The 72,089-nt window shown below is 36.8% G+C and overlaps 2 protein-coding genes and 1 pseudogene across 2 annotated transcripts; all 3 read left to right on the top strand.

Annotated features, from left to right (window-relative positions):
- Nucleotides 1–15,736: 15,736 nt before the first annotated feature.
- Nucleotides 15,737–17,301, top strand: LOC148124207 (olfactory receptor 6M1-like; annotated as a pseudogene).
- An 11,074-nt stretch (nucleotides 17,302–28,375) lies between these two features.
- LOC113448513 (olfactory receptor 6M1-like) lies at nucleotides 28,376–29,335 on the top strand. The gene has a single exon (XM_026719232.1). The coding sequence runs from the start codon at nucleotides 28,376–28,378 to the stop codon at nucleotides 29,333–29,335; it is 960 nt and encodes a 319-aa protein (XP_026575017.1).
- Nucleotides 29,336–51,602: 22,267 nt separating this feature from the next.
- LOC113448514 (olfactory receptor 14A16-like) lies at nucleotides 51,603–52,559 on the top strand. The gene has a single exon (XM_026719233.2). It carries the CDS (start codon nucleotides 51,615–51,617, stop codon nucleotides 52,557–52,559), a length of 945 nt encoding a protein of 314 aa, XP_026575018.2. The 5' UTR covers nucleotides 51,603–51,614.
- The last annotated feature ends 19,530 nt before the right edge of the window (nucleotides 52,560–72,089 follow it).

Below are 72,089 nucleotides of genomic sequence, written 5' to 3' on the forward strand. Positions count from 1 at the left end.
GTAAAAAAAGTGGGCTTATATATTCAAACAAACAGACAAAGATCAATCCTCAGAGGCCATGGAAGAGCCATGTTTTTCACCAGCTTCCAGAAGGCCATGTAACTAAGCCTATATGTGCTTCAGGCAAGCTGTTCTAGAGAAGGGGCCTGATACAGGGAATGTTCAGCATTATGCTAGACAAGGAAACTATTGGGGAAAAGTAATCTCTTAATAAATCCAAGTCCTGATCCACTTTGGGTTTTTACATTAGGCAGCCATCAGCACCTTGAAGTGTGCTCAGGAATGTAATGATAGTTAGTGTATCTTATGCAGCATAGGTGTAACATAACAATACCAAATATAACCACTAAACATGTACACCATTGTCTTCATGACTGTCTAATTTGAGTAAATTATAGTAATTTAATAAAGAAATGATAAGAGTATGAACATTTTTAATAAATTATGTTCCAAATACAGTTGAATCTGGCACATTAGCTGAGAAAAAAAATCTCCTGATCATAGTTTCTGCTTTTCTTTCAGTGGATAAATAAGAAGCACAATCATATCAAGAATCAAAGATGGCATAATTCAGGAACCAGTTAATCTCTGAAATAACACCCAGTCAGTCTTGTTTGGATTGAGTTATGATTAGTTCAGACACAGAAAAGTCTGAAACAAGAACCTGCTTCAGGAGATCCAGTTCAATCTTAATTTGAGGAAAATCTCAACACTCAATTAACTGAGGTTAATCCACCTGGCAATCACCAGGACCAATTGCCTCAATTTTCAGAGCATGTGGAATTGGAATTGGAAAGACCACCCAGACCCAAAGTGTATCATGTGCACTGGAGAACAGAGGAATAGGCTCAGCACATGTTGTACTTCAGCAGCATTCCCAACTTTGATTATCTTCACCAGCCTGAGTTCTATTCAGGAACAATTGCTAATCTGGCTTTCTTCGTTGGGAACAACCACTTTATTTGCCAAATCTCTGTCTATTACACTTTGAACTTGTGCCAGTGGAAACTCTGTGTTTTTCATCCTGGACTGGCTGATTGACTCTCTTGCTCATGCAGGCAGTTGGACTAGATGACTTCCAAGATCCCTTCCAACTCTGTTATTCTATGACTTATCAACAACACTATGAACACTGGACTATGTCCTGACAATGTTTCTGCCTGCTGCTAGGAGTGTGTTTATTAAGACTTTGCCTAAAGGTATTCTAAGGGTTTGGGGACTGCTAAAGACTGCATGTTCATCTGCATATATATCCTTCCAGTCACTGAAATGACTATTCAACTGCAGCCTTCATACACATGTCTTCCATTACATCCCCAATGGGCCAAGGGTAGAAATGAACAACTTGGTATATCATAACCATATTGATTATATTTTATTCTGAACTGATAGTCTCTCCCGGCAGTTTCATATAAATGTTGAGCAATTTAGAGGAAAGATTAGAGGGAAGAACTGAAGTCTAAGACACTCCATAATGAAGCCCCAGAGGACTGACTTCTCTCCTACCACAGTCATTCTCTAGAGTCACTTTTCAAAGAAGTAGAACTACCCCCATTGTTTATTAAGCTGAGCACTGTATTCTTTTATTGTGAACAAGATTAATGAAAACATTGTCTTAATGACCTTTTATTTCTATTTACTCTAGAGTTGAAATTCTTTGGAAACCAAAGCTTTCTATGGAAGGCTGAACATGTATAATTTATGAAGAAAATAATTTGTCATACAATATTGTATCCAGCTTTGTGAACGGTGTTGTTGGTTGTATATTACATAATACTAAGTGTGCATTAATTTTAGAGGTTTGCTATTCTCTTCATTCCTAAATTATACAGCTAAAATATCAATTATTAAACTTCTGTTGCTTAGTTCTCTTTAGGCATGGAAGGCAATTAAATATTTGGAAACAAAATTGGTTCTTCAGGAATTGTTATCCTCTTGGCAACAGTAAAACTCCACGTGTTTTTCTCAGGTGTTTTGTCCAGGAAGTTAAAGCATATTGTTTTAATATAGTTTTATAATGTTGGAATCATTTGTGATCTCAGAAATTTAACTTAGTTATTAAAATTGATAGTCATAGACAATGACTATAAATTTTGCATAAGCTAAAATGTACACAGCATCCAATAAAAACTTATTCTTTGCTGTGCTAGATATACAAAGTAAAGCAATGACATCAAAAACTCCTGATTTCTTAACAAAAAGTAAATAACTGCTGACTGAGAATCTCTGAATAGCCTGTAGTTACAGAGCAGATTTGCTGTGCTAATTGAAAGTGGTAAATAGGACATTTCAGAAACACATCTACTGCTGTCTTACTTTCAAGGTCTGAATCGATACAGGAATGTTACTATGACAGCTTGGTAGCACCAAGATTTTGTAGAGTTGTTTGCAAAAATGAGTCCAGCAAACGTGTATTCATTCATACAATAAATGCCATTGCTAAAATCAATCGCAACCATAACAAACTTTGCTCAAGACCAGACATATCCTGGTACATATACTTCCCTGGACAATCATCACTTTGAAGAAATAATTGAATAATGAAGCAAAGCTTTTAATGACAGGAAACCAAGATGAATGACATTCAGCAAGGCTTCTTGGCTAGCTAGAAAGATTAATATTTAAACATGAGTTTACATACTCTTTCTGAGTTTTGTTCTAAAACTAGTTTTTGGTGAAGTTTAATCCTGTGTTTATTAATGGGATAATTTTCCTATTCAGCTTCAAAAAGCAACAGTTACTGTTGTGATTTAATTATTTGAATTGTGATTATCCCCACATGGTTTCTTTTTCTATTTAGGGAGGGGGTCTTCCTTCACTGCTTTAATACTATCTGGTACTGTCCTTTTGGGGTATACTTCTAAGAGGCAGGATGCAAGCTTGGCACTGATTTTTGTACTGCCTTTCTGGGGGGGCATGTGACCTTTCCTTAAATCTTGGTGATTTCCTTAAGATATCTTGTGAAGTGAGTGAGACCAGCTAGTATTTTTAAGTGTTCAAATGGATCTAAGGATTGCTTCTCCTGGGTGTGCTCTTTCTGGAGAGCTTAAATGACGTCTCCCTAAAGGGTTTCACTTTATGAGCAAGAGTTGGTTATTTGATAGTTATCACTTCATTTTAAATATTTTCATTCCACAAGGTGCCCTGGCACCCTGCCTAATTGCAGGTATTTTTAATTTAATGATTGGAATTTAGGGCAGCTTTTTGCAAGCAAAGAAGCTTTTTGTATTTTTGTATAGGTAATCCTTGACTTATAACAGTTCATTTAGTGACCATTCAAAGTTACAATGGCACTGAAAAAGTGACTTATGATCATTTTTCACACTTATGACCATTGCAGCATCCCTACTGTCATGAGAGGTCAGGCTAGGAGAAGCATCCCTTGACATGAGTGATGTTGAGTTGGCCATGCCCAGCCCTCTGCAGCCCTCCCCGTAGCTTGTTGTAGCTGCCTGGACCTTGCCCTGCCCTCTCCAGTGCTCCCCAGGCCTTGGAAACCGGCAAAAAACACTTGCTAAGCAACTGGCCATTAATAAAGGACCTGGTCATTAAGCAAGGACCACTTGCATTTGGTTTGCCAGACACATGGCCACCTGCCAATGCCCACCCCAATCACATGACCACTTAGCCACTCCCAGTCAGCAAGCCACTCCCACCCAAGTCACATGACCACCAAGCCACACCCACAAATTAGGCCATGCCCACAGAACCAGTTGTTAAGAAATTTGAATCCTACCCCTGCCTTAAAAAAGACCTCGGCTATGTATCAGAATGATCAAACAAATGGCAACTTCAAATCTCAACAAATAAATGCTCTATCTTACATATTGGCAAAAAAAATATCAGAAAATAAAATACAAGCTGAATAGTCAAGACCTTGTTGATGATCCAAACTCTGTCAAGGAGCTTGCAGTCCGCATGTCTAATAACCTAAGTGCTAGAGCCCACTGTAACTACATAGCCAAAAAGGAATTAAGAGTTGTCAACCTAATCCTACATAGCTATTTCTCTGGTAATATCATACTACTAACTAGAGCATACAAAACATTTGCTAGACCAATACTTGAATACAGCTCATTATGTATTTGATATCAATACAGTGGAGAAAGTCCAGAAATATTTCACAAGAAGAGTTCTTCACTCCTCTACTCATTGCAAAATACCTTATGCCAACAGACTTGAAATTCTAGACCTAGAAAACCAAGAACTATGCCACCTTCAGTCCGATCTTAGTACATAAAATTATATATTGCAATGTCCTATCTGTCAATGAATACTTCAGCTTCAGCCATAACAACACAAGAGCACACAATAGATACAAACTCAAGGTAAACCACACCAAACTTGATTGCAGGAAATACAACTTCAGCAACAGAGTGGTCAATGTCTGGAATACTCTACCTGACTGTGGTTTCTTCCCCAAATCCCCAAAACTTTAACCTTAGACTGTCTACTATTGACTTCACCCCTTTCCTAAGGGGTCTGTAGGGGGCATGCATAAGCGCACCAACATGCCTACTGTCCCTGTCCTATTGGGGTTTTTTTATTTTTCTTATATGTATCCATTTCATGTATTCATAACTATGTTTATACTTATACCTGTTATCTTATAATCTCTTGACAAAACAAACAAACAAACAAATAAATTAATTAATTAAAATGAATAATATTGTATCTACCCAACAATACCATTCAGAGGAGATCATCCAGTGTTGTGAACTTCTCAGAGTCATGGACTTGAAATAGGGACAAAAAAATAATAAAAATCCAAGCATGTTCATGTTCATCCTATGTGATAGATCTGATAAATGGAATAAGTTTTGGGGAACTGCCAAATGGGAACGTTTGTAGTTATTGTAGCTGAGAGTTTTGAATTATTTCAATTATTTCTTTCATTTTATACATCACTAAAAATTGCCGTATGATGGCTGCCATATAAATAGAATATATACATCGATATATAAGCTCATACTGTGGAAATGTATTACTTCAGAATCCAATATTCATATTTAGAATTGCTAAATAAATTTATTTCCGAAAGACTTTTGTCATAAACAAATGAAATCTTTTTTTTTTTGTAGATAAGATTTAAAGTAAAACAACTAATTAGTGAATAGCATAATAATTGAACTGAACTTTGCAAAAGATCTCTGTATAGAATTATATCATTTGTAACTTAAAGTAAAAAAACTTAAGATAGCTATGTAAGGCCAAATATGTTATAATGAAATATAGCTTGGGGAATAGGTTCTTTTTAGAATTTTAGAGCCTGTGATTATCCATTTAAACCAGGGGTTGCCAACATTTTGGACCTCAGGGACCACCAAACTCATAATTTATAATCCCATGGAGCAGGGACCCTGGGAAAATTCCAGAAAAAAAGTCTGCAGGAAAATTCCCCACCCTGTTTTCCTACTGATTGATCATTCTTTATTTGAGATCTCAGGAGACCATCTCCAGCTCCATTCTCGGAAGAGAGGGAGAGGGAGAGGGAGAGGGAGGAGAGAGACTTTTGGCTTCATGCAAGGAAAGCAGCAGAAGCAGCAGAAGTCTTTCTTTCTCTCCCCCAAACTGAGAAATGAGTCTTTGCTGGTGAGCCTCTTGGAGCAGGGTGCCTTGCAGGGTCCCAAAGACTCATTTCTGGTGGAGTTTGGAGGAGAGAAAGACTTTTGCTGCTTTCCTTGTGTGCAGCCAAAAGCAGAAGAAGAAAGAAGTGGAAAGAAGCAGCGCGGTGGCCAGGTGTGGCGAGAAGAGTGAGTGGGGCAAGTTTCCCCCTCTGCCTCCCCACCTTCCCTCACTACCTCATGTTGTTTGCAATGCAAGTGATGCAGCCTTGCTTTCCCATGGGCCATGTGGATGGCGCAACCTTCTGTTCCCACACAGCCTGGATTAATTGCTTGGGTAGTGCTTTAGGGGTGGCAATTCTCTGTGGACCACTAAAATTTCCTCACGGATCAACAGTGGTCCAAGGCCACTGGTTGGATTCCACTGATTTAAACTAAATAGCAGGAGAATGGGAATCTCTTTATATAACAAATTCAGTTTGTCTGATCCATCACTTTGGATAATGGTCATGTATATTACCATAGGAGCAAAACACATTGGTGTAGGTAGTAAGCATTGTAATATCAAGTTCTGAGAGTAAGAATATAAACCTTATTTTCTTATAAAGGAAGCCCTTCTCTTCCTTTAAACAAACATGCACAAATACCTTCTTTTTTAAAAAAGTCTAGTCTAGTGAAAAAAAGGACTAAAACTTGATAGCAGTGTTCTAACATTTGAGGAGCTTCCCCAAAGAAGAAGAGGTCAACTTTTCTTCTAAAGCACTGAAAGGCAGGACAAGCAATGGATGGAAATTCATTAAGGAGAAAAGCAACCTAGAACCAAGAAGAAACTTCCTGACAATATATTAATCTGTTAATAAGCAGATTAATAATTTCAGGAAATGACTGAATGTGTTAACATATTATGGATCATTAAATTTGCTTTTCTGTAAATTTAAATTTGGTGGATTATTTAAGCTATAAAATACATAGAATATTTTAGGGTTCATATTTTCTACTGCAAAAGTGGTTGCACATTATTCTTCATGATTAGTATATACACCTCAATATTCAGAAAAACATCATGGGATTTCATGAGCAAAGTTGTTTTTGAAAAACTGCATAATCATAAAGTGTTTTACCAGAAAATGTACTATAAAGTTTAGATGTTTCCCATATGCTACATTTTCTCTATTTCCTGATCTATTCAAAGATATATTTGATGTATGTATGTAACAGAATATAATTCATTTTGAGTTTTGAAAAACTTGAAACTTTGAAAAAAAAGATAATAGATGGGAGAGGGGAGGAGCTGGCGTCGCGACGGTACAGTCTGCGATCGAGCTCTAAGATTGCAGCCAATATCTTTGCCCCTGGCCGGTCCAAACGGACCTAAACCATCCCGTAGGGATGGTCATCGTGAAGGGCATATCCTGTGGATCCCAGGGATGTCACAAAGTCCCTGGTTGATCCAGGAGAAGTCCTTTTTGCCGGCGGCAGAGAGGCAGCCCCAAAGCTGCTGAAGTCGGGACAGCTCCGGAAAGGAAGAGGCTAAAAGAGAAAGTGTGTCGGCTCGGTGAGAATCCTTTTTTTATTAACATTTTGAGGCTTGAAAGGACACTCTGAGTATAAGAAGAAACCTGTGAGATTTTTGACAAAACTGAATAAGTGGCAACTTTTAAAGGGAGACGTCAAAGTGAGGCTTGGCTGTTTTTTTCCTTACTTTTTTTTCTTTTTCTTTTTACTGGACTTTATTGTGACAGTAGATAACCAGACTGAATTTTCTTTTATATATATATTTACTTTTTTATTCTCCTTCTTGATTCCTTAATTTTTTTTTAGACTAGAGGCTCCCTTTGGTTCTTTTCCTTTTTATATATACATATATATATTTTCTTTTCTTTTTTAACCTCAATTACGTTTTCCTGGGAGGAGGGGGAAAGTGAGAATTAAGAAACTTTGTAACACTGATAACTAGAGGCTTGAAAATATTTTACTTGAAGTGGAGAGAACTGTGAAAGACTCCTTCTCAAGGACATTCCAACTTGATAAGAGGGAAGAGTGCATCAGAATATTATTACAGGTGTTCTTCTGGACTTCTGTCAACAATTTAACACTTGAGGTTTGGCTTTGAAGCTTGTGGAGAAGAGAGTCATAATAAGAGCCTTGGACAATTAAACAAAGTGCAATGTATTTTCTTATTTTCTTTTAGTTGTGCTACCCTTCCTTACCAGCTTTACTGTAAACTTTTATTTTAGCAATATTTTTATTTTTGCTTTTTATTTTAAAGGGAAAGCCTCAGAATTTTTTTTCCTTTTTTTTTTTTTCCTTTTTCCACTGGGATTTTTGCTTTTTCCATCTATGCTCTTGGATTATTTTGGGGTTTTTTTTATTATTGAGATTTTTTAATTGGATTAAGGTGTGAAGAACCTGAAGAAATTTTTCTTTTGTTTTGTTCTTCTTCTTATTATTATTATTATTGGGTTTTTTCCTTCTTTTTATTTTTATCCTTTATTGTGGATTATTTCATAATTGGATTAGGTTCCAGAAGAACCCGAAGAATCTTTTCCTTTCTTTTTCTTTTTTCCTTTTACCATTGGGCTTTTTACTATTGGGCATTTCCATTTTGGATTATAATTGGCTACCTTACCAATTGGATTAAAGTTTAAAAGAATTTGAAGGTCTTGAATCATTTAAAATGAGTAGGAAACTCATACCCTCTGGTGTCTCTACCTCTACTTCTGCCTCCCCACCATCTGGAGGACAACGTTTAATCCAGGCAATGTTAAAGCAAGACAAAGAACAAGAAAAGGTGACTTTACAGATGATTATGCAAGGAATCCAAGATCTTAAGATAAAATCAGATACTATTGAACAAAGAATAGTGAACATTGAACAAAGAACACAGAAGACCGATGAAAAAGTGGAAAATATTCAACAAATGATGGTGAAGTATGATGAGAGATTCCAAAAAATTGAAGAAGAAGGTAAACAAAGAGAGAAGAAGATTGGAAATATTGATAGCAGACTAACAGTGATTGAACAAGATAAAAGTGGGATGCTGAAGTGGGAGATGGAGAGGTCAGAATTCTATCTCAGATTTCAAAACATAGACGAAGAAAAAGGACAAAATTTGGCTGCAATAATGATAGAAATTCTGGCTGATGCTTTGGAAATAATAGAGGAAAAGATGATGGATGGAGTAGACGAGGTATACCAAGCTTTTACAAGATATGCGATGAGAAATAATTTACCAAGAGAAGTCCACATCAGATTTACCAAAAAATCCATCAAAACACAAATATTACAAGCGGTAAGAGAGAAGACATTGAAATATAAAGGCAAAGAAATCGTGGTTTTAAAACAAATACCCAGAAGAGTGAGAGAGATGAGAAGAGAATATCGATTCTTGACCAAAATGCTATTGAAAAAGGAGGTGAATTATAGATGGCTGATTCCAGAAGGACTAATGTTTACATGGCAAGAACAGAGACACAGAATTGATTCAATTGAGAAAGCAGAACTTTTCTACGCAGAATTTTTCAGAAGGAGAGAGGAAGAGGCAGAAAAAGAGGTCTCATTAATTGAATTCCAAGAGGAACAAATGGGAATTGAAAAAGAAGAAGGTGCAGTAGGTGGGCAGGTGGATATCAAAGAACAACATGAGCCAAGATCTACGAGAGCTGTCAAACCTAACTACAAAATCTAATTATGGGAGAGAAAAAACTGATTACAATGAATATAAATGGACTTAATTCAGCTGTTAAAAGAAGGAAAATTTTTCATAAATTAGGGAAATTAAAGTTTGACATAATTTGCTTACAAGAAGTACACATTAAAAAACAACATGAACAATTGTTAGTACAGCCAAAATTAGGGAAAATATTTACTTCTTTGACTCAATGTAAGAAAAGATGAGTGGTTTTATACATTAAAGAGGCTACCCCAGCAAAATTGATTTACACTGATGAAGATGGAAGAGTATTAATGGTGGAAATAATGGACAATAATATAAAAATACTCTTGATTGCAATTTATGCTCCGAATGATAGACAAGAAGAATTCTATAAAAAACTACACATGAAAATAACTGGACTGGACTATGCCAATATAATTATGATGGGAGACTTTAATGGAATTGTGGACAATAAACTGGACTATATAGCAACAACAACAAAGCAAAACAGAAAGATTCTCCCTAAATTCTTTTTTAAAATGACAGACGAATTAACCTTAAAAGATATATGGAAAGAAAGAAATGCTAAAACCAAACAATACACTTTCTATTCAAATAGACATTTATCATGGTCCAGATTAGATATGATTTGGATCTCAACAGAATTAATATCTAGTGTTCAAGAAACAAATATTGAAACAAGTACTTGAGCAGACCATAACCCAATGACAATTAAATGGAAGGGACAAAAAAAAAAAGATCGAGATGGACGTTAGATAATACTATCTTAAAGGAGAAAGATTTTATACAATGGATTGAGAAAGAACTGCCTTTTTTTTTAGAGAAAATAAAAAAGAAGATACTTCAATGCAGAATGTTTGGGATACAATGAAGGCATATGCCAGAGGCTTGATAATAGATTACATAAGAAAAAAGAATATCAGGAAAAGGCAAGCCACTAAAGCCTTGGAAGATGAGTATAAAAGACTTGAAAAAGAACTACAGAAAATGCCACAGAAAGAGATATTAAATTGAATTTGGACATAACTAAACATAAAATGGGTTTAATAGAGAAAGAAGAACTGGCACAGAAAATCAGAAATGCTAAACAGAATTACTTTGAAGATGCAAATAAACCAGGTAGATGGCTAGCATATAAATTGAGAAAGGAGAAAGAGTCAAGGAAAATATCGCAGTTAATAGATGACCAAGGCCAAGTTTGCCATGGTAATAAGGAGAAAAAGGAATTATTTGAGACTTCTATGGACAACTATATAAGCAAGAGAATATTGATGAGGAAAAAGTCAAACAGTATTTACAGAATGCTAACCTACCTAAGATATCTAAAGAGACTGAAGAAATGCTAGGAAGTAATATAACAATGATGGAATTAACTGAAGCACTTAAGAAACAAAATAATGGGAAAGCACCAGGTCCAGATGGGCTTTCGGCAGAATTCTATAAAACACTACAAGAATCATTGAGCATTCCATTGTTAGAAATCATGAATGAAGCTATGTCAAAGAGAATGGTACCTAAAACATGGTTAGAGGCTTATATTACACTTATTCCAAAAGAAGAGGCTGATCCACTGAAAATTAAGAACTATTCCTATTTCTTTACTAAATGCAGACTATAAAATCTTTGCTTCAATTTTGGCAGGAAGACTTAAAAAATACTTTAATAACTTTATTCATCCAGATCAAAATGGATTTCTGCCAAAGAGACAAATCAAAGACAATATGAGAGTAATCCTGGACACTTTTGAATATTATGAGGCACATCCCGAAAAGCAAATGGCTTTGATATTCCTAGATGCTCAAAAGGCATTTGATAATGTGAACTGGAGATTTATGCTAGTACTACTGGAACAGATGGGTTTTGCCAGAAAATTTATTCAAGCAATAGAAGCCATTTATCATAAGCAAACGGCAAAGGTAATGATGGAGGGAGAACTTACAGACTTTATTAGTATAAGAAAAGGCACAAGACAAGGATGTCCCCTATCTCCTTTGCTATTTGTATTGACCTTGGAAGTGTTGAATAGAAATATTAGAGAGGACAAAAGCATAAAAGGAATGAAAATTAAAAAGGAAGAATTCAAATTGCAAGCCTTTGCGGATGACCTAGCTTTTATTTTGGGAGATCCTTTAGAAACAGCTCCAAAGCTATTGGAAAAGATAGAGACATATGGCGAGGTGGCTGGTCTGAAAATAAATAAAGATAAAACAAAGATCCTGACAAAGAACATGCTACTAAGACAAAGAAATGAACTGGCAGACCTGTTGAAAATCCAAGTCACGAACAAGGTCAAGTATTTGGGGATATACTTGACATCAAGATGTAGTACATTAAAAGAGAATAATTATATTAAACTTAAACAACAGATAGCCTTAGACCTGAAGAAATGGGAAAACTTACAATTGTCATTAATAGGGAGAATTTCAACAATCAAGATGAATATTTTACCCAGAATCTTATTTTTGTTTCAAACAATAGCAATTAGGCTTGGAAAAGACTATTTTGACGACTTAAATAAAATTGTGCTGAAGTATATATGGCAAGGTAAGAAAGCGAGGATAAAGCTAAAGCTCTTGCAAGATGCTAGAATTCGAGGAGGTTTTGGCCTGCCTAATTGGGAGTTGTACTACCAAGCTGCAAATTTGATGTGGGTCAAGGAATGGATAACACTAAGAAAGACTAGATTGTTGACACTAGAAGGTCATGATTTTCTGTTGGGTTGGCATGCTTTTTTATGGTATAAGGGAACTAAAACACAGGGTTACTTTAGAAGACATTACATATGGGAGTCTTTGTGGTTAAACTGGGAGAAGATAAAAAGACAATGTTATTTGAAAATTCCAGTTTGGTTATCGACTATTGAAGCATTTTCCTATCTTATAATCTATAAGAAGGAACAAACAGTTAGATATGGGGAATTATTGGATGAAAAGGGTGAACTTAAATCGATGCAAAATCTAGAGGAACAAGGTATAAAGATGAATTGGTTTTCATATGTGCAAATACACTCAAGGTATGATGAAGATTCTAAAACTGAGGGATTTTATGATAAACAGACTGATCTAGATAAGATTTTTACAGGTACTGATGAAAAGGTGATTAAAAAATTATATGGTTATTTACTGGGAATTAAGCTAGAGGAAGAAATTATTAAGAAAATATTGGAATGTGCTGAGATGAGTAGATTGACATTTGAAATTAGAGAGCAAGAGGATAAACAATTCTATAAAATTTGGGACCTTTTTCTATCAATGGTGGGATGATAAAATACAATAATAGAATATTTAGAATGTTAGATAACAAGGAATATCTTTGTTTTTTCTTTTTCTTTTGTTATTTGACATCATATCTATAAAGTGTTTTTAGGATAGATTTGGTATGATTATATGATTTGTTATAGAAAAAACTACCTAAATTATAGTTATCTCATAAAGTATGAATGAATAAAATCATAGTCAAATGAATAAAATCATAGTCAAATGATTTTCTAATAGTGATACTAGGATATATAAGTTTGGATTGATAATATGAGTTATTATGTAATGTAACTGTAATTGAGACTACGAAATGAATGCACAAAACTGAGTGACACACTACTTGTATATATGTATGGAAGAGAGCTGATGTTTTTATGTTTTGTTTGCTTTATTTGTTTTTAAAAAACTAATAAAATTGTTTTCAAAAAAAGAAAAAAGATAATAGATACAGAAATAATTAGGACATTTTTTTAAAAAAATGCATGCATCCGACAAATTTGGAGGGTTTAGAAAGATGAGCCAATGCTTTGTCAAAGAAAATGAATAGGGATAATCTAGTCTCAGGTGAATGATGTTCCAGAGGACAGGTGCTCTGGTATAAAAGCCTTTCCTTTTGGGCCCTGACAGACAATGGTACCCTGGCATGCTTTCTGTCAGATCAGATATATGGGTAGAAACAACTTGGAATAGTTGGTCCAATCACCAATGCACATGTAGTACAAGTATATAAGGTCTCCCAATATGTTAAGAGAGACCTTCCATGATTATTTTAACTGCAGAGAAATAAATATTATAAAAGACAACTAAAGAAGATTCTAGTTTAGTTTAATTTAGATTTTTAGTAGAATCCTGCTTAAGGCTCTAAAATATTGTGACAAAGAAAAACATTTAGTTGGAGTTGTGGTGGCACAATGGTTAGAGTGCAATATTGCAAGCAAACTCTGCCCCCAGATCAGGAGTTTGATCCTGACTGGCTGAAGGTTAATTCAGCCTTCCATCCTTCCAACATTGGTAAAAGGAGGACCCAGGTTGTTGGGGAAAATATGCTGACATTTGTAGACTGCTCAGGGAGTGTTATAAAGCAGGGGTCCCTCACCTATTGGGAACCGGGCCATGGAAGTGAAGGGTAACTGCTTATGAAAAACTGAATTTGTGAAAGCAGCACATGCACCAAACTTCCCCCTGCTGCTACCCCACTGCTACCTCCACCAGTCTACTGAGCCAAAAAGGTTGGGGACTGCTGCTATAAAGTACAATAATAAACAAATAAACAAACAAACAAACACATCTAGAGTAATACCCTATAATAAGATGCGTGGCAAATAAATAAATAATTAAATCAATCAATGTAGAGTAAAATCCAATAAAAATACTAAGCTAATTCTTCTTGTTACTTGGAACAGATATTTTTGACATCTGTTTACAGACTAGTTTTAAGCCCGGACATTCTACTGCATAATGAACCATTGTAGCCCTTAGGGGCTACATAATGAACCATTGTAGCCCTTAGGAATATAGTATTCCAAAAGGAGCCTTTTATGTTGCCTTCATAGATCTAAAGGCAACCTTTGATTCCACACTCTACTCTCCAAGATCAGTTTTGGAGTAAATTAGCAGTATAATGGATCACTGTCTGTACCCAAAAGTTGACAATTATGTATGTGATTGCTGCATTTATTTTCTTATTTCCATCTCTTGGTTATTCACTAACCTTAAAGAAATACAATTCAATACAAACACATTATTTGTGGTGCATATTGTAATTAAGATATGTTGTTTACTTTTCATTAGTTGATTTACTCCAGAGTTAAAATTCTTGAGAAAAGAAACATCCCCAGGGAAAAATGACAGCATAAAGTTTATGAACAAAAGAATTTGCCATGCTATACACTGTTCCAACTCTACAAGACAATTTGTTTTCTGTATTTCAAGTAAGCCTAAATATATATTGTTCTTAGCAGTCTGATATTCTTAACTTTTAAAAAAATCAAATTTCTATAGTTGTAAATGTTATCAATTTCTGTTAGCCTGACTTTGCTAAATATGGAATGAGGTTAAATAATTAGGGACAGGAATGAAAACAAAGCAGAGGGTCAAGTAAAAAGTAAATGAATGCATTACTCAAAAATCCAACATATATAGTGTCAGTCTCAAGATTTTTGCCAATAAACTGCCTTTATGAACCTGTAGTTTGTAACTGCGGTAGAGTCAAGATGATTGGATATATCAGAATTTACTGGCTGGATGATCTTCCTGACACGTATGCAGAATTTGCAAAAGATTTCTTTTTCTTTGCTGTCTAGGAGAGAAACACTGTCACTACCTAGGATTGAACTCTCAACCTTTCAAGTTGGAGACGAGCTCTGTCTGACTGAGTGTCTATCTGTATGTCTATCTCTGTCATTTCAAAAGAGCTCCTGCATAATAAATCTGTTGGTTGTTGTTGTTGTTTTTCCTGGGGGGCCATTAATGCCTAAATTGTCAATATAAATTATGGCAATTGTTTTAATTGTTTTAACCAGATTTTGTCAGACTGCCAGACTGTCACTTAGGCAATATGGCACAAGTCAAAATCTTAACTGAAATAATATTTTGAACTGATTTCCTGGCTATATAACCTTCCAGAAAATACTTACTGCCAATTTCTGATAAGGAAATAATAAAACATTGCTTCAAATTATTGCAGGAATAATTCATATACACATTCTGACAATCCTTTTATTCTCTAAATATTTTCTTCAAGTGACTGTAGAATTTAAAAATGAAATTTAGTGATATATTTCTGAAATTTATAAATGAACTTCATATAAAACTCTATTACAAATATAAACCTACAGAGACTGTAAATGTTTTTAAAGAAAAAGATGGAACATTTATTAATAATTTATTAGGACTCCACTATTACATTTCACATTGTGGTAGATTCACTATGATAAATTCATAGTGACAGTATAAGCATAAACAAAGAATTAATATTTTATCTGGCATCCTGATAGACTTTCTGAATTATTTCATGATGGGCTGTTTCAAAATGTTCATTCTTTGTTTCCTTTAGAAACTGTTCCATGGAAGTACAGAATGTGACCAGTGTCAGAGAAATCTTTTTGCTTGGATTTATCTTTGAACCAATTTTGGAAATCATCCTCTTTCCAGTTTTCCTCTTTATTTATCTAGTGGCAGTGGTTGGGAATACACTTATAATTGTATTGATTTGCATTGATCGCCGTCTACAAACCGCAATGTATTTCTTCCTCAGCAATCTATCTGTCATTGAGATATTCATGACAACATCTGTGATGTCAAAAATGTTGGCCAATCTTCTTTCTGAAAGAAAAACAATTTCCTTTGTTGGCTGTTTCACTCAATCATATTTCTATTTTTTCATGAGTTCTACAGAGTTCATCCTTTTTGCTGCCATGTCCTTTGACCGCTACCTGGCCATCTGCTATCCCCTTAGATACCCCATCTTTGTGACTAGGAAAGTTTGTGTTAAGATAGTGATTGGATCTTGGATTGGTGGGTTCTTCTCAGTATTCTTATCTACTATGTTAAAAGCCAGGGTAACATATCGTAGACGTAATGTTATAAATCACTTTTTTTTTTTGAAAACAGTTTTATTGGTTTTTTTTAACAAACAAACAAAAACAGACAAAATATAAAAGCATCAGCTCTCTTCCATACTTATATGCAAACAGTGTGTCAGTTGGTTCATCAGTTTTGTGCATCCATTTCGTAGTCTCAATTACGATTATGTTACATAATAGCTCTTATTTTCAATCCTAACTTATATATCTTCATATCATTGTTAAAAAAAATCATTTGACTATACTTTTATTCATTCATACTTTATGAGATAACTATAATTTAAGTAATTTATTCTATAACAAATCATATAATCATGCCAATTCTATCCTAAAAAAAACCACTTTATCGATATAGTATCTAATAACAAAAGAAAAAGAAAAAACAAGAATATTCCTTATTATCTAAAATTCTAGGTATTCTATTGTCATATTTCATCATCTAACCATTGATAGAAAAGGTCCCAAATTTTATAAAATTGTTTATCTTCTTGCTCTCTAATTTCAAATGTCAATCTACTCATCTCAGCACATTCCAATATTTTCTTAATAATTTCTTCCTGTGATGGAATTTTCTCATTTTTCCAGTTTTTAGCAAATACAATTCTAGCCGCAGTTAATACATTTACAATCAGATATTTCAAATCTTTACTGTATACATCTGGTAGAATTCCCAATAAAAAGAACTCCGGTTTCAAATCTATATGTTTCTTTGTCATTTTTTCCAGCCACATGAGGATTTTAGTCCAGTATTTTCTAGCATCCTCACAAGTCCACCACATATGGTAATCACTTTTTCTGTGACAGTGCTCCCTTATTACATCTTGCCTGTCAAGATATAACCATGATTGAGCTGGTGGACTTCCTGGTATCCTTGATTCTACTGCTTGGTTCTCTCTCATTCACTGCTACATCTTACATCTACATAATTAGCACCATTGTCAAAATTCCATGTGCAGAGGGGAGGAAGAAGGCCTTTAGTACCTTACCTCTCATTTCACTGTTGTCTCCATGGGCTATGGAATCTCCATTTTTGTTTATGTGAGGCCATCTCAGAGTATGACAGTATGAGCCTAAACAAAGCCTTAGCCTTTTTCTCTGGAATCCTGACACCCTTCTTGAACCCTTTCATTTTCAGTCTAAGGAATGAGCAGATGAAAGAGGGGTTGAGAGATGTTTTAAAGAAAATTTCTTTCAAAATAAAGTCAATTTATTACTCTTAAAGTCATTGTTTAAATGACAATTTTAATATTATAAGGGAATCTGATTCCATTGCACATGATTCCATAATTTGGGATTACAGATGACTGGATGGACCTGAGGATTTGCTTGTCAAATGTCCTTTCTGATGCCTTGCTGAGTTCACAACAGATGTTTCTTTCCACCTTAGGAGAAAAAACATCTGCTTCTACTTAGGACTGAACTCTTAACCTTCTGAAAAGGAGGTGAGCATCTTCACCGCTACTCCACTATGCTGCTCGGTACAAACTTATTTTTTACCAAACATCATTTTCATTATCCCTTTTAATAATTTTTCAATATTTACATTAACAATTTCTGCTTATTTTTGTACAAAATAACCGTGTTTTTTGGGATAAATTAATATTTGGGAGATCTTTGAGCAGTTACTGTCAGAGGACGAGATGTGGGCTGGCGGGGAGCCAAGTGGTGATGGCTCTGCCCTGGCTGGCTCACCTTTCCCTCTGCCACCACCCACAGGAGGAAGGTAAGTTTGCGGACAGTTGGGAAAGCCCAAACCACTGCCTAGCGCAGAGCTACTGGTGGGGTGGGCAAGGCTGCAGTGCATGCCTCGCTTGAATTTCCCAGCCCTTTCCCAAAAAGAAGGAGGGGAGGAAGTCCCTTTCATGGGCCCTTTGTTGGACCCAGAAGCCTTGCCTGCCATCTTTTCTGGGCAACAAAGAACCAGACATGAACAGACCATTGCACCCGGTCCCTGGGACTCTGGGAGACTTTTCATGAGAGACGCTGCTGGGCGAATACTTTGTTGGAAGTGTGTGTGTGTGCGTGTGTGCGTGTGTGTGTTTCAGATGGGTCTCCTACTTTAGGAGGAGAGAGGGAAGAAGGAAGGGAAGGAATGGGGGGGAAATGAGAGGGAAAGAGAGAGAAAGAGAGAGGAAGAGAGAGGAAGAAAGAGAAAGAGAGAGAGGAAAAGAAAGAGAGGGGGGGGAGAGAGAGAGAGAGAAAGAGAGAAGGAAGAGACAAGAAAGAAAAGAAAGAGAAAAGGGAAAGAAAGTGTTAAGTTTGAGCAATGAGAGGCTGAACCAGAGCATGAGTGCAACAGTACTTTATTTACAAATAAAGGGCTGACCGTGTTGCCAAGCCTGGAACTGGCTCGCAGCAATCAGCAGTTGTTGGACCCCGCAGCCTGCTTTTATAGCTGGCTGCTGGGGAGAACTGACCAATGGGAATGGGGAAATAACGCCCACACAAGTGAGTGGACCTGAGTGAGAACTCCTTGAGTCCTCAGGACATAACACCCTTCCCCCAGATGCGAACACGCATAGTCCTTGAGGTAGATGGGGTTTGTGTTGGCGCCCGGAGCGGCGCAACTCGGGAACATTGTCTGACTGTTCGGTATCAGTCTGTGACGGTTGAGCTGGCATAGTGTCGCCAACAGTCTCTCTGGACTGGCATCCTCGGAAACCACCGGGTTGGTTTCTGGAGTCAAACTCTCGTGGGTTGGATCCGGTTGATCAGCTCTCTGGGTGCTGTTGTCCGGGTTTGGGCTGACCGGAACGACCGCTGGCGCAGACTGGTCACTGGGTGCGGTGTGGCTGGGTGGCGGATGAGACGGTTCCCCTTCGACTGGAGACTCTGGATTCTTGTTTGCGAGGTTGCTGAGGCGCCTTCTGAGTTGGTCTATGTGTCTCCTCCAGACGCGACCATCCTCCAGCCTGACTCTATATGATCTCGGCCCGGTGACGGCGATGACCTCGCCCGGAATCCAAAGTGGGTCCCCAGCGAAATTCCTTGCGAATATCGGCTCCTGTAACACAAAATGTCTAACCCCCGAAGTGGAAGCGAGGGGAGAGTCAGGGCAGTATTGTGGGTGCAGTCTATCTAATACAGTCCTCAGGCGCCGGCCCATCAGAAGTTCCGCTGGGGACTTATTGGTGACTGCACAGGGGTTGAGTGCTGGCTCATCAGGAACCGTGAGAGTTTGTGGTGCCAGTCATCTCTGCCAAACCTAGCGAGGGCCTCTTTGGTGGTCCTGACGGCCCTTTCAGCCAACCCATTACTCGCAGGGTGGAATGGGGCTGTTAAAATGTGGCGAATGCCTAGGTTGGCTGCAAAACGGCTGAATTCTACTGATGCGAACTGTGGGCCATTATCGGAGACCAAGGAGTCGGGTAGTCCATGGGTAACGAACAGGCGCGTAACACGTTGGTGATTGCTAGTGTGGTGGTCGTGGATAGCTGCGCCACGTCTATCCACTTGGAATAAGCATCCACGACCACTAGGAACATCTTTCCATGCACGGGCCGGCCAGATCGATATGGATTCTAGACCAGGGCGCTGGCGCTCCCATCTGGTAGGGGTGGCGATGGGGAGCAGGACGGGATTCCTGGCAAATGCTGCAGGAACTTACCCAATTGACAATGTCCTCGTCTAGACCCGCCACCACACGTAGCTGCGTGCCAACGCCTTCATTCTCACAATGCCGGGTGTCCCTCGTGCAACGCCTCCAGGACTCGGGCACGCAGCGAGGTCGGAATGATCACTCGAGTGCCCCACAGTAGACAACCCTGCAAACTGGACAGCTCCTGCATGCGAGTCTTAAAGGGTGCGAATTTGTTATCAACATTGCCTCCCGGCCACCCCTCCTCACCCAGTCGAGCACCTGGGCGAGCGTTTGGTCTTCCTTGGTTTTGGCGGCGATGTCAAGGGCGGTGATGGGCAGGTCCAACTGGGTGATTTCAAAAATGGCATTGACAGGAGCTGGGTCTTCAGCCGGAGCGGGTAAGGGGCAGCGACTGAGTGCGTCAGCGTGGGATAGAGTTTTGCCCGGGCGGTGGATAAGTTTGTATGAGTAGGCCGCTAGGAAAAGCGTCCACCTTGTCATCCGAGGGAGAGGACTTGAGGTGTCTGTTTGTCGCCGGCCAGTAGGCCCAGGAGGGGCTGATGGTCGGTGACCAGTTCGAAGAAGTGGCCAAAAAGGAATTCGTGAAACTTTTTCACGGCTGCAACAGCTGCTAGGGCTTCCTTGTCTATTTGGCTGTAATTTCGCTCCGTGGCCGAGAGCGTCCTGGAGAAGAAGGCGATGGAGGCCTCGGCGCCATTGGCGAGTCGGTGACTAAGGACCGCCCCAATTCCAAAAGGGGATGCGTCTGCTGCCAGTACTAAAGGAAGGTTGGGGTCGAACTGGATGAGCACTGCCTCTGACATAAGTAGTGATTTGATGGCGTTAAACGCCTGGTCTTCTTTGTGCCCCCAGTGCCACGGTGACTTTTTGTCTAGTAATCTGTGTAGGGGTTCGGCTACTGAGGCTTTATGGGGCAAAAGGATGCATAAAAGTTTAGGAGTCCCAAGAAAGCTTGTAGCTCCGTTTTGGAGGTCGGTGTGGAGCTTCGTGGATCGCCCTGACCTTGGACTCCAGGGGTGAATGCCAGAGGCGTCAATTTTATAACCCAGAAAGTCCACCTGTCTAGTGGCAATGGCGCATTTTTCTTTTTTTTTAACTTGAGGCCATGCTGTCTGAACCTCTCTAACACTGCTCGCACTCTCTGGAAGAGTTGGGGTCTGTCCCTGGCCGAGACCAAGATGTCGTCGAAGTAGGGTACTACACCAGGAGGCCCTGTAAAATCCGCTCCATGAGGGATTGAAAAATACCTGGGGCAACACTTACGCCAAATTGGAGACGCTTGCATCGGAAGGCACCCCTGTGAGTGACGATGGTCTGAAGTTCTGTTGTTTGGTTATCAACAGGGAACTGTTGATATGCTTGAGACATGTCCAATTTAGCAAAAATACTGCCCGGTTCGAATGTGTGCAATAAGTGCTGAATGACGGGCACGGGATAGGCGCTAACTTGTAAATATTTATTGATTGTTGTCTTGTAGTCCGAGCAAATTCTCAGGCTACCATCTTTTTGAGGGGTGTGACAATGGGCGCCTCCCACTTGGCGAAATCTGTTGGCTCAATGACCCCTTGTTTTAGTAGTTTATCCAATTCAGCGCCTAGTTTTGGTCGAATAGCAAATGGAACTCTCCGTGGTTTTAATCTGATTGGGACTGCCTGGGGGTCAACGGTGAACGAGATGGGGGTTCCATTATAACACCCCAGCTCCTCGCTGAACACATCTGCGTAGTCAGCGAATAAGGAGTCAGTGTCTGAGGTTGAGACAGCATGGACTCCTGTTAACCCTAGGCTGAGGTGGGGAAATCAATCGAGCCCCAATAAGGTGGGTAGATTGCTGTTAACTACCACTAGAGGTAGGTGGCCTTTAAAAGCTCTAAAACTGACAAAGAACTTGCCTCTGCCGATCACGGGAATGGCCTTCCCTGGTAGTCCTTCAGACCAAACTGGCATCTCTGAAGCCGGGTAGTAGATAGGCTGGGGTGGAGTCTCTTAAGGGTGTTCCACGAGATTATTGAGAGCGCTGACCCTGTGTCAACCTCCATGTGGCACGGTTTACCTTCTAGGGAAACGGAGAGAGAAATTTTACTAACAGAGTGGCAAGTACGCCTGGCAAGGCGGTGCGTGCGACAGTTTAATACTTGCCTCTGTGGTCCCGGGTGCGAGGACGGGGGTCTTTGTGCAGCGCTTTGGGGGGCTTGGCAGACTCTCGCAATGTGCCCCCTCTTATGGCAGTTGTTGCAAATGGCTCCTTTAAACCTGCAGGTGGCCCTTTGATGTGATCCCCCACAGGCTAGGCACAGGGTGATGTGCTTGGGTGGACCGGTGTATTCTTGTTTGGCCCCTACCTGCACCGTCTGTCATTGGTGAGGCGATGGACATCGTTCTCATCATTGTGGCCATCCTCCGCTTCCACCTCTTCGGAATGGACTGGGAACGCTGCTAGCTTGGCGCTTGGGCCCTGAATTTCGGTGGCTGAGTTCGTAGCTAGCTCGGCTGCTAGGGCCTCCTCTACCGCTTGCGCGAGGTTGAGGTCTTTTTAGCTAGCAGTCGCCTCTGTAGGTTGAGATCCTTGACCCCACAAACCAATTGATCGAGGAGCATGTCCTCCAGGTATGTTCCAAACCCTCAGTGCAGGGCTGCTGTTCTGAGGGCGCCATATATTGGTTGATGGTCTCCTTACTAGATTGCTTCCTCATTCGGAACGTGAACCTCCTGGCGATTTGTGAAGGCCTGGGAGCGTAGTGGTTTGTGAGGATCTCAAGCAACTCGGACCACGGAACGTTTTTAATTCTCTCGGCGCCACGAGTGCTGCAGCGGTATCGTAAACGGTGGCTCCGCAGTAGATTAGGAATAGGATTTTTTCCGATGCTCTCCGCATCCGACAGGCCGACCGCATCGATGTAATGATTGAAACGGTTCTTATACGATTCCCACTTCTCTCGTCTGGTTTAAACGCCGGAATACTGGATTGGAACTCATGGTGCTGGAACGGCTGGGCTACCTGCGGAGAAATCTCTCTGGGACTACGAACGCCGTGAGTTACTAGTGATATCAGCTCTGGAGAGGTTTTTTTGCTACCCTCTCTTTCTCTCTCTGGGTTACCACGTTGGCTGCTAGCCGTTGGAGGTGTCTTGATTCGCGCCAAAAAAGTGGGCGTTAGTGACTCTCACAGCGCTGTGCTGTGATTCTCTACTGGCTCGAAATTCAAATGACACCCGCTTGAATTTCGCGCCAAATGCAGAGCGGCTGCGGCTCGCAGCGCTTCACTTTCCCCGTAGCGAGGCTAACAAGCGGCACAGACGCTTAACTATTTGACTCAGACCGCTTTCTGGCTGCGGATCTGCGTTTGCTTTTTGATCGCTGTTTCGCTAGCTGACCGCTCTCTGGCTGCGGATCAGCGCTTTCCTTGTTGCCAGCCGATCGCTCTCTGGGCTGTAGATCGGTGGCTAGTGACTCAGCGGTTGCAAGGTGCTTCTGGTAGCCATCCCATCCTCGCCGCCAGTGTTAAGTTTGAGCAATGAGAGGCTGAACCAGAGCATGAGTGCAACAGTACTTTATTTACAAATAAAGGGCTGACCGTGCTTGCCAAGCCTGGAACTGGCTCGCAGCAATCAGCAGCCAGTTGGACCCCGCAGCCTGCTTTTATAGCTGGCTGCTGGGGAGAACTGACCAATGGGAATGGGGAAATAACGCCCACACAAGTGAGTGGACCTGAGTGAGAACTCCTTGAGTCCTCAGGACATAACAGAAAGAAAAAGGGAAAGAGAAAGGAAGATAAAGGAAAAAAGGAACAGACAAAGAAAGGGGGGGCTGGAAGGAAGGGACAAAAAGAGAAAGAAAGAAAGAAAGAAAGAAAGAAAGAAAGAAAGAAAGAAAGAAAGAAAGAAAGAAAGAAAGAAAGAAAGAAAGAAAGAAAGAAAGGAAGGAAGGAAGGAAGGAAGGAAGGAAGGAAGGAAGGGAGGGAGGGAGGAAGGAAGGAAAGAAAGAAAAAAAGAGATGGAGGGAGGGAGGAGAAAGTGAATGAGATATATGAATGGATAGATAGATACATGGAAGGAAGGAGGGAGAGAGAAAAAAAGGAGAGGAAGAAAGGACACAAACCCTGACTTCACAAGATTCTTTGAAGCAGCACAGCAATCTAGGGCTGGACTGGAAGGGATCTTGGAGGTCATCATCTAGTCCAACTCCCTGCTCCTTCCAGAGATCCTTACAGAATCATAGAATAGCAGAATTAGAAGGGTGTGTGTGTGTGTGTATGTGTGTGCGTGTGTGCATGGCTGTCAAAGCTCCAAAAACAGGTCAAGTAGCTCTCTGGAGATCAGTCATAAATCAGAACACTTGCTAAGCAACCTGCCATTAAATGAGGACCACTTGTATTTGGTTTGCCAGTGACATGCCCACCAAGCCATGCCCACCCGGTCACGTGATCACCAAACCACGCCAGTCAGCAAGTCACACCCACCCAGTCACATGATCAACAAGCCACACCTACAAATTAAGCCTTGTCCACAGAACCAATTGTTAAAAAAATTGAATCCCACTCCTGCATGTGCATGGCACAAACATATCTCTCTCTCTTCATGGGAGCAGCAGAATGTATCCTCCTGGCTGTGATGGCTTTTGACCATTTTTAGCAGTGTGTCTAGCCTGTGTTACACCACAATAATGAATTCCTAAACATTCATTAGAATTTCAGTTGCTTCTTGGATTATTAGCTTTCCAGTTTCTGTTGTCCCACTTTATCTTTCTTTGTCCCCACTTTGTGCCCTATAAGACATTAACCATTTTTTCTGTGAGGCTCCTGTTTTACTGCACATGATTTGCACTGATATCTCTTTAAATGAATTATTAATGTTAGTTGGAAGCCTAGGCACACTATTCTGCCCTTTATCTTGATTCTGGTTTCATATGGTTATATTATTGGTGCAATAATGAGGATCCACAGCACTAGTGGAAGATGGAAAACCTTTTCAACATGTTCGTCTCATTTGACAGTGGTGATGATCTATTATGGGTCAGGGATGTTCATGTATATGAGGCCAAAATCCAGTTACTCTGCAGAGCATGATAAACTAATTTATATATTGTATTATTTTATCAATTATCTGCTGAAGCATATAATATATAGCTTTAGAAATAAGGAAGTCAAAGAATCATTAAGGAGAGCTTTTGGAATAAATGCATTGGAAAGTCACACTAAAGACAGAGTTAAGAAAAAATATATCACATTATGTTTTCCAAATTATATACAAATTTTATAAATTTAAATAAATAAAATTAGTAGCAATCATTAGCAAAATAACAATAAATATGAAAATCAGATTGGTATAGTACTGGAAGAAGATTGAAAAGAGATAAAACAAAATCATTATTCATGCAATGTATAATTAACCAGGCAAAATCATTGACACAAGATATACTGCAATAGAATAGAATAGAATAGAATAGAATAGAATAGAATAGAATAGAATAGAATAGAATAGAATAGAATAACAGAGCTGGAAGGGAACTTGGAGGTCTTTTATTCAATCTTCTGTTCATGCAGGAAACCCTATACTATTTCAGACAAATGGTTATCTAATCTCTTAAAATTGGGTTGTCTTTTTTAAAAAAGGGTGGGCTAATGGAAAATTGATTAATTAAATTATGATAACTTTCATATAATTCTAAATTGTTTTAATGTCCATCTTTTTCCAAAATTTCATTCTATTGTTTGCATTGTTTATTTGCGTTCATTTTGAATTTTGGATTTTTGGGAGAATTGTGCACATTAAGATTAAATTAAAGGAAGATGTGATGGCAAAAAATTTAGGAATCTTTGTTCTAAACTAATAACAAAATCTGTTGTGTGCATTACAAGAAAATGTTTATTTGTAAAATATGTTATTATTTTCTTTTATAAGTGTCTCAACAGTTAAAGATTTATTTGATTTACTAATATTTTTTAAAGATTAAGACTGCCATCAGATGTTCTGACACAGTTTGACTGTTAATTAGCAGTTGGCAAGAAAATGCTGCTGATTTAAAGAAGCTCCTGAATGTATATTCTGGCTGGCTTAATATGAATTGCATGTGAACATAATGATGATCTTGGAGGTGTATTTTGTATCAGTGTAACATACAAGTCATTTAATCATCAGACAATTTATGCAATGCAATGCACTGGGGGAAAAACTTTCTTAGAAGTGAAATTATATCGCATTCACACAATTTAGGGCAAAAGTGACCTTCACCTAAATATAAATGAATGGATTAAATTGTCTAAATGTTCATTGTGATTGATCACAGAACACATATTTTCCTGGACTGCTAAATACCATTGACATCTATGAATAAAATGTCTTATTTATTTATTCATTCATTCATTCATTTAGAAAATTTATATTACTGCCTATTCACATATGGCAACTGAAGGAAGCTTACAAAGACATAAAAACACATAAGAGAAATAAAAATAATAAAAAATTATTTTTTAAAAAAATAATTAAAATAATAAAACAATAATGTTATGCAGTGCATAAAATTTATGCAATACAAGCAGTATTTCCACATTTTTAGCCATTTAAATTTCTGGCAGCAGTGTCCTAATTAATGCTCAAAGGATAGTTTGATATTTTTGGCAAATGCACATGAGGCATATAAAAAAGAAACAGTAATTATAGATTTGCTGTGAGCTTATTTTTTGAAAAATGTTATAGGCAGTAAGAATATCAATTGTAACTGTTCCTACACATATATTATTGCAGAATGGTATTAAATTGTTCCTTAATTATACTCAGCACTTGGCAAATATGCTTAAAGTGTCTATCTTTCTAAGGAGAATCAATACATATCAATAGTAAGCACTTTCTTTAAAAAGCCTTAACCTACATATAATGAGAATTGCTGGGTTTTTCATTTGTTCCATATCTTTAGAATTAAGATCCATTAATATGTCATCTCATTTAGATCTGTTAAAGATTTTGAAGATACAATTTTTTTAAAAAAAAATCAAAGATTTGCAGTGCTGACTCCATTATTTTTCATTGCTTTATTACTGAAGGTAAGCATGAATAATTCCCACCATGCTGATACAATCTATCAGTCTAAGTTCTCTATTAATTTTACAATTTTAATTTATCTTCTTATATCTTACTTTTTTTACAGACAGTTAATAACTAATTTTAATGTTTTCAGTTTGAACTATAGGATTTCTGCACCAGCCACTATTCTGGACAGCTTCACAGGTTCTTGGTCCACATAGGGTTAGGATTAGTCTATATAGTCAGAATTAAATAAAGGGGGAAAGTGATGTGTGTCCAGATTTAGTGTATATTAAATCTATATATTGCACCAATATTATCTCTTCAATCAATATCACAATTTGGACAAAACAGTCAATCAGCTTATTAGTTTACTTCCCATTTATAATTTCATCTCTATAATCAATAATTATACATACAATAGATGCAACATATGTCAATCAGTTATGCATGCATACATTCAACATAATATGTCAATTATATTACACTCTGTATCTAATATACATGTAAGTATATAAGGGTCAGTCATACAAACTTTGTCATTTCCTAGAATTTATTTTGAATATATAGGAATTTAATTTTAATGAAAAGCAAATAATGAAGCATGCTCATTAGTCTCCTATTTAATATGTGAATCTTTTCAGTAAACTCTAAATTGTAGAGTTATGAATCCATGAGCCAACATTTACTTATTTAATCCAACATTTATGGATTTCTGTCTAAAAAACAAAATATCTATCTCCTCTATTTCATTTTCCACATTTAAAATCTGGCATTTATGAATGTGTGTATATTTAAAATAAGCACAATCTGGCTGGAATGTAAATTTTATATGAATTATCCTATTTAGGTTTCAATAAATACAGATGTAAAAAAAACTATAGACATTGTAAACACAGCCGAGATTTAAAGGACTTTACAATTAATATTATGAGTCTGTGATATTTGAAAAGATATGCTCCTTTTCTATTATTTATCATAGAAAAAACTGAAGGAATTACAAAAATTGTATAAATTTTAGCCTTGAAAACTATATAGTAATATAGTGGTTTAATTTTTCAGGGGCCTGTAGAAAGGAGAGCAAAACAGAGATTGTATTAAGTTATTTGCCAAGCAATAGAGTAATTGCAGTAACATTCCAAGGAGTGATATTGACTGTAGCCTATATAAGGGACTTGGTCATCTCTATTCTCATTGCTGAAAATAATGTCTAGCTCAGCTGAGATTCCTGTTTTTTGCATTTCACTCTTCACTCTTAAATCCTTGGACTTGCTGACAACCTTGACCTCGCTCTTGAACCCTGGACCAATTTTAGATAGCTATTTTCCATGCTCCTCTTTAAAAAACACATTTGCAGGCAAGTCTTTGGTTTGTTTAACATATAAGACAATATGAATTTATTGTTATGCCTGTTACCTGAAAATAAAACTGATAATTTCTCAAGAAATAGCCTGAGTGTATGAGATTGAAACTAGAAACAGCATGTAATTAATCTGAATATGTAATCTTACATTTACTTGATGCATCTATTGTCTACTAATCCTAATTCTTCATTTTTACAGATGTGTCAGTTGTGGATTTGATTAATAGTTCAATTTTCTCTCTCCTCCATCATTTCTTCTTTTCCTCTCTTTGTCTCTTATTTGTTAATGAATAGCAAAAAATTCATCAAAGTATGAATCTGGTCAATAAAACTGTTGTATTTGAATTCATTCTTCTGGGATTTCATACCATTCGTTCAGTTGAGATTGTGATCTTCATTGTTTTCTTCTTTGCATATGCATTAACCATTGCAGGAAATGTCATATTAATCATATTGGTGGTAGTCAATCATCATCTTCAGTTGCCCATGTATTTTTTTTTGGCTAACCTCTCATTTCTTGAACTCATGATCACATCAACTGTAGTGCCTAAAATGCTAATAAATATGATCACAGGGAAGAAGACAATCTCCTTTGTGGGCTGTCTTACCCAATCGTTCTTCTATTTTCTGATGGGATCTACTGAATTTTTCATATTGGCTGTCATGTCCATAGACCGTTATCTTGCAATTTGTTACCCACTGCGCTATGCTTTGATTATGAACAATAAGACTTGTTTCCAGTTTTTATTGGGGACATGGGTTGGTGGTTTCATGATTATTTTAATTCCCAGCATTGTGACAGCTGGATTACCATTCTGTGGCCCAAATATTGTTAATCACTTCTTCTGTGACAGTGCACCTTTACTCAAACTGGTCTGCAGTGACACATTGTTGGCTGAAAATATTGATTTTGGGACTTCTTGTATATTACTCTTGGGATCACTTTTTGTAACCACTGTATCTTATATGTATATTATTATTGCTGTACTGAGAATACCTTCAGCACAAGGTCGTCAGAAAGCCTTCTCAACCTGTGTATCTCACATTACTGTGGTAACTCTATATTATGGGAGTTCTATCTTTATTTATGTCCGCCCAACCAAAGGAAATGTGCTTGATTTTAACAAAATGGGTACTGTGCTGAACACAATAGTGACTCCCATGTTGAATCCTTTCATATACAGTCTTAGGAATGACAAAGTGAAAATTGGACTAAGAAGTGTCCTAAAATCATTCTTAAACATTCTTAAAATGAAGAACTTAAAAATATAGACAAAGTCAAGAAATAGCAATAAAAAATCCAGCACAATACAGTAGTATAATTAACAGTCTATTTCACATGAACTTAATGACACATATTGGGAAGTCTAGATTTTATTTATTTATTCATTCAATTTAATCCATTTTGTTTTGTTACATGCCATTAGATTATACAGAGCTGATATAAATTAGGAGGGATTAATAACATTTGACTCATTTTTCTAGCAAGCAGTGGCTGTCACTACTTTCTACTTACTAGAAGTTCTGAGGTTAACTGTACTCAATTCCTTATTTTGAATAACTCATTCTAAAAAAGTTATTTTGGCAATTTTTTCAGTAATGCAAAATGTCACTGATAGAAAATGGTTGGTAGTCAAGGATGAGTCCAATGCCTTATTCCAAAAATTGTTTGACAAAATAAGAGCTGGGAGCTGCTTTGGACAGATAAACTTTGTCCTATGCTATGTGTATTACTCTTGCAAAAAAATGTTTTTAATGAAGAATTGAACAGAAAATATGAGGAAATAGAATTGATCCAACAGTAGAGAATCTTTTGAGTATAATATTTGTCATGAGGTGTCCTTTTTCAAAGCTAGCTATTGTCAATCAGTCCATGCTCTTATTGCTATTAGTTAAACAGGGAATTGGAAGTACGATGGCTTTCTTATACTAATACTTCATTTTATAAGAGCATATAAAAATGTTTGCTGGATGTTGCTATAGGCCCAATTATTGAACAGTAATAAAGCATATACTATTGTTACCTTTATTGTCAGAGTACAACATGTGTACAATGAGATTGCCTAAACTTCCCTTCATGCACACACCCCAATACAACTCTTATACAATAGTGATCAGTTGGAAAGCCCAAAATCCTTGGTCAAAAAATGTCAGCCCTTTTTCATTTCATTTAAGCGTCACTTCTATAATTCACAAGATAGTAAAAAAAAAAAAAAACAGCCACCAATATCAGTGAGTTTGATAGTCTGACCTCCATGGACCTGTTCAATCCTCTTTTAAACCACCCAGGAGGGCTGTCATTACCATAAAAGCTGGCACTGAATTCCATAATTTTAGTAGACATCAGATTGTTGTATATATTCAATATATGCAGGTGGTTCTGAATAATGACTATAGGCAACTGAATTTGTAATCTTCCTCTTGATTGACATTGCAATTAGGAAAAAAGGACATATAATCGATTCTATAGATTGGGCTGAAATTGCTAAAGCTAAAATAAAGGAACTAAACATTAATCCCAGCATTTAGATTATATTGGTTAATAATATTTTTTTTAAAAATCATAAAAGTCCAAAAATGGAATTCTATACAGGACCAAAATAAAAAGAAGTATGGCAGGGGTTTTCTTTAGCAAAAATGAAAACAAAATTAACCATTCATTAAATCAATTAATTAAATAATAAATAATAAACATATTATTTAAATCCTTTAAATAATAATAAAAAAGATAATTCATCTTATTTTCAAATTATTTAAATTTAGGTTTTCTTTTATATTTTCAAAACATTGGCAGTTCTCTCTATAGCTATTCCTTGCTATGTGAAGCCCAATAATCTGTTGTGGTTTTTGTTTTTCCATTATTGTACTGAGCAGCCCAGAGATTCCTTGGTTCTGAAGGATAGTACCTAATTATATTAAAGGATGCACCTATTGTGGGGTTTTTTTTTTACATTAGAAGACATGTGTAAGGCTTGAAATCCAATTTTAGCCATGTTCTTGAGTATAGAAAAATTATTGTATTTTCAAAGATGGACAGAACAATGAAATACCCAAAGTGTAGGAATGGATTGTGAAAATTACAGAAATTGCTAAAATGGCAAATCTGATTTGCCTAATCAAAGTAAAAAGACCAGAAATCTTATGTGGATTTTTTGATGGAAAAAAATAGTGATATGATGATTTATGAATTTGATGATTAAAAAAATTCCAGATTAAGTGAAGGATTAAAGAGATTTACAAAACATCCAAGAGGAAGACAGAATTATAAGACTGTAATTATCAGTTGAAGAGCTGGTTGGAAGTAATTGTTTGATAATTTTAGTTTCTTTTCTTTTTTTCTATTTATTTTTATGTAAATTTCTCCATAATTTTTAAATATAAATTAAAAAGACGTATTGCATTAGTCTACCTAAAATATGGTGCTGCTATAGGGATTTCTGCTCCAGGAAGGACAAAAACTAGAATAGGAGTGTCAAACTCAAGGCCCACAGGATAGATCCAGCAATGGGATGTTTAGATTTGGTCTGTGGGGCCACCCTGGAACAGTGAAGGACTGGCCTGTGCTTTCTTGAACTCATGATCACATCAACCGTAGTACCTAAAATGCTAATAAATATGATCAGTTCCAGAGGTGGAAGGCATAGACATTTTAGTGAGGTACTGACATTTAGTTCTGTAAGTAGCCCCAGGCTGGTCCTGAGTGAAGGAGTGGAAATCTGCCAGTTTGAACTGAGATAATGGAATGTAAGGCAACTGGAAGTGATCAGGCTATGCAGAAGGTAGCAGAATGTGAGGCAACTGGAAGTTGGAACAGTTCTTTTCAGGTGGGGAGGGGGAGTAGAATGTCTAACTCCTTAGCATCAGAGCATGTTAATATAATACAACTGGCAATTGGAACAGAGTTCTTTTCAGGTGGGGAGAGGGAGTAGAACTCCTTAGCATCAGAGTGTGTTAATTACTGTATTAAGAAATAGTAATGATCTGATAGTTATTTTGAAAATTCCTTTCTTAGAAAGCACATAGAAGCTAATAGGAACATACATGCCAAATTTCAAGTTTGTAGGCTTTCTGGAAATTTCCTGATGAGTGAGTGGTACTTGGCTTTGATATATATAGATTAGCTATCCAGTCCAGACTTAACTAGCTTTCTAACCAGAAAGTTAATTATGAAGAACTGTGCTAAATGCTTTGCTGAAGTCAAGTTTTTGTCTGCATTCCAAGTAACAACCTCCAAAGAAGAAGATTCTGAGGCCAGCATTTCTTCAAAGTTCCATTTTATTAGAGATGTCATATTGGCACATCTGGGAAAACCTGAATCTGAGAGTTCTGGGTTTTTCCCCACCATAAAGAAAGTCAAAAATGGAGCTGGCATTGTGGTGGTACAGCGTGTGATCTTGAAGCTCCAAGATCACCACTGATATTTCCATTGCAGGATGGTCTCACCGGACCTAAACCATCCCGTTGAGATGGTGACTGAGAAGGGCACATCCTGTCGATCCCAGGGACATTGCAAAGTCCCTGGTAGATCCAGGAGAAGCCCTTTTTTCCTTGTGGTGGAGAGGCAGCCATTTAAGCTGCTGAAGCTGTGACAGCTCCGGAACGGAAGAAAGCTGGAAAGAAAGTGTGTTAGTTTGGTGAGATAAATTTTTACTTACTATTTTTTGGAGAGAACACCCTAAAAGCAAATTTTAAAAGTGAAGACAAAAGTGGTTAAGCAGCAAGATTAAGCACAAATTAAACCTGAAGGCTTTTTTCCCCCTTTTTATTGGAACTTGGATTTTTGTAAAAGTTTCTCAATTTTTAAACTGGACTGGTTTTTCTTTTTTAATTTTTTTAAATAACTCCTTTGAAAGTCCCTTTTGGTTAAGATTCTTTTTTTTCTTTTCTTTTTAATGACTTTATTTATTTATTTTCATTTATTCCTGGATTAAATATTCTTCTTTCCATTTTTCTTATTAAGCATTGTAAGATGAGCAGAAAGCCTCAGCTTCTTCAGTTCTGGCTTCTTCCTCCTCAACATCTGGAGGACAACAGATGACGTTGCAACAGGAGAAGGAGAAGGAAGTGACACTGCAGATGATTATGCAAGGAATTCAAAAGATACAAGCAAAAACAGGTAATATTGAAAAGAGAACGGAAAATATTGAAAAGAGAACAGAGAATATAGAGCAAAGAACCAAAACGACAGATGAAAAAATTGATAATATTCAACAGATGATGACGCAATATGTGGACAGAATTAAGAAAATTGGAGAACAAGAAGTACAAAGAGATAAGAAAATTGGAGATATGGATACCTGATTGAATGAAGTTGAAAGAGACAAGAGCAGATCACTGGGATGGGAAATCAATAGGTCAGAATTTTATCTCAGATTTCAAAATATAGAAGAAGAAAAGGGTGAAAACCTTGCTAAACAGAACTATTTTGAAGATGCAAATAAACCAGGCAGATGGTTAGCTTATAAACTGAGAAAGGAAAGAGACTCAAGAAGGATAAATCAATTAATAGATGAACAAGGACATGTATGCTATGGAAATGTGGAGAAGAAAAATATTATTCAAAATTATTATGGAAAATTGTACCATCAAGAGAATGTCCAGAAAGAAAGAATTAAACAATACCTACAGAAAGCAAATCTGACCCAGATACCCAAAGATATTGAAATAATGTTAGAAAGTAACATAATGATGATAGAATTAACAGAAGCTTTAAAAAAGCAAAATATTGGGAAAGCACCAGATCCGGATAAACTGCCAGATGAATTTTACAAGACATTTCAGGAAACATTGAATCTTCACTTATCAGAAGTTATGAATGAAGTTATGTCAAGGAAGAGAATACCCAAAACATGGTCAGAAGCATATATTACACTTGTACTGAAGGAGGACACAGACCCACAGCAAGTTAAAAATTATAGTCCTATATCCCTATTAAACTCAGATTATAAAATCTTTGCTTCGATTCTGGCAGAAAGACTGAAAAGATACAAAAAATTTTATTCACTCTGATCAAAATGGATTTCTGCTGAAGAGACAAATTAAAGACAATATGAGAATAATTTTAGACATTCTGAAATACTATGAGACTCATCCCAAAAAACAAATGGCTTTGATGTTTTTAGATGCACAAAAAACATTTGACAATGTGAGTTGGCATTTTATGCTATTACAATTGGAACAAATGGGCTTTGGTAAAAAAATTACCCAAGCCATAGAAACGATATACTTTAAACAAACTGCAAAGGTTATGATAAATAGATATATATCTATCTAGATATAGATATAAGAAAAGGGACTAGACAAGGCTGTCCACTGTCACCTCTGTTGTTTGTGTTAACACTGGAAGTGTTGAACAGGAATATTAGAGAAGAAAAAGAAATAAAAGGAATGAAAATTAAAAAAGAGTACAAATTGCAAGCCTTTGCAGATAACCTGGTATTTGTATTAGAGGATCCATTGGAGTCAGCCCCTAAGATAATAGAAAAGATGGAAGAGTATGGGAAAGTAGCAGGTTTGAAAATAAATAAAGATAAAACAAAGATTTTTAACAAAGAACATTAGCAAGACGAAAGAAAGAATTGGAGGAAGTCTTGGGGATTCAGGTCACAAATAAGGTTAAGTATTTAGGGATACATATAATATCAAGATGTAGCAAACTCAAGGAGGACAATTATCTTAAAGTTAAACAACAGATTGCGACAGACTTGATAAAATGGGAAAATTTACAATTATTATTGATTGGGAGAATATCTACAATTAAGATGAATGTATTGCCTAAAATCTTATATTTATTCCAGACAATTCCAATCAGATTGGGGAAAGAATTTATTGAAGATCTAAATAAAACAGTGCTAAAATGCATTTGGCAGGGGAAGAAAGCGAGAATAAAACTTAAACTGTTACAAGATGCAAGAATAAGAGGAGGATTCGCTTTGCCCAATTGGGAATTATATTACCAGGCAATGAGCTTGATGTGGGTAAAGGAGTGGATAACATTAAGGAATACTAGACTTTTGAATTTAGAAGGACATGACTTGCTGTTAAGGTGGCATGCCTTCCTCTGGTATAAGGGAACTAAAAGGCAGGGGTATTTTAGAAGACATTATATTAAAGAAGCATTGTTTTCAAACTGGGAGAAGATAAAAAAGCAATATTATTTAAAAATTCCACCATGGTTATCTACTATTGAAGCTTTTTCTTATCCAATAAACAAACAGATATGGTGAAATGGATGCACAACAAAATTTGTAAATCAACCAGCACACTGCTTGTATACTTATGGAAGAAAGTTTGATGTTTTTATGTTTTGTTTGTTTATGTTTGTTTTTAAAAACCAATAAAATTTACAAAAACAAAAAACAAAAAACCAGATATGGTGAGATATTGAATGAAAAGGGTGAACTTAAATCTATGCAAATGTTGGAAGAACATGGTGCAAAAATGAATTGGTTTTCATATTGCAAATACAATCTAGATTTGATAAAGTTTTTAAAACAGAAGGTATCTATGATAAGTTGACTGATTTATATAAAATTTTGACAAGTACTGATGAAAAAGTAATTAAAAAACTTTATGGACATTTGCTGGAGTTTAAATTGGAGGAAGAACATATTAAAGAAATGATGATTGCTTGGGGGAAAATTTTTGGTATGTGATTGACTTAGATAAATGGCAAAAATTGTGGTCTCAAAATTATAAAATGACAATGTCAACTGCATATAAAGAAAATTTGTATAAGATGTTTTACAGGTGGCACCTACCCCCAACGAGACTTGTGAGAATGTTTAAGAATACATCAGATAAATACTGGAAATGTCATCAGATACCTGGTTCATATTACCATATGTGGTGGACATGTTCGGATGCAAAGAGACATTGGAGTAAATTCCACACATGGAAAAAATGACAAAACAACACATAGACTTTAAACCTGAGATATTTTTATTGGGAATTATATCAGAAATATATTGTAAAGAATTGAAATATTTGATTGTAAATGTTTTAACAGTGGCTAGAATTGTATTTGCTAAGAATTGGAAAAATGAAAAAATACCTATGCAGGAGAAAATTAAGAAAACCATGGACTGTGCCAAAATGAGTAAATTGACATTTGAAATTAGAGAAGAGGATAAACAATTTTATATGATATGGGATTTATTCTATCAATGGTTAGATAAAAAGGCATGGTAAAGAAATAGATTAGTAAGCCTTACAATAGAAGTTAATAGATTGATATAGAATACAATATAAAATATATAACCATTGGATGAATGTATAAGATTAAATCATAATGAAAATTAGAATATCTCATATAAAATAATGGAAAAATAGTGAAATGAATGTTTAATAATTGATAAATACATAAGCACATGTTAGATTGACGATGAGAATTTATACAATTTGTAAGTAATGGTAAAAAAAAGAACAGCACAAAAGATTGTAACCAACTGATACACTGTATGTATATAATTGAAACATGGTTTTATGTTTTGTTTGTATGTTTGTTGTAAAACTTTATTTAAAGAAAGAAAAAAAGTAAAAAATCAAACCTTTGCACCCACAAATCCATCACATGGTCTAATCATATCTTCATCCCATCTGGAGACTACCCCTCATATTCCCCTCCAGGTGCAGGGCAATTTTCCTTGATTTCCAGGGAATGTTGTTGTGACTAATCTTCCACCACTCCTTGCAATCCCCCCTCCCAATTTCCCAGACACTAATTGTGGCAGCCTTGAAGGTCCAATGAAAAGAATGGCTTCCAAGGCTGACAGTTTTATTATGATCTATTAAGCTACTAAGAAATTACCAGGTCAAACAATAAGATTAGTTTACAAGTTTTTTTTTCTTGACAGATTTGTAATTACCAGGATTGTATTCAAGGTGTTTACAGAATAGTTTATTTTTAATGATATGATCAAGAATATTTCCAGATATCAGTGCCAGATTGACTGCTGTGTTACTTGGTATGGTCTGCTATTTGATATGGTCTGCTACTTGGTATAGATTTTTTTTTCTCTTTTTGAAGAAGGGGGAAGTTTTTCTTCTTATCCAACATTTCACAAATTCTCTATGATTTCTCAGGGTTAATCCACAAAATTTCTGTCAAATTCTCATTAGATTCATTCATTCATTCATTCATTCATTCATTCATTCATTCATTCATTCAGCTGGGAAGTTAAGGTCCTGGACTGAGCACCTGTTGGTCCGGCAATTCCGTGCCAGGTTGGATCGTAGTTTAAGACAGACTTGTTTATATAGAGGAGTCCCTCAACAATTGACAAAATGGAACAAAACTGTAGTTGAATTGGATGTTGGACTGAAGGAATTCAGAACCAAGACTGAACCAGTCTGAAAAATAGCTAAAGCTGATCTTGGGATTATGGGAGGCTGGAGCAGGCAAGGAGATGGTCCACCAGGTGGAAGGGGCCAACTGGCTATTAGGTGTTTCAGATGTAACCTAATAGGACATAGGGTGTTGGAATACCCTGAGCTTGCCAATGAGTCCATGAAACAAACAACAAAGGCATCTGTCAGAGCAGTGACAAAATTCAGTTTTAGGAATTCGTGCTGAAAAATCACAAGGACTGACTCTGAAAATGAAGGGTGAAGTATCACCATCAAGACAACATCAGATAGATGAATGGAGTCAACCCAGGGTTGTTTCAGGGTTATATGATAGTGGTGAAGAAAGACACGACGATACTATGGTGAGTGCTCCAGTACATCCTTTTGTGATACCAGTTGTATTGGTAAGCATGTCCATGGGAATGAGGGGTAGATATGGGGCACTGATAGACATGGGCTGTACCAGGTGTCTTATTAGCCAACGAGTGGTGGATGAATTAAATTTATGGGTGGAACCATTGCCTACACCAATGAATTTCGAGCAGGTAGATGGATCCCTGCTTGGTGGATCCCCAGCCATGGTGATGACTACTCCTGTTAAACTAGAAATTGGAACTCATTGGGAACATCTATGGTTTATTGTTGTCCCACATATGTGTGAGGCACTGATATTAGGACTTGTATGGTTGGATAAGTGGGAACCCACTATATGGTGGCAAGGTGGTTACCATCATTTGTGGCTGGTAGTAGGACCAAAAACCCCTCAGTCAGGGGTCCAAGGGAATCCCTACCGAATACATGGAAAGAGTTAGCAACCATCATAGGTGAACATCCAAATCTCCCCTATCCTATTGAATATCAGGATTTAGCAAAGGTATTCAGTGAAGAGGAGTGCGAGATCTTACCCCTGCACCACAAAATGGGCTGTGCTATAGAATTAATCCCAGGAGTGAAACTACCTAAGCCCCGTATATATGCTATGACTCCCAAGGAAATGGAGGAGATGAGGGATTATTTGAATAAAAACCTAGCTCGTGGCTTCATACAACCTGGAAGATTGCATATAGCAGCCCCGGTGTTATTTAGGGAGAAAAAGGATGGAACTTTGCTCTTATGTATGGATTTTAGAGGGCTTAATGCTGTATGTGTGGAAAATGTATATCCTCTACCATTAATTAGCAAATTATTGACCACGTTAGCCACCGGAAAAGTCTTCACGAAGTTAGATCTGCATGAAGCATATTACACAGTACATATCAAACAAGGAGATGAAGGGAAAACTACCTTCAACTGTCCCCTGGGTAGTGTCCATTTCAAGGTGATGCCTTTTGGGTTGCAGAGTGCTCCTGCGATATTCATGCAGCTAATTAATGAGGTGCTGCATGAACATTTATATCAGGGAGTATTCATGTATTTAGATGACAGATAGTACGAAGTGTCTCAAAAAGTTGTTAGATGCCAAATTATATGTAAAATTATCGAAATGTGAATTTCACTGTAATAAATTGGACTATCTGGGGTATAGAATTTCCAAAGATGGTTTGGAAATGGATCCCAACAAAGTAACTGCTATCTTGGGATGGGAAATCCCACAAACATGCAAACAATTGCAGAGTTTCCTTGGCTTTGCGAATTTTTACAGGTAGTTTGTGCCACAATTCACTAGCATTGTGTTATCATTAACAGAACTACTAAAAGCAAAAAGACAGAAAACAAAGCCAACACCCGGTCAAAAAATTGAGTGGTCCACAAAGTGTCAACAAGCATTTGACAATCTGAAAGCCTTATTTTCCCAGGCATTGATTCTCATACATCTTGATCCCTTGAAACAATATGTTGTTCAAGCAGATGCCAGCAACATAGCTGTTGGCGCTGTCCTGTTACAACTAAATGAACAAGGAATGTTGCAATGCTGTGCTTATACGTCCTGTAAATTTACCCCAACAGAGAGAGGATGGGCAATTTGGAAAAAGGAAGCATTTGTGGTGAAGTGGGCATTACATACCTGGAGACATCTGTTAGAAGGCAAAAAAGAAGTTTTTGAAGTTTGGACAGATCACAAGAATTTGGAGGCTTTACAAAAGCCCCGCTGTTTATTTCCCAAACAGGTTAGATGGGCTATGTATTTCAAGTGATTTAATTTTCATCTGCGCTATTTATCAGGGGGCTGAAATTTCATGGCAGATGCCCTGTTTCATTTGCCTCAATACAACATGAACCAAGACATGATTGTTCAGCCTCTGATATCCGATACCATACCCATAAACATGAGGCAAGCCATACAATTAAAGGATGTAAAGCAGGATATGTTACGAGACACCACTTGCACAGATAAATGGTAGTAATGTTGTAGTAATAAGTAGTAATGCTGACTCGGTTTCCTATAGAGATAATTTGACATGGAAAGGAAACAAGATTTATGTATCGGAGAAATGTAGGAATTATATTTTGGAAAAGTGTCACGATGTCAAACAGGGTGGGCATTTTGGGTTTTTAAAAACCTTGAATTTAGCTCAACAGCAATTTTGGTGGCCAAAGATGAGGTCTGACATAGAGCAGCATGTAAAAAAATGTCATGTCTGCATGATATCAAAACCAAAACTGGGTAAGCCATTAGGGTTGTTACAAACAGGATCCAAACCACAACAACCATGGCAAGATATCACCATGCATTTTATTGTGGAATTACCAAACAGTAATGATCATACAGTTATATGGACTATTATCGACTTATTCTTGAAACAGGCACATTTTGTACCTTGTAAGGGTTTGCCATCAGCTAGGCCCCTAGCCAATATGTTTATACAACAGGTTTACAGATTACATGGAACTCCTCGTTGAGTAATTTCTGATAGAGGAGTACAGTTCACTGCACAATTCTGGAGAGCATTCCTCCACTTGTTGGGGTCATCCCAGGGATTGAGTTCAGCCTATCATCCAAGCATGAATGGCATAGCAAAAAAAGTGAATGCTATGGTGGAAAGATACTTAAGATCATATGTGTCCTATTAACAACAGGAATGGACAGAATTGTTACCATTTGCAGAAATCGCATATATACACAGTAGTACAGGATACAGCCCATTTTATGTGGTGAATGGCCTGGAATTTAGCCCATTACCGGATTTGACTTGTCACCCCAATGACCCAATCAGTGTCCAAGAATGGGCACAACGGGTACAGGCTAGTTGGGTACATGTCAGAAAAGCTCTGGATAAAACAGTGATGGATTATAAAACATATGCTGACAAGAAACGGCAAGACCATAACCCATTTCAGGTTGGGGATAGAGTATACCTTTCAACAAAATATATTAAGTTGAAATTGAACAGTACGAAATTAAGACCCAAATACTTGGGTCCATTCTCAATTACAAGAATCATTAACCCTGTCATGGTCGAGTTAAAGTTACCTTCAATATTGGGGCACATTCACCCAGTGTTTCATATCAGTTTATTGAAACCCATTGACTCTCAAAACAAAGCGCCTGAAATAGAAAACTGAAACCACCAACCAAATACAGATCAGATTGAAATAGACTCCTGTAAAAGAAGGAATAATATCCAATATTTAGTATGCTGTAAAGGATATCTGGTGTCAGAGGCATCCTGGGTGAAGGCATCGGATGTATATGCAGATCATTTAGTGCATCATTTCCATAATACATACCCTGACAAACTTGGGCCCACATTGTAAGTAGATTAACTATCATGGATGTCACTAATGCTAATGTTTTTACTGTGTTGCAGGTGGCTTCCTGGTAGATGGGGCTGCCTGTCACATCCCCATGACATGCTGGAGCCATGACACTGAGTGCTCTGCTGCATCTGAGTATTTTACCATGGTAGGAAGCACCTACTCGCCGACCGACCAACACCATGTCAGAAGTGACGATGGAGATGGATGATGAGCCCCGATGACCTCAGATGCTGAACTATCACAAGTTGCAGGCAGCTATCGGCAGAGCGATGAACATGCTGACCATTAAAACAATGACCTCAGGGGGGTGAATATACACTGGGAGGGAACAGGGGAGTTGGTGGAATATGGAAGTGTGGGGATGGTAAAGGAGGGTGGATAAGTAGCAGAATAATGCATGATATCGAGGGTTACATAGTGATTGGAAATTGAGCGGTAGCGGTCACTGGATGGTGGATAAACCCATTATGTTATTATCTGGTGGATAAATACAGCTCTGTCTGAGAGGTGCGCCAGAGCTGACTTTACTATCAATTTTGATGCTTGCTGTTACCCGAACCGGTAACAATATATGGACAAATAAAGATTTTTCAACTTGCCATGGAGCTTTGTTTCCCTTTCTTTCTGGACTTCGGCAGAAGAGCTGAGATTCCATGTCAACAGTATGATAGACTTGCAGGGCCAGCGCATTGTGCAACAAGGTCACATAGTGAAATAAGATTGTGACTGGATTAGGGACTTCTGTCCTTGTGCTGTATAGTATATAGTTAATTGGGAAGTGATGCTGCTTCCCTCCGCTCTATCGATATGGGATGAAGAGAACTGTCTTTTTACATTATGAAGACAACTATGCAAAGATTTGGACATTGAGATGAATCTCGATGCAACCATGAGTTATATTTGAGGATGCCTTATGAACCAATAAAGAAACTTTGTATGGGAGCATTTGTAGAGTTGTCTGCCTGCCTTTATATTCAGCAAGTGAATCAAAAGACAGAACAGTCCTCACTGTGAGTTGTGTTGGGATGTGTGTGCACAAAGGGGGGCTCAGCCAATCTCATTGTACACATGTGTACTCTGACAATAAAGGTAATAATATTGTGCATCTTGCTGTTAAATATATTCCCAAGTATTTAGCTTTCTTAATTATCAAAAAGTCCCTCTTTTTTGTCAGTTCAATTTTTACCTGTAATATTTTTACTATTACTTCACTTTTTTCTTTATTTATTTATTGTGATATTTTATTATAGATCTATAAGAGATGTTTGAAGATGCCATAACATGGTTTCTCATTTTTTGCCCCCATCCTGTGGATGCCTATAATCATCTCATTAGGCCCTGGTGATTTAAACATTTAGGGTAAATAATTATAAGCTACATTTTGGATTTCATATAGGGAACATTTTCCTCCACCTCCACCTCTTCCTCTGTCTTTTTTATTATTGCCTATTAAGTCATGTATGTGACATGGTGGCTATATAAATTTGTTTAATAAATAAATAATTTGGTGTTGATTTTGAAGAGCTGGTACATTGATCTTTCTGTTTTGAACATATCAAAAGAAATGATTTTAAAACTTTTCAGACTTTTGCTGACCATGATTTTGAACAGGAATTTTTTTTGTTGTTTAAATCAATTTCTATCAACCATGAACACCTTTAATCCATTAGCTTTTCCTATCAGATGTTTTTATGTATATAAATTTATAAACAAACAATGTTTTAAATAATTTCACCATTACACATTCACTTTTCCTATTGTTCCTACTAGTTATTCTTCTTAAACTAAGTCTTCTATATTGATTAGTATCCAGTCAAAAATAGTGATTGTATGACTTCCTCAACTCTGAATCAGATTTTCAGGAAGAAATTTTTGGAATTTTCTGGATTGACCATGCTTATTTTCCCACATGAATTATTGAATAATTGAAGTCTCCCATTGCTGAAATTCCACATTTCACACCTCCCATTTATCATATATTAAATATAGAATAATTTGAGTCCAAAATTCCAATACTGGTATAATATTCATGTGTTTCAAAAGCAAGCTGTTTTTCTCCTCTTTTTGACCAATCTTGGTTGTCCCAAGCAGTGGCATTCCAAATGTCATTCACAATAATGTTGAAGTGGACTAATCTGACATTGAACAGAGCCATTTTAATTTTTCTGAACTTAAATTTTTAGTGCTTTGTTTGGAGTTGGAAGTGTTTTAAGTTTTGTTGCAGTAAACCACAGCCTACTCAATAACTGCAATGAAGTTCTTGAACAAGCCATTCCATTTATATAAAATTAAACTTCGTACACTCCATCTTCTCAGGATTCCAAATCCAATCAAATTCTCAGGATTTTCTGCATTTCTTTTCACCATTAGTTCTTTTTCTTTCCTTATTCTAACTTATGGAGATACTTATCCACCTAGATATTTGTGTTCTGACATTAGCAATTATATCCAATTTTACAAAAAGTGCATATCCGATCATTATTCCATCCACATCCATTTCTGAATCATTACTGAAAATACTGAAAAGTTCCAAATCTTAGTTTGCAACTAGGCTACAACAAAACCCACCCCAAATATTTTCCTGTCACAAAAGATTTATTTGTGGGAAATAATTAGACCATCTCAAGAATTGCCACATTGATATTCCAGCAGTCCTCAGAATGTTCTGACCCAACTTGGTACCTACACATAACTCTTTTATCTTCTGGTTTATTAATTATTTATCTGAATACATTAATATAATTTATTTGGATTATAGTCACACAACTAGTCCAATCTGAAATTCTATTTGAAAGTGCTATTAGAATGTTTTAATGAATTAATTTGCATAGGTCCAGCCATCAATCAATTAATTGTTTCTGACAATTTCATCCTATTCTGCTGAAATAATTTCAGTAACAAGTTTGAACCACTGATGCTTTTCAAGGTTAGGCAGTTGAAGGTATGAGAATCAGGTCTATCTATATACCATTCAATCTTAGTGAGTGCAGATTGTTTTTTGAAGAGTTGGAGCCAATACAAATTTATTATTGTATATTGCTTGTATAGAATCTGGAGGTGTTCAGTACTTTGCATTTTATGCAATAGCATTTTATTCCAAGCAAATAGATAGAAAGGAAAAAATATTTACTTCCTATCAAAGTAATTGATAAATGGGTACTTACAAATCTAGAACTCACATTTCCTTTTTATATCTGAGGATCAGAGATATGGAGAGTCCTATTGCTTTAGAGTACCAGACTAGCTACTGGGAGACCATGAGTTTTAGTCCTGCCTTAGCAATGAAAGTCAGCTGGATAACTTTGGATCATTTGTGTTCTCTCTCTCTCAGCCCAACTCACCTCATGGAGTTGTTGTTCTGGAGAAAATGGGAGAAGGAAGGTGTTTTGGTTATGTTCATTGCCTTGAGTTATTTGTAAAAGTAATAAAAGTGAGAAAGAGATAAACAAATAAAACTTTTCATTACACCCTGAATATTGAATAAATCACTTAGATGAGATGGGTGGCATAGAAATGTGACAGACAGACAGACAAACAGATAGACAATGCTTATCTATTAATCTATTAGGGTAGCAGAAGAAAAAATAATCTTTTAATTGTTTCCTCTGAGTATTCACTTTGACATGAAACACTCTAGAGAATAGAGGATTGTCATATAAGAAGAAAAGTTAGTCTTATCTATTATCATCTTATTTCCCTTTGTTAGATAAAAACTGGTGAGTTGTTGTTATCACTGTTTTCTGTATTAATAATATAATGAAAGTACAGTCAAAAAGAAAACCCTAATAACTATCTTAGTGCCATGAATAAATATTCTTCGGTAAAGAATAAATTGGAAATGTAAGTAATATATTCTTCAGTTTTTATATTTCTGAGAGCACATGACTGGTATTTAATTGTTCAAACTTCTAATAATTTTGATTACTCTATATTCACATGAGTATATAAAAATAAATACTTGAACTTCTTAACACAGCAACCAATGAGACGATAAAACTACTATTTATTTTATTTATTTATTTATTTAGATTTGTCAATCTCTTATAAAATAATAGGAATAAGTATATACATAGTTATGAATACATGAAATGGGTACATATAAGAAAAATAAAAGAAACAATAGGACAGGGGTGGAAGGCACATTGGTGCGCTTATGCACGCCCCCTACAGACCTCTTAGGAAAGGGTGGGGTCAATAGTAGACAGTCTAAGGTTAAAGTTTTTGGGATTTGGGGAAGAAACCACAGAGTCAAGTAGAGTATTCCAGACATTGACCACTCTGTTGCTGAAGTCATATTTCCTGCAATCAAGTTTGGTGCAGTTAACCTTGAGTTTTATCTATTGTGTGCTCTTGTGTTGTTATGGTTGAAGCTGAAGTATTCATTGACATGTAGGATATCACAATATATAATTTTATGTACTATATTTAGATTGGACCGAAGGTGGCATATTTCTAGGTTTTCTAGGTCTAGAATTTCAAGTCTGGTAGCATAAGGTATTCTACAATGAGTAGAGGAGTGGAGAATTCTTCTTGTGAAATATTTCTGGACTTTCTCAACTGTGCTAATATCAGATATGTAATGTGGGTTCCACACTGATGAGCTGTATTCAAGTATTGGTCTAGCAAAAGTTTTGTATACTCTAGTTAGTAGCGTGATATTACCAGAGAAAAAGCTATGTAGGATTAGGTTAACAACTCTTAATGCCTTTTTGGCTATGTAGTTACAATGGGCTCCAGCACTTAAATCATTAGAGATAAGTATTCCAAGGTCCTTGACGGTGTTTGGATCATCAACAAGGTCTTGACTATTCAGCTTGTATTTTATTTTCTGATTTTTTTTGCCAATATGTAAGACAGAGCATTTATTTGTTGAGATTTGAAGTTGCCATTTGTTGGACCATTCTGATACATAGTCAAGATCTTTTTGAAGGGTAGCAACATTCAATTCAAGTTATTTATTGGATAAATAAAGGAGGAAAGGTTTTGCTTTGTTTTTTTCCTTGACACATCCAGAGAATTTTTATGTAAAGAACACTTGTATGACACATGGACAAGCATTGAAAATTTAACTGTATATTAATTTATAGGTTTTACAGAGAAAGAAAATGTTTTCATATTATGTAATTGAAATTGAAGTGCTTCAATTTCTAATCTCTAATCCTTTGGGCTTTTTTTAAATTTGAACAGAATTTCTGCAATTTAAAACTTACATTTAAGGATTTTAGATTTTACTTTGAATTATTTACATTTATAATTGAAAAAATGTTATTATATTAATATTTAACTTTATTTTCTCTATTTTTGCCATGTCAGTTTGAAAAGAATGGCCTGTTGTAGAATGCCATTTTTTATATTTGTCAAATCAAAAATGGGGCAGCTGAAGAAACAAAGTGTTGGAGTAGTGTAGAAGTACAATGATTGGAAAATCCACATGTGGTTGGAAAAAATGACAAAAAAACATATAGACTTGAAACCAGAGATATTTTTATTGGGAATTTTACCTGAAACATATAGCAAAGATTTGAAATACCGAATTGTAAATGTATTAACAGAGGCTAGGATTGTATTTGCTAAAAACTGGAAAAATGAGAAAATACCATCGCAGGAGGAAATCATTATTGGAATGTGCTGAAATGAGTAGGTTGACATTTGAAATTAGAGAACAAGAGGATAAACAATTTTAAAAAATTTGGGACCTTTTCTATCAATGGCTAGTTAATAAAATACAGTAATGAAATATGTAGATTTTTAGAAAATAATATATATATAAAGATGTATTTCTTTTTTATTATATCTACAAAATATTTTTTAGGGTAGATTTGGGAGGATAATATGAATTGTTAAAAAATAAACTAAGTAAATTCTAGTTATCTCGTAAAATATGAATGAATAAAATTATAGTCAAATGATTGATTAATAATGATATTAGGGTACTTAATTTTTGATTGATAATATGAGCTTTTATGTAATGTAACTGTAATTGAAGACTACAAAATGGATGCACAAAATGATTTGTAAACCAACCAGCACACTGTTTGTATACTTATGGAAGAAAGTTTGATGTTTTTATGTTTTGTTTGTCTATGTTTGTTTTTAAAAACCAATAAAATTTACAAAAAGAAAAAGAAAAAGAACCAAATCAGGGATAATATAGATTAAGAGACCAAAAATGGGAATGTATAAAAAGAAAGACATTTTTAAAGAGAAGATAGGGGCTTGTGCAGACCCACCAGAGATATGGCAGCAAAAGATAATAGAGATGGAAGAAATATTTGGGTTAAATAGGAAAGATGTAGACAGAGACAAAGATCCAAGGGAGGAGTTTGGGAGACAAACCAGTGGGAGTACTAATGCAGCCAATATTATATAATATAATATTATTATATAATATACTAACAGTAATAGTTAGATGTTTGAATATTGTACCATTATGAATGTCTAAATAATATTGTGATTGTTATTAGAATGATGCACCAAAATACTGAACAACTAAACAATGAAGGAACACACTTAGATATAAATATGTATAATAACACTATAACTACATAAGTATGATTAATGTAACAAACATTATTAATATTACTATTATTTTCACTTAAATGAATGATGCTTGGATATCTCACTGTTCCTGTAATGTATATTTAAGAGTAAAAAAAATTTAAAAATGAAAATAATGAAAATAATCTTTCAAAATCATCTCTCATGTGTCGGAAGATGGGCTACATAAATTATTGGGAAGGAGGGAAGGAAAGGCTTGTATTTTCTTTTTCATTTTAGAAACCTCTGGATGGGGGATCAAGCCAGAAAGGGTGAAAAGCAAGGAACTTCCTTATCCCTTACAATTAGACTTAAATTTTAAATTTCAGGCTATCTAATATAAGCAAGGGCAAAAAAAAAATAGGGGTTGTAATTGGGGTGAAAGAAGAAATATTCCAGCCTCCTAGTATGTAAGCCACAACTTCTGAATGTAAGTGCCTGCAGACACCAAGAGTGGAGGTTGGAAAAGAAACTGGAGAGTTATAGCAGAATAGCTTAAACTCCAGGATCCTTACTAACATGAGTAGTATAAATGAATTGAAATTTATACCAAAGAATCAGAAAGAATCAGAATCTTGACTAAAAGAAAAAAAGAAAAAGAAAAATCCCCTTTCAAGTGCAAGTTACTGTATGGTCAAAAAAGAGCATGTGAATAATTATTCTGATAAATGTAACTGTTGTTGAACTGATTCTTTCAGGAGCTTGCTCTCCAAGTTCAAGAAACTGAAAAGATCATAACTGTAACAAATGATAAATCCACCTCAAAATTCTAACCTGAAATGATGAAATCCCATTTAGACATAGGTATCTAGTGAATTGATCAAACCAAGTGTTTGATGGTTCTTCAATTTAGTAAAAATATATTGAACAGGCCTCCCATCTTTACAAATACCTTTTCTGATTGGCAGTGAATATAAGCAATGTTATGCAAAGTTTAGTTAGTTTCCATTCCTGGAGTTAATAGTGAATTCTTTGTTATCTTAAATATATTTTTCCTGCTTGTATTTTAAAAACTGACCCCATTCTTCAGAAAAATAAGATGATTGTCAGAATATATTCATGAACTGGAATAGAGCATAGTGACAAGGTCAGCCAATGAATAGGCATAGCACCTAAGTCAGCCAATGAGGACTGTTTGGAAACTGAAACTAGAAGTAGCCTAGGTGTGGCTCTATATTAAGTTCTGCAGCTCTGTGGCTATGTTAAGCTCTGAGTCTGTCTATTGAAGATGAAACTAACTTGCTTGCTTGCTGAACTAAAGTGAAACAGATGTCTGTTTCTGTGCTCCTGAGTTGCTGTTAAGCTCTGAATCTGTAACATGTCTGCTTCTATTTGAGTTTGCTCCATGTTGGAGAAATCTACAACTGGTATTGTAAAATGTACTTAATATGTTTATAAAGACATTAAATAAAGCATAAGCCATCTGTGTTTATTTTTCTGGCACTGAATTTACGCTGCAAAACTCTGAACAGGTTATGGGCCCAGAAAAAAAAATGAATTGTAATTAAAGCTGAGAGACTGCCTGTTTTAAAAGTAAGAAAGAAGGCAAGAGGCTTTGCAGGATGACTGAAAAAAATTAAAGAGAGCTCTCTACCCCATTTAGGTCAGAAGAACTATATTATTTGGGATGCAAAGATGGAATGTTTCCTAAAAGCTAAAGAGCTTTGGAATATTGTTGAAAATCCACCCCAGGCACCACTGAATGCTGCAGATCAGAAGCTGCATGATAGAGCATTGGCTTATAACATCTTAAATTTAGAAAAAAAACAGTTTATCAGTGTAGCTGATTTAAAGACTGCAAAGGAAGTCTGGAATAAATTGAGGACTGTTCATGTGAGTGTATCTGCATGCAAAATCATACAATTATCAAGAAAGTTATATAGAGCTTGTTTGCAGCTAGTAGATTCAGTGGAACAGCATTTTGTTCTGTGTTTTATTCCTAATTGTGCCAACCATTGTTGAAAACTTGTTGGCATGAATTCTGAACCTCTGTCAGTTTGCAGCTGACATAACTGTTGTTTATACTTTCTACAAAGCTTACCCATTGCTTAAATTTCTGTAGCACATGTTCTGTCGCACCTGTTCTGTAGCACCTGTAAATTTCTGTTTTATTCTATAGTAAAAATTATTTACTTAAATGATGTGCCAAAGTCTACAACAGGGATTTGAAATTAGATTGAAAAGATCTAATGTACAGAAAATATGGACAACAGTGTTATTGTCTGGTAATTTACAACTCAGTATCATCATGCAATCTGGGATCTTTTCAAAGGACTGCCTCCCAGAGGTATAATGGAAAACGGGATTATTTATACTTCTACTAGTTCCCCATAGCATTGATTACTTATATTAAAGATGATGCATGATCAAGCATATTGGCATTACCAATATTTCAAGGAACAATAGAGATAACATCCTTCCATAGCACCAACATATAAAATGCAAGATTTTTTTTTAATTTTACATTTTCATAGCATTTGTTGGTAAAAATCCTTGTGATATAAATGTTAAGCCTCTGTTTCCTACTTGGTGTATCTAATCTAATGCTTCTGCCAAGTCATTTTCATATTCTTTTTGCCTCTAACTTCTTTTCAGGTAGTAATCATGTACAGGTTTATCTGTCTGTGTAACACTTAATTTGTCATTGTAGCCATACAGTTTTATATGTCACCTTTGATTCTGTAACATTCAAAATATTTTCCTTTCAGATATTTGTTAGCCTTGTCTCTTCGTTTACTTTTATGGAATCACTTAGACCTCTGATTTCATCTTCCAAATCCTGCTTCAGTTGCAACTAATCACAGCCACTAATTTTACTTGGTAAATACAGAAAATCTTTATTGCTTTAGGAGTGTTATTCATGATCTATTGTCATAAGTTGTAAAGTATCTAGTTACATCTTTGTCCAGTCAACAATATCTGCCATGTAATGTTCAAGTTTTGTTGGCTTTCATTATATAAACCTATACCTATGATTTTATTTTTTAAAAAATCTAATGCATGTTACTTATTTACTGCTTGTTTGTCTTTCAATGGTTGTACAAATATTGTTTGTTTCTAAAATACCCAAACACTAAAAACTTTTGTCCATTTTCAGTGCTTCAATTATACAGCCATCCCATGATTCAATTTTATCTATTATTATTATTATTATTATTATTATTATTATTATTATTATTATTATTATACCTTATTAGTTATTCAGAATATTACAAATCAATATGCACTAAATTCCCCACAGTTTATAAAATGTGGGTTTACAAAATAATCCCGATTCACTTAAAAGTATATCCACTCACTTGAAGTAAGCACAACATTTAATTACTCTCATTTTTCTGTAGGTAAATACATTCAAGTTATGCATTAATGTATGCATAATTAATGGTGTGGTTTTTTGTACTGTTAGTAAGAAACAAAAATGTGGACAAGTGAAAAAAATTTAAAAGGCTGAAAGAGATGTTTCCTTTTTGTTCTATCTATTTTGTACATCCTCAGTTTTAGTTAGTGTTATTTTGAACTCACAAAAGCAATAAGAGCAATAGCAATCATATTAATGGAGCACTTTTTAAAAAACCCAAAATCAATATACTATGCTACACCATAGCTCTTAATTTTTCAAACTGTCATTCCATTAAAGATCATTATTATTCTGAAATTTATTTTCTGTTTTCATACCCTGATGTTCAAAAGTAATAGATTGACTTTCCATTGTGGTATCCAAAAACTCTTCTTTATTCTATGCTGTGCATCAGATATCTCTATTTCATTTTCATGAAAATAACTTTACACTGCAATCCAAAAGATATAATAGTTTATTTCTACCAATGCAAAAGCAATATATTATTCCCATCACTATCTCTTTCATAGGGAGTATACCGAAATTTAATAATTTAGATGATTTGATGTTATCTGCTAACTATATTCCTCTCTTTTTCTCAGAATGTCTCAAATAAATGAAAAACATGAAATGGCCAATGAATCTACTCTGATAGAATTCCTTTTGATGGGATTCTCTGACAACCATGATCTTCAAATTATGTATTTTGTGATGTTTCTCTTCATGTACTTAATAGCCATAATGGGGAATGTTGTCCTAGTTATTACTGTGGCCCTGAACTGCTCCCTTCATAGCCCAATGTACTTCTTTTTAGTCAACATCTCATTTTCAGACATTTGCTTCATCTCAACCACCATTCCAAAATCCATGCTTACTTTCTTGACAGATAACAGAGTAATCACCTTTACTGGATGTGCTACCCAAGTCTTCTCGATTTTCACCTTTGCAGGTTCTGAAATTGCTTTGCTCACAATCATGGCTTATGATCGTTATGTGGCCATTTGCCATCCTTTGCAGTATAGCCTTATCCTGAACTGGAATGCTTGTATGCAAATAGCAGCTTCTTCCTGGATCACCTGTATGATCCATGCTTTGCTAGAAACTGTAATTGTATTTCAATGGGAATACTGCAGGTCACATAGAATTGAACAATTGTTCTGTGATATCCCTCAATTACAGAAGATTTCTTGCACTGATACAAGACCTAGTCAAACACTGATTTTTGTGACAGCAATCATTGTTAGCTTACTGTGTTGTGGTATTATTTTTGTTTCTTATGGTTACATCTTCTCAGCTGTGCTAAAGATTCAATCAATAAAAGGCAAACACAAAGCCTTCTCTACCTGCATTCCCCATCTGATTGTCTTCTTTTTGTTTCTCAGCACTGCTTTATTTTCTTACATGACACCAAAAAGCCATTCATCTCATAGTGTGGAATTGCTTTCTGCTGTTTTTTATACAGTTTTGCCACCATTACTTAATCCTATCATTTATAGCTTCAGGAATAAGAACATGAAAGAAGCCATGTTAAAAACAGCAGTGAAAGTATTTTCACTTTTTAAAAAAGAAAATTAATGTACTTATTTAAAATATATCATGCAGCCATAGTTACCTATGCAAATGTCTTGTAAATTTTTCCAGTGATTTCCATTCTTCAATTGCCAGTTCTTACTTTTTCATTAATGTTTCATAATGTTTTTTGAGATCTTTACACAGAGAAATTCATGCAGTGATTATATTTGCAGGAGGTTTTTTCCCCTTTGGAAAGTTTGCTTCTGATCACATAATTGACATTCACATTCTCAATTGTTATGGATATTTGTATGTAACTTACTGTTTGCATTTCTCTGTACTTACTTTTGTTTAATAAGTGGATAGCCAAATAAAGGACAAACTTTGAATAAACTTTCTGGTTGTCTGGCTGTTGATTTGAACAATCTGTGCATGATCTAGGGCTGTGTTGGTGAACATATGCCATGTGTGCCAGAAGTGGCATGCAGAGCCATTTCCCTCAGCACACAAGAAGTCGCCCAGAAGAGCCTCAATGTGCTTGCGTGCATGCCACCGCCCGACAGCTGATGGTTGGGTATCTGGCATGCATGCACAGAGGGCAGAGGGGGGTGCACGGGAGACGTGTGTGCATGCACAGATGCGTGGCGCGCAAGGGGGAATTGCGGGAGCATGTGTAAAGATGTGTGGTGCATGAGGGGGAAATGTGTGTGTATGTGCAGACATGTAGCATGTGAGGAGGGAGTCATGTGTGCATGCACAGGTGCATGGTATGTGAGGGGGTCATGTGCACATATGCAGGGTGTGTGGGAGGGCAGCATGCATTGCCTTCTGGGTGCTAGCATGCTAGTGCGCACAAGCAAGCACACACTCAATTATCGACATGGGAGCCAAAAAAGGTTATCCACCACTGGTCTAGGGACTATTAAAAATATATCCATTATATAGATGATATTTGGAAATATTACTATTTTTATTTATGTACTCATTTTTAATTAGAAGCATTTCACTTTGTTATCCAAACACATTTTTTTTCAAAACTCAGAATTGCAATAAATTAAGACAATTTTACTAATGAATTTCTTTTTGCAAAGGGGTAGGTACTAGGTATTTAAACCTATCCTGCTCCAGTCTAGCACTTTATCTATAACAATATTTCAAAGAGGAGGAAGAGGAGAAGGAGGAGGAGGAGGAAGAGGAGGAAGAGATTGTATCGTTAAAACAACTGGCTCTAAAACCACTAGAAATTAGATCATTAGGCAGTCATAGAATTTAATTTCATTCCAGATAATGCAAGACATTGCCCAAGCATTACCCAGGCATTCAAGTTAAAATCTATCTCTGAGTGGATCCAAGAGACTTTAACTGCTAGATAGAAACCGTTCAGTTAGTCCTGTGTCTGCAGATTATACTAAATAAGACTGTCCAGTTGCTGCCATCAGGCACAATAAAGGTGGGGGGAAAATGAATGTTTACTGTCCTTATCACTGTAATGGAATTCTTAGTATGGGTTCTTACTTGTGCTTATCTGAGTTAATTCAACATCACTGTAGACTTCTTTTCCAGCACCAGTCTACCATGGAACCATGGCTTGCTTAACCTACATTTTTAGAAAGCAATCTAAAATTGATTTTAAACACTCCAATGGTTACTGTTTTTAGCAAGCAAAAGATTCAAAGATAGATATACATCAGCAGTTCATTTAATAAATCCCTACCAATGAACCACAAGAGTCCTGCACATGCTTTATATGCTCTGTAACTCTAAAGGTTAATGAAAATTCCATCAATGTTCTCTATGTGAAAAATACGCTCATCATGACTGCCTGGAATTACCCACGCAAATAACTCAATTCCTAGAAACATCCAATTATGCATTTCCATTTTTCTGCCCACCATGCAAACCCAAACTGGACAAACATATAGCCCTGTTTGAAAGAGTTGACTCTATAGAAATGCAAATATCATCCCTTGACACCATAGTAGCATCCCTGGACACTTTAAATGAAAGATTAACTAACCTTGAAAAAAAAGAAGACACAATACAAAAACCTGAACATCCAATAGCTACAAACCAACAACTGCAACCTAATCCAATAGCTACAAACCAACAACTGCAACCTAATCCACAAGAAACCATAAATCCAACAAATAATGATATTCCAATCCTCATCAGAGAAGCTGTCGAGTGCAAACAAAAGCGTCCTAATGCCGTCTTATTTGGTCTAGTGGACATCAATAACAATGATTATATCACAATTATCTGCAACATCATCAGCGACTATCAAGCATCAACCATCTCCCGTGTTGAAATACTTGACATTTCTTGCATTGGCCAAGAGCTCAAAAAAGAGACAGCTCTGTGGCCTCACGCTTCTGCAGAGTCATTTGCAAAAATGAATTAAGCAAATGTAAATTCATTTATACTATAAATTCACTCACCAAAAACAACACCAACCATAAAAACCTCCAATCTCATCCTGACCTAACCTTATAGCAAAGTGCCCACTCCCATATACTGCATACACAGAACTCAAAAATCATCTAGACAATGGAAAGACCTGTACATTGATTACTGTGCAGACTGTATCAAAAGAAAGTCACACAACCCACAACTCAGCATCCAAACCTTCTTCAACCAATCCACCATCACCCAAGACTAGGCACACATGCCCCCAACTACCTCAATTCAAACTACAACTGGCCTTCAATGCAAGCTATTCATCTTCTGCAATAGTCTGAATTCAATTTATGGAATACAAATTAAAGAACACTTTTCCAACACTGACCAAAACATGATTGACTTTTGTCTCAACACATGTCCACACAAAAAATAATCACAATGACAAAATCCCCAATTATAACTTCAAAAAAGGCAACTATGATCTTATAATCAACAATTTCTCTTCCCTTGATTGGCAATTTCTATTCACTGGATGCAATACTGTTGAAGACCATTACAACATATTCTTACTAGAAATCAAAAGAGCCATGAAACTATATGTAACAACTCCCCAAACCAGGAAAAACAGATTACCCATAACAATAAGGAAGCTTCAATCCAAAAAGAGATCATTTTGGTGAAAAAAACAAATCTGGTCACACTGCCAACTTCAAAAGCCAATACAAAAATCTATGCCACCAGATAAAAACTGAATGCACTAATTATCACATTAAACAAGAGGAAAATCTTCTATGCACCAATTCCACCCAGGCTTTCTACAATTTTTTGAACAACAAAAGACACAAGGTCCATTCCACCCCTGAAAGGACCTAATGGCAAAGACTCCAATGATGACACCATCAAAGCAAACCTTTTTAACACATTCTTTGGCTCAGTATTTGTAAATAGCAATGGATCAAGCCCAGTATTTCCTAGTTGAACCACAGACAACTACAGTGATCTAACACATATCGATTTTACAGAAGACATTGTTGAAAAAGCACTGCACAATCTAAAACCATCCCTATCTATTGGACCGGACAGAATATGTGCCTACTTCTTAAAAAAGCTATCTACTGCCATAGCCAAACCTCTAAGCATAATCTTTGAAAAATCTTTCAGGACCAGCCCCTTGCCAAAACAATGGTCACAAGCCATGGTCATCCCCATCTTCAAAAAGGGAGACCTCAGCTTGGTTGAAAATTACAAACCAATCTCCTTATGCTCCATCACCTGTAAAGTCATGGAATCAATTATTAACCAATCTGTTATCCTCCACTTGGAGACAAACAACCTCCTCTCTAATAAACAATTTGGTTTCAGAAAAAAACTATCCTGTAATCTGCAACTCACTGCAAAAACATATGGACTACACAACTCGATCAGGACAAAGCAATAAACACAATCTAAATAGACTTCTGTAAAGCCTTTGATTCAGTGGTACATGACAAACTACTCCTAAAACTAAAATCTTACGGTATCTCTGCACACCTACATAACCGGATAGAAGCATTCCTGTCAAACAGACAACAAGTGGTCAAAATTGGGAGTGTCCTATCAAATTCTGTATCTGTCAACAGTGGTGTCCCCCAAGGCAGTGTTTTAGAACCAACTCTTTTCATACTTTACATAAATGACCTCTGTGATCATATTAACAGCCACTGCATTCCCTTCGCTGATGATTTGACACCACAGACAATACTACTACCCTCCAAAAAGACCTCAGCTATGTATCAGAATGGTCAAACAAAAGGCAACTTCAAATCTCAACAAATAAATGCTCTGTCCTACATATTGGCAAAAAAATCAGAAAATAAAATACAGACTGAATAGTCAAGACCTTGTTGAGGATCCAAACTTTGTCAAGGACCTTGGAGTACTCATCTCAAATGATCTAACTGCTAGAGCCCACTGTAACTATATAGCCAAAAAGGTATTAAGAGTTGTTAATCTAATCCTACGTAGCTTCTTCTCTGGTAATATCACATTACTAACTAGAGCATACAAAACATTTGTGAGACCTATACTTGAATACAGCTCATCAGTCTGGAACCCATATTATGTATCTGATATTAACACAATTGAAAAAGTCCAAAAATATTTCACAAGAAGAGTTCTCCACTCCTCTACTCATTGCAGAATGCCTTATGCCACCAGACTTGAAATTCTAGACCTAGAAAACCTAGAACTATGCTGCCTCCTGTCCAGTCTAAATACAGTATATAAAATCATACATTGCAATGTCCTACCTGCAAATGAGTACTTCAGCTTCAGTCATAACAACACAAGAGCACACAATAGATGCAAACTCAAGGTTAACTGCACCAAACTTGATTGCAGTAAATATGACTTCAGCAACAGAGTGGTCAATGTTTGGAATACTCTACCTTACTCTGTGTTTTTTTTTCCCCAAACCCCAAAAACTTTAACCTAAAATAGTCTACTATTGACCTCACCCCCTTCCTAAAAGGCCTGCATAAGCGCATCAATCATGCCTATCCTCCCTGTCCTATTGTTTTTTATTTTCCTTATAAGTATCTATCATATGTATTCAAAACTCTATTTATTCTTATACCTGTATCTTTTAAGCGACTGACAAATCAAATAAATACTAAAATACTAAAATAAATATTTTGGTGGTCGACTATTTGGACAAGGTATATAAACATTTTCCAGAAAACAAATCAAGTTCCTGGAAAGAGTAATTGCTTTGGGAAAATGTTTGCTTCTCACATTATTGGTTTCCTGTGAAGAAAGTAACTAAAACACAAAACAATTAAGTTTAGCCTATGTAAAATAATTTCCTTTCCCATAAAAAGCAGAAGGAAAAAACGAATGATAACAAATTCAGAAAGAAAACTCTTATCATAATTTCTAGAATGTCTGAAATTAGGGAAGCTATTTACCGCACCAGCAGACATGGGGGAAAAGAAAGGGATTGCAGTATATGTTAAAGAGGATTTGAAAGCAGATTTAATATGGTCGGATTCTGAGGGAAGAACTCTGGTTTTGCAGATCTGGATTAATGCCATCCCAATTCTCTTAGTGGTAATCTACGCTCTGAACAGAGATCAAAAAGAGTTTTTTAAGCATCTTTATGGAAAAATAGTAGGATTAGAAAAAAGAAATATTTGTATCATAGGAGACTTTAATTCTATTGCTGATTATCAGAAAGACCACAGTAATGGGGGGAAGAACAAAGGGGGAAAAAGAGAGCTTCCCAAGATATGTATGGAAATGATGAAGGAGTTAAATTTGATTGATATATGGAGAAGATTACATCCCAAGAAAAAACAATTTACATTCTATTCAAATCCTCATCAAATATGGACACGAATTGATATGGCATGGATGAGCAAATGAGATAAAAGAGATTGAAATTTTATGGGCAGATCACAATCCAATTCAGATAATATGGAAGGGTAGGGAAAAACACAAGAAAAGATGGACATTAAATACTCAGTTAATAAGAGAAAAAGAATATATCAACAAACTCAAGGAGGAATTCAATTATTTCTTAAAGGAAAATGATAATGGAGCAACTATGAAACAAAACATTTGGGATACAATGAAGGCAGTAATAAGAGGTATAACAATCTCTTATAACGCCAAGAGGAATAAGGAAAAATACGCCCAGCAAAACAAATTACAACAAAAAATTAAGGAATTAGAAACTCAATTACAGAGTACTCCAAAGGATTCAAAATTCAAAATCAGATAATAATAACTAAACATAAATTGAATTTAATTGAACAAGAGAGAATGATTATAAGTTTGAATACAACTAGACAAATTTATTTTGAGCATGCTAATAAGCCAGGGAGATGGCTATCATATAGACTAAAAAAAGGAAGAAAAGAGATTGATATACCAGCTAATAGATGGAAAGGGGGATATACAACAGGAGATAGAACAGAAAAAAGAAATTGCCCATAAGTATTTTGAAGAGTTATACAGATGGGACCAGATGGGATTCCAGGGGATCTGTACAAGGCAATAGCAGAACAAAGTTCTTCTATTGAGTGAATGAATGATCCAATGCTTTCAACTCTGCCAGGCAGGGTACGTAATTTATTTAGCTTAGGTAAACATGATGGACAAAGACAGGGGGATGTATCTGATGTTTTTAGGAGATCAGCTAGTTTTTGTTTAAGTTTAAGCAGGCAAAATGGGCTTGATTGTCACATATGTGGCATTTAATGTTATTTTCATTTTCATTGATGGTTTCAAGACATTTGAAGCCTGTGCAGGAGTCTGGGAGTTCATTGGTAGAGATATTATTCTTTAGTTGTTGTTTGGTAGTGGAAGGTTTGGAGTTTTTGGCTGGCATGGTCAATGACAATAGTACACTAAACAATTACAATAGCTAATTAATGTGATAGATAGACAGTTATTTAATGAATGTTGGTAATTAATAAATGTTAATTGATAATTTAGAAAATGAATCAAAAGTAAGATTACTTATTACTAAAAATCAATCAATCAACTAGATACAGTATTAAAGGATACAGTATTAAATCTCTATCAATTCAATAAATCAGTAAATTATTGGTCATTTAACAATTAATTATTATACTATTAAATGATAAATCAATTATTTTAGACAAAGCATTATCTATCAATAATTGGTCTTGAGGTAATTAAATAGTGGAGATAGTGAAGGAGGTTTGTCCTGAAAAGTTCCTTGGTTTTTCCTTAAAGCCACATTGTTTGGTTTTTGTTTTGTTTTGTCTTTGTTTTTAAAGAGGAAGTGTTGCTGCGTGATAGATTTGAATTGAGAAGTTCATGCTGCTCACTACTTTGAACAGAGTTAGTCCCATGCTACTGGGAATAGCATTGTTGTATGCAACCTCAATGAAAGGCAAGAGGTCCACCCAATTGGACTGCTGATAGTTCACTTAACACCTCAGGTATTGCTCTACCATGATGTTCAGACTTTCTACCCCTCCATTGGTAGTCAGATGAAAAGCTGAGCTAAGGCCCTAAGACAACCCAATGGACTGCAGGAACTCTCCGCAGAACTTATCCATGAACTGGACCTCTCTATCTGAGATGTTTCTTCATGGCACTCCATGGAGGTGGTAGATGTGCTTCAGGAACAGTTTGGCTAGCTGATGGGCTGGGGGTGCTAGGCTGCAGGGTATGAAGTGTGCCTGCTTGGAGAATAAGTCAATCACTGTCCAGATTACAGTGTTCCCCCCACTCTTTGGCAACTCCACTATAAAGTCCATTGTGATTTCCTCCCCTGGTCTCATTGGTTACCTGCCACTGGTTGCAGCAGAGTGTGTGTGGGGTATTTCTTGATCATTTTTTTCATAGGGGCATAGATGGTGCAATTTTTCACATCACTGTCCACATCTTTCTTAATGCAGGACCACCAGAATTGCCTCTGCGCTAAGTGTAATGTCTTTAGGAACCCAAAGTCGCCTGCCGATTTGACATCATGCTCCTCTGGAGATTAAGGTGCATAGGGACTCTGGGACATAGAGTTCCATCCCTTTCCACTCTAGGTCCTCCCTTTTTGTCAAGATATGTTGGTTGTCATGGAACCAGGGCTATGCTAGCAGTTTGATTTTAGGTTTCATGATTAAATTACTTGCAGGTCAGTCTTGCCGACTGTGGCATTGTTGTCTGGTGGTCATTTTGGGCTGCTGTTTGAGTAGGGGTTATCATGGCATCTACTACCTCCTCTCATTTGCATTTGTACTGGGGCACATGGGAGAGGGTGTCAGCTAGGAAATTCCTCCTCCATGAATATGTTTTAGCATGAAATTGAATCAGTTGAATTATTGAATCCAGCAGATTTGTTTGGGTGATAGTTTTCACGGAGTCCTAAGAGCCTCCAGATTTTTGTGGTCAGTCCAGACTTCAAACAGTTTCTCCCTCCTTCCAGTAGGTGGTGGCAAGCTAGCAGTGCCCATCTTACCACAAATGCTTCTTTTTCCCATGTAGCCCATCACCTTTCTGTGAATTTGTGGGAGGTGTAGGCACAGGCTGTAATTGTCCCTTGATATTTCTTTGGAGTAGAACTGCTCCCACTGCCATGTCATTATCATCTGCTTGGATGATGAAGAGTTGTTCGGGGTCTAGATGCTTCAACACCAGTTCCTTTGCAAAAATTTCTTTTAGTGTTTCAAATGCCTTTTGGCAGGTTAAGTCCCAGTCTATGTCTTTAGGAGATCTGCCATGGGTCTGGCAATTTTCATAAAGAAGGGGATGAATTAGCCTATAAAAGTTTGTGAATCCTAGGAAGCCTTGTAGCTGTCTGCAAGTGCAAGTGGGCTGACAGCCTAGGACAGCTTGTACTTTGGGTGGGTCCATCTCTATGACCTCATTTGACACTCGGTAGCCCAGGTAGTCTAGCCGTAAATGGTGAAATTTGCATTTTGACAGCTTGATGTACAGGTTTACCACCAAAAGTTTTTTCAGTACCTGGTGGACTAGGAGTATATGGTCCTCCATGGTTTCAGTGTAGATGAGGATGATCAGTTCACTCATCATCATGTCATTTTCACTTTCATCCTCAGTGTCATAGGGGTCCAGCGATTGATCATTATTGGCTGGATGTCCCCCCTTTTGGGCTGGGTGGGGAGGGACCTCCACAGCCTAGAGGGCTTTTTGGGATGTGTTGGTGGCATGCATGGGGTTTTATTCTGACTGCCCCCAGGGTAGTGGCTCTGGCTTGGGTTTCAGAGCTTGGGTTTCAGAGCATGCCAATGCAATGTGGCCCATCCCTCCTGCTCATCTGTAGCATTTCAATTGACTTCGTTGATTTTTGGGCCAGCTGTGCTGCTATGGCCTCCCATCAGCCAGATGGTCTCCAGTCTCGTTAGCCTCTCTCCTTGGTATCCAGTTGCTTCTGCATGTTGTTGGTGCACAATCTATAGTCAACTTTTATGGCTACTCGGAACCATGCAGAGAATCAGTTTGGAATGTCCTCATAGGCAGTTACTTGGACAATTTGCTTGTCCAGGCTTAACCAGAAAAGGTGAACTAATAGCCACTCTTGCAAAGGGATAACTTCCCCACAATTCTCCTGAATTCACAGATGTGTTCCTTAATGAGTCACCTCCTCTGCTTTAGGTACCAAAGCTCATCCTCCATGTACTGATCCTCCTCCACCTCCTCTAATCTGGCTTCTGGCTCTTGTACAAAATCATCAACATCTTGCAGCTGGCAGGATCTCCTCTTATGGAGGTCTGCTAGCCATTCCTTTGCTTCTCCCTCTAGCCCCCTGTAATGTATTAACCATGACTGTGTGATGGGTAAAGATGAGCATAGTGCTCTAGGTGGACTATAGCAGAGTCAAGGAATAGAGCCAGTTGATCTGTCCCCCCATCCAATTTTTCCCTTTATCAGGGCAGTTCGTTCAGCACTGCTCCTCCCTCATCATATTTCTCCCACATGCCTGTGCTTGGTGTGTTTGGTGGTCTCCCTTGGCTCTAGTTCATAGAGGGGGTGCCCATCTTGGGCGGCTTGCTTGTGGCACAGAGAAGCCACCAGCAACAGCCTTGGGCTCATTCTCCTTCTGGTGGGTGGAGAAGGAGGGCTGTGTTCCCCTCTGCTTCTCCTCACTTCAAAGGGCTCAATTGCAACCTCCCCTCTCTTTGGGATGGCATGATGGGCCCTCATCACAAAGGGTGGTTCAGTCAAATTTCTCCCTCAGCTGTTTTAAGGATCCCCCCAAAGGGTCCCATCAGAGTTTCTGGGAGTCTGGCCTGTTCCCAGTCCCTCATCCATTCCAGTCTTCCTAGCTTACTCAGGGGTTTTCCCCAGCCCTGGGCACTAGGGAGTGGGGAGCTCAACCTCATCCACTTTAGGGAATTTTTTCCACCAATATTGATCCCTTTTCATTTCAGTCGCTGAGATGGGCATCTTGGCTTTGATGTCCAGGGAGGGCTGCAATTTGGTTCCAATTGGGCTAATGGTTCTTGGTGGAGGCAAGTTCTACCCTACTCTGGGTCTCCTTTTAACAAAGTTTTTATTTTTTACAACAAACATACAAACAAAACATAAAACCCTCTTTCAATTATATATATATATATATATACAGTGTGTCAGTTGGTTTTTTGTGCTATACTTTTTTACCATTACTCACAAGTTATATAAATTCTCACCTTATAAGACTAGCTTGTGCTTATGTAATATCAATTATTAAACATTCATTTCACTATTTTTCCATTATTTTATATGAGATATTCTAATTTTCATTATGATTTAATCTTATACATTCATCCAATGGTTATATCTTTTATATTGTATTCTTTATCAATCTGTTAACTTTTATTGTAAGGCTTACTAATCTATTTCTTTACCATGTCTTTTTATCTAACCATTGATAAAATAAATCCCATATCATATAAAATTGTTTATTCTCTTGTTCTCTAATTTCAAATGTCAATTTACTCATTTTGGCACAGTCCATGATTTTCTTAATAATTTCCTCCTGCATAGGTATTTTTTCATTTTTCCAATTCTTAGCAAATACAATTCTAGCCACTGTTAAAACATTTACAATCAAATATTTCAATTCTTTACAATATATTTCTGGTATAATTCCCAATAAAAATATCTCAGGTTTAAAGTCTATGTGTTGTTTTGTCATTTTTTCCAACCATGTGTGGATTATAATCCAATATCCTTTTGCATCTGAGCATGTCCACCACATATGGTAATATGAACCAAATATCTGATGACATTTCTAACATTTATCTGATTTATTCTTGAACATCCTCGCAATTCTCGTGGGGGTAAGTGCCACCTGTAAAACATCTTATACAAATTTTCTTTATATGCAGTTGAAATTGTCATTTGATAATTTTGAGACCACAATTTTTGCCATTTATCTAAGTCAATCCCATATCCAAAAATTTTCCCCCAAGCAATCTTTCTTTTCCTTGTTCTTCCTTTAATTTAAACTCTAGCAAATGTCCATAAATGTCCATAAGTTTTTTGATTACTTTTTCATCAGTACCTGTCAGAATTTTATCTAAAATTCAACTTTCTCCCCTGCCAAATGTATTTTAGCACTATTTTGTTTAAATCTTCAAAAAATTCTTTCCCTAATCTGATTGGAATTATCTGGAATAAGTATAAGATTCTAGGCAATACATTCATCTTAATTGTAGATATTCTCCCAATCAGTGATAATTGTAAATTTTCCCAGTTTTATCAATTGTGTCGTAATCTGTTGTTTAAATTTGAGATAATTATCCCCCTTGAGTGTGCTACATCTTAGTGTTATGTGTATCCCTAAATACTTAACCTTATTTGTGACCTGGATCCTCCAAAACTTCCTCCAATTCTTTCTTTCATCTTACTAAAATGTTCTTTGCTAACAAACATGTTCTTTGTTTTATCTTTATTTATTTTCAAACCTGCTACTTTCCCATACTCTTCTATCTTTTCTATCAGTTTAGGTGCTGACTCCAATGGATCCTCTAATATAAAATACCAGGTCATCTGCAAAAGCTTGTAATTTATACTCTTCTTTTTAAATTTTCATTCCTTTTATTTCTTTTTCTTCTCTGATGTTCCTATTTAGCACTTCCAGTGTTAACATAAAAAACAGAGGTGACAGTGGACAGCCTTGTCTAGTCCCTTTTCTTATATCTATAAAGTCTGTTAACCCTCCATTTATCATAACCTTTGCAGTTTGTTTATGATATATTGTTTTACCAAAGCTCGTTTGATTCAATAGTAACAGCATAAAACTCCAATTCACATTATCAAAAGCTTTTTGTGCATCTAAAAACATCAGAGCCATTTGCTTTTCAGGATGTGCCTCATAGTATTCCAGTGTATCTAAAATTATTCTCATATTGCCTTTAATCTGTCTCTTCGACAGAAATCCATTTTTATCAGGGTGAATAAAATTGTTTAAGTATCTTTTCAGTCTTTCTGCCAGAATTGAAGCAAAAATTTTATAATCTGAATTTAATAGTGATAGTGGTCTGTAGTTTTTAACTTGCTGTGGGTCTGTGTCCTCCTTCAGTACAAGTGTGATATATGCTTCTGCCCATGTTTGGGTATTCTCTTCTTTGTCATAACTTCATTCATAACTTCTAATAAGTGAAGATTCAATGTTTCCTGGAATGACTTATAAAATTCCACTGGCAAACCATCTGGACCTGGTGCTTTCCCAATGTTTTGCTTTTTAAAAGCTTCTGTTAATTCCATCATTGTTATGTTACTATCTAACATTAATTCAATATCTTTAGGTATCGGAGGCAAATTTGCTTCCTGTAAGTATTGTTGAATTATTTCTTCCTGAACATTCTCTTGATGGTACAGTTTTCCATAATAATCTTGAATAATTTTTTTCTTCTCCGCATTTCCATAGCATACATGTCCTTGTTCATTTATCAATTGATTTACCCTTCTCGAGTCTCTTTCCTTTCTCAATTTATATGCTAGCCACCTGCCTGGTTTGTTTGTATCTTCAAAATAGTTCTGCTTAGAATTTTTATTTTTTTGTGCTATTTCTTCTTTTCCCATTAGCTACATTTTATGTTTAGTTATGTCCATTTTAATTTTAATGTCCTTTTTATGTGGAAATTTCTGTAGTTCTTTTTCCATCTTCTTGTAGTCACCTTCCAATATTTTAAAGGTTTTTTTTTCTTTTTTATGTTTCTTTTCCTTGTATAGTCCATTATCAAACCTCTTGTATAATCCTTCATCATGTCCCAGAGGTTCTGTAATGATGTATCATCTTTTGTGTTTTCTTTAAAGAAAAAAGTCAATTCTCTCTCAATTTTCTATTTAAAGTCTTTTTCCTTTAATATCGTGTTATTTAAAGTCCATCTAGATCTCCTTTTTTGTCCTTTCCATACAAGTGTTATTTGATTGTGATCTGCCTAGGTACTTACTTCTATTTCAATATCTTGTTTGTTGGAAAGCAATTCTGTTGACATCCATATCATATCTATTCTAGACCATGATGCATGTCTATTTAAATAAAAGGTATATTGTTTATTTTCCACATTTCCCTCTCTCCATGCATCTTTTAGGTTTATCTCATCTACCATTTGAAAGAAGGATTTTGGCAATGTCTCTCTATTTTTCTTTGCTGTTTTTTGTGTTTTATAGTCCAATTTGTCATTTATTATTCCATTAAAATCTCCCATCAGACAGCTATTAGCATAGTCCAGTTCAGTTATTTTCTTATGTGATTTCCTATAAAAATCTTCTTGATTATCATTTGGAGCATAAATTGCTATTAAAAGTATCTTTAGATTATTGTCAGTTATCTCCACCATCAAAATCCTTCCATCATCATCTGTATATATTTTTTCCACAGGATTGTATCTCTAATGGATAACACCACTCCTCTCTTTTTACACTGTGTCAATGCTGTAAATAATTTCCCTATTTTTTGTTGTTTCAGTATATAATCATGTTGTTTTTTATTTTTTTTATTTTTTTATTCTAGAAAAAAAACATTTATTTGACATACATTTAAAACAGACAAATCAACACACACACACACACACACACACACATATTTCAATATCTTGTTTGTTGGATATATATATATATATATAGCATTCAGCTTTGTTCGGGTATTTTCCCACGTCATTGTAGTTGTGCTTTTAAAGTTGTAGCAATGTTTCGGCAGAAGCCTGATGATGGCATATGAGATTCTGCCAAAACGTTGCTACAACTTTAAAAGCACAACTACAATGATGTGGGAAAATACCCAAACAAAGCTGAATGCCATACATGTAAGTACCAGTGAAAACTTAAGAGATTAATAATAACCAGTTCTCTTTTCAAGGTCATTTCAATCTTCTTTCTTCAATTTCAAATCCAGACTCCAGCTATCGGTAGTTCCATAGAAGAGCACCTGCATAAACAATCTACATGCTCTTCCCACTATCTTTACAATGAAAAGCACAGAGTCCTTGAATGTAACACCAAATGTATCAACAAGAAAGAAAGAAAGAAAGGAAAACAATGTATCCAAGCCTCCAGGTGGCAGCGCTACTTATTTCCCTTTCCTTTCCCTTCCTCTCTAATATTAAAACCAGGAATAAAAAAATAAAGAGTCTAGAATTATTAAAGAGAAAAACAAGAGACAAAAAGACTTTTCCAAAGAGTTATTTTGAAAGGAAAAAATTAAAATTAAAAAGGAAAGGCTAGTCCAGTTTAAAAATTGAAAAGTTTTTACAAAAATCCAAAGTTCCAATTAAAAAAAAAACCCTTCAGGTTTAATTTGTGCTTAATCTTGCTGCTTGAGCACTTTTATCTTCACTTTTAAATTTAATTTTTAGTCTTTTAGCGTGTTCTCTCCAGAAAAAAAATAAGTAGAAAATTATCTTACCAAACTGACACACTTTCTTTCCAGCTTTCTTCTGTTCCGGAGCTGTCCCAGCTTCAGCAGCTTTAATGGCCGCCACTCCGCCGTGGGAAAAAAGGGCTTTTCCTGGATCTACCAGGGACTTTGCGATGTCCCTGGGATAAACAGGATGTGTCCTTCTCAGTCACCATCTCTACGGGATGGTTTAGGTCTGTTGGGACCATTCTGCAACAGAGATATCAGCAGCGATCATAGAGCTTAAATATTGCATGCTGTACTGCCACAACACCAGCTCCACGCTCCTCTGGGTCTCCTGAAGCAGGGTCTTTTTGGATATCCCACTTTTTGCCATGGTATCCTGAGTTTCTCTCCACACACTCCAGGTGTTGGAAATTCCAGAGCTCAGGAATCCTGGTTGTTTTTATTAGTTTCGAGAGAGTTGGCTTGCTGCCAGGGTTTTGACTGATGCCCCAATTAAACCATGAGCCTCAGACCAAACTTTTAAAAAAAATCCAGTTATTTATTAGGAGCTTCATGTTGCCACAGGCCAAATGAAGCCAACTCTGACCTCACTTGATTTGTGCATTAGTTCTGACCCTGTTTCCCCCTCCCCCTCAAAGCATGCCATCAGTCACATTCCTCAACGAAGCAATTTCATGGGTTTTAGAAGTCACTCCCTCTAGTCACTGTGGATCTCTGTGGGGATGACCTTTACATTGCTGCTGGAATATGCTTTGTTTTGACTGAAATGCAAGTTCCTTGATACAGCTGTGAGGCTTGGTTCCCCATCCCCCTACCTATGGAAACTCAAGAGCAGGTCAAGAATGCTTTGCAAGTTGACAATATGTTTTAATGACAAAACCTGTAATTTTCAAAGGATATTAGTAAACAAACTTCCTTATTGACTCTTAGAGACAGATTAAATGTACAAAATATCCAATTGATGGCAATTTGAAATTCAACTGCATTCATTCACCTTAGTACATATTTACGGGGGGGTGGGGTTGTAAGATTTTTTGTTTGATAGATAAATAAACAAACAAACAAATAATAAACAAGCAAGCAAGCATATTTTCTGGGATTGGGGCTTGCAGATATTTCAAAATATGAAACCTGTGTGGACCAAATTATCTTTCTTAAAATTTCTGATATTTCTAGGTAATTTTGAGAGATAATAACAAAATTATTCTAATGGTTTCTAAAGAAGCTGTTCCTCAGAGAGCACAAGATTCATTAGGAGATCTTTACTGGGGCATAGAACTTTTATGGGAAAGAGATTTGGGCATGGAATTCAAAAGAGATTGTTAAGTTAGAGACATGGAATATCTGGAGTTGCTTTCTTGGGAATATTCAATATCTACCCCAGAGTGTCCCTGTTGCACTTTTAATCTTTATCAGATTTTACTTGAAATTCTAGAAAAATAATTCAAGAAACTTGTTACATTTTATCATTAGCATTGCTATGGGAAATTATGTGGTTTGGTGTTCCACAGCAATATTGTGTTTTCATTGGAAAATCATAAAATTGTATATTTGTATTGTCACCTTTCAATCATATTTCAAGACAGTAACAAATGTACTGGTAAGTAGAATACTTAAGACAGTAGGATTTTAATTATGAAATATTGTTTATAGGAAGACCATAATATGTAATGCTCTAAAATCGTTTTTTAGACTGAATATGAATTTTACATAGAGTTTGCTACTTTTCATAGATCTAGAACAGTGGTTCCCAAAGTAGCCAGTGCAGCCCCCTAGGGGCGGTGGGATGCCTTAGGGGGTTGCTAAGAGGCAAGGGGGCTGGCAGGGGGGCACTAAGAGATGGCAGGGGTGCTGGAGGAGTCTAGCTGCACCAAAAACAACAACAACAACAACACAGCGGCTGGAGGTTTTTTGCAGGCACAGGGGATCAGTGCAGAACTGCAGATCTGGTTCACCCTTCCCATCCCAGAAGCACTGCCTGCACTGAGCCGCAACAGGTCCCCACATGGGCAAGCTCAAGCCAGCTGTGAGGAAGGTCTCCCCAAGGAAGCAAAGTAAAAGCGCATGCGCTGCCTCATTGTTGCATCGCAGGAATTACGTAGGGTGGACCTTTCAGCATGTTGAGTGTTCTTGGTGGAGTCTAGTGTTGGGAGGTTTTGCTTGGTGGGCCAAGGCTGAGAAGTCAGTGCAAAGAGATGTCAGAGATTACGGGAGGTGGGACAGGCTCTGCTCGGAAGTGGCTGCTGAAGGGGGGCACTAAGTGGTGGCAGGGGGGCATTTGAAGTACCAGCACCACAGGCTCATCCCATTGACTGTTGCACCAGAGCGGTGCAAGGGGCTCAATGGCGTCGAACACAGTGGTGACAGCACATTGGGAAAGTCACTCTGGCTTTGCTCTACTTTCCCAAAGTGCCGCTGCTGTCACATTCTGTCTGTCTGTCTGTCCATCCATCCAAAAGGTCTGTCTGTCTGCCTGCCTGCCTGCCTTCCTGACATGACAACCTATCTACCTGCCTGCCTGTCTTTCTGTCTACCTACCTACCTACCTACCTACCTACCTATCAATATAGATCTATCTATCTATCTACCTATCTATCTATCTATCTATCTATCTATCTACCTACCCCTCCCTCTCCCCCCCCCGCTCTCTCCATCCATCCATGTTCGAAGCGCTGACCCCGCAGGCACATCGGGAAAGTAGAGCAAAGCCAGTCTGGGGGGGGGGGAGGGAGGGAGGGAGAGAAACCTGATGCATCAGATTGAAATGAAGCCTAGTTTAGACTGAGGCCCTTTTCCACATTGAAACCATTGAATTTATTTATTAAATCAATCGGCCACCTACCAGGAGTGGGCTTCAAAAATATCAGCAACTTAACACAAGCAGCTTATAGTTGGTTGGATCAGCCTCCTGACAATCAGATGTTTCAGGCTGCATGGATTGCCATTGCCTATTGCTGCCCCCATGGGCCCATTTTTGGCCTCTGCATCCTGTTTTCAGCCTCAGTATTCTCTGTTTTCAGCCTCTGCATGCCCCATTTTCCATCCATTCTGATCCCACTGCCTGGAATAGGCTGAAAATAGGGCATACAGAGGCTGAAAATGAGGAGTGCAGAGGCTGAAAACAGGATGCAGAGGCCAAAAATGTGGTGCATGAAGATGGCAATAGGCTATGGCAATCTCTAAAGCCTGAAACAGCTGATCATTGGGAGGCTGATCCAACCAACAATCAGCTACTTTTGTTAATCAGGCTGTGCTGAAGCTGAAACAGGCTGTTTCCTTCAAGGAGGCAAATTGTTTGGAGGCAGAGGCAATTGTTTTCCTCCCCAAAAGCTAGGTGTGTCTTATACTTTGGAGCATCTTATACTCTGAAAAATATGGTAGTCTGTGAAATCTTCTTGCAGCAGCTAACCAAGTGATCCACTTTTTATTCAGTTTATAGTATAATTATTATCATTAATCTTAGGATGCAACAACAAAGGAATAGTGTCAAAGTTACATGAGATATTTGTATGCTTTACACTGCTTTAGAAAGACCACATTTTGAATACTGCATCCAGTTTTAGTTACCACAATACAAAAAAGATTGTGAGACTCAAGAAACAGTACAAAAAAGAGCAATAAAGATGAATAGGAGGCTGGAGACTAAAACATATGATGAACAATAATAGATGCTGGGTATGTCTAGTCTAACAAAGAGAAGGACTAGGAGTGACATGACAGCAGGGTTCCAATATTTGAAGGGCTGTCACAAAGAAGAAGGGAATCAACCTATTCTCCAAACCATTTGAAAGCAGGACAAGAAGTAACAAATTGAAACTAATTAAGAAGAGATCCAATCTAGAATTAAGAAAAAAATTCATGAGAATGAGAACAATCAGTGAAACCGCTTGCATTCAGAAGTTGTGGGTGCTCCATCACTGGAGGTTTTTAAAAAGAGATCAGATAGCCATTTGTTCAAACTGATATACATTATCCTGAAGACCTCCAATGTACTTTCAACTGTTATTTTTTTCCTGTTATTTTAAAAATGCTGTCCTAATAATTTGCCCCATTTGGTTTTTCGAAGGGCCTTTCCCTTTTCAGGCTCTCTGGAGTTTCTGAAGAATGGAATCATCTATGCCAGGGCTGTCAAACTCATGGTCCATGGGCCGGATACATCACACATTGGCTACACTCAGTTTAGTGAAGTGGAAAAAAGTCATGATACGTCACACGACAGTGCCATGATGATTCAAGTTTGACACCCCTGATCTATGCCACTGACCTCTATTGAAAGTCAAAAGGGTGAAGGAGAGGAGTTAAGCCAAGCTATGCCACAGAACAGGAAATGAAATAACTCTTCTCAATGTATTTTTAACCAATTTTAGTCTCCCAGAGTTAGTGCCCTTATTATTGACTGCTATATGTCCTAGTCTCTCTCTGTTTCTCTTTCTCTGTGTCTCTTTGTGTCTCTATTTCTGTCTGTCCCTAAGCCCTCTCCCACCACCTGAGATATCCTATGCTCCACTTTCACTCCTCAAGGTCCCCATAATCTTTGGGCTTGCTTCTCCCCCTAGTCCTCACAGGCCTGTCTTTATCACTGCATTTCACAGGGCTTTTTCACCTCAGGTCCTGCAGGCCTATGTCTATGGAGATCCTCTCTCTACCGGGAGGGCTTGCAGGACTTGGCTTCTCATTTCCCATTGTCCATCATGCAGTTACATTTTGAAGATTTGCAGAACTCCAGATCTCACATTGAAAAGGAGTGCAACTCACTGTTTCTCAGCATTCCTGAAACACATGACTATGTTGCGGAAGCAGCCACCTTTCAGTGACATAACCAGTTATTCTGAATTATTATTAGAGATTGTATGCCATTATTTTCATATATATTT

Source organism: Pseudonaja textilis, chromosome Z (genome assembly GCF_049901715.1).
Source record: "Pseudonaja textilis isolate UNSWEBS1 chromosome Z, rPseTex1.2, whole genome shotgun sequence".
Lineage (NCBI taxonomy): Eukaryota > Metazoa > Chordata > Lepidosauria > Squamata > Elapidae > Pseudonaja > Pseudonaja textilis.

Coding starts and splice junctions, on each gene's coding strand:
- LOC113448513 (XM_026719232.1), top strand. CDS start 28,376: ATGAATCTGGTCAATAAAACTGTTGTATTTGAATTCATTCTTCTGGGA.
- LOC113448514 (XM_026719233.2), top strand. CDS start 51,615: ATGGCCAATGAATCTACTCTGATAGAATTCCTTTTGATGGGATTCTCT.